Here is a 72089-nt window from a genome sequence, read left to right on the forward strand (position 1 = left end):
ATGCAGACTATCAGACCCCGGGGATTTATCGGCCTTCAATCCCATCAATTTCCTTAACACAATTTCCCGCCTAAAAGGATATCCGTCAGTTCCTCCTTCTCACTGGACCCATTGTCCCCTAGTACATTCGGAAGGTTATTTGTGTCTTCCTTCGTAAAGACAGAACCAAAGTATTTGTTCAATTGGTCTGCCATTTCTTTGTTCCCCATTATAAATTCACCTGAATCCGACTGCAAGGGACCTACGTTTGTCTTCACTAATCTTTTTCTCTTCACATATTTATAGAAGCTTTTGCAGTCAGTTTTTATGTTCCCTGCAAGCTTCCTCTCGTACTCTATTTTCCCCCTCTTAATTAAACCCTTATCCTCCTCTGTTGAATTCTAAATTTCTCCCAGTCCTCAGGTTTGTTACTTTTTCTAGCCAATTTATGTGTGTCTTCCTTGGTTTTAACACTATCCTTAATTTCCCTTGTTAGCCATGGTTGAGCCACCTTCCCCGTTTTATTTTTACTCCAGACAGGGATGTACAATTGCTGAAGTTCATCCATGTGATCTTTAAATGTTTGCCATTGCTTATCCACCGTCAATCCTTTAAGTATCATTCGCCAGTCTATTCTAGCCAATTCACGCCTTATACCGTCGAAGTTACCTTTCCTTACGTTCAGGACCCTAGTTTCCGAATTAACTATGTCACTCTCCATCTTAATAAAGAATTCTACCATTTTATGGTCACTCTTCCCCAAGGGGTCGCACACAACAAGATTGCTAATTAGTCCCTTCTGATTACACATCACCCAGCCTCGGATGGCCAGCTCTCTAGTTGGTTCCTCGACATATTGGTCCTGAAAACCATCCCTAATACGCTCCAGGAACTCCTCCTCCACCGCATTGCTACCAGTTTGGTTAGCCCAATCAATGTGTAGATTAAAGTCGCCCGTGATAACTGCTGTACCTTTATTGCACACATCCCTTATTTCTTGTTTGATGCTGTCCGCAACCTCACTACTACTGTTTGGTGGTCTGTACACAACTCCCACTAGCGTTTTCTGCCATTTGGTATTCCGCAGCTCCACCCATACCGATTCCACATCATCCAGGCTAATGTTCCTCCTTACTATTGCATTAATTTCCTCTTTAACCAGCAACGCCACCCCATCTCCTTTTCCTCTTTGCCTATCCTTCCTAAATGTTGAATATCCCTGGATGTTGAGTTCCATATCCGTTACATCATATCCGTTAACTGCTGTCTGTGCAGTTAATTTGTCCGCCTTATTCCGAATACTCCTTGCATTGAGGTGCAGAGCCTTCAGGCTTGTCTTTTTAACACACTTTGCCCCTTTAGAATTTTGCTGTAATGTGGCCCTTTTTGTTTTTTGCCTTGGTTTTCTCTGCCCTCCATTTTACTATTCTCCTTTCTATCTTTTGCTTCTGCCTCCATTTTATTTCCCTCTGTCTCCCTGCATAGGTTCCCATACCCCTGCCATATTAGTTTAACTCCTCCCCAACAGCACTAGCAAACACTCCCCCTAGGACATTGGTTCCGGTCCTGCCCAGGTGCAGATCATCCGGTTTGTACTGGTCCCACCTCCCCCAGAACCGGTTCCAATGTCCCAGGATTTTGAATCCCTCCCTTTTGCACCACTCCTCAAGCCACTTACTCATCTGAGCTATCCTGTGATTCCTACTCTGACTCACACATGGCACTGGTAGCAATCCTGAGATTACTACTTTTGAGGTCCTACTTTTTAATTTAACTCCTAGCTCCCTAAATTCGTCTTGTAGGATCTAATCCCGTTTTCTACTTATATCGTTGGTAACTATATGCACCACGACAACTGGCTGTTCACCCTCCCTTTTCAGAATGTCCTGCACCTGCTCTGAAACATCCTTGACCCTTGCACCGGAAAGGCAACATACTATCCTGGAGTCTCGGTTGCGGCCGCAGAAACGCCTATCTATTCCCCTTAAATCGAATCCCCTATCACTATAGCTCTCCCACTCTTTTTCCTGCCCTCCTGTACAGCAGAGCCAGCCACGGTGCCATGAACTTGGCTGCCGCTTCTCTCCCCTGATGAGTCATCCCCCTCAACACTACCCAAAGTGGTGTATCTGTTTTGCAGGGGGATGACCGCAGGGGACCCCTGCACTACCTTCCTTGCACTGCTCTTCCTGCTGGTCACCCATTTAGTATCTGGCTGTGTACCCTTCACCTCCGGTAAGACCACCTCGCTAAACGTGCTATTCACGTTGTTTTTTTCCCCCATTTAGATCTTTTATTCCTGGTCTATCCTTGTCCTTTTCCAGAACTACCTTAAATCTAACTGAATTATAGTTACTAGCACCTAAATGCTCTCCCACTGATACCCCTTCCACCTGCCCAGCTTCATTTCCTAAAACTAAATCTAGAACCGCCCCCTCTTTACTACATACTGGCTGAAAAACCTCTCTTGAATGCATTTTAGGAATTCTGCACCCACTATGCCCTTAACACTAATTTTGTCCCAGTTAATATAAGGATAGTTGAAATCCCCTACTATTACTGCCCTATAGTTTTTGCATTTCTCAGAAATCTGCCTATATATTTGCTCTTCTATCTCCCTCTCACTGTTTGGGAGTCTATAATACATGCCCAGCAGTGTGATCGGCCCTTTTTTGTTTTTCAGTTCAACCCAAATGGCCTCATTTGCTGATCCCTCTGACATGTCATCCCTCCTCACAGCTGTAATAGTTTCCTTAATCAATACCGTGATCTCCCTCCCTTTTTACCCCCCTCTCTATCCCATCTGAAGATCCTGTAACCAGGAACATTGAGCTGCCATACCTGCACCTTTTTTATCATGTCTCTGTAATAGTTATAATATCATACTTCCAAGTGTTTACCTGTGCTCTCAGCTCATTTGCTTTATTCACTATACTCTTTGAATTGAAGTATATATCATTTAGTACAGCCAGACCTCCTTGTTGACTACTTTCTAGCCCTTGTTTATTCTGACCTTCAAATTCACTTTCTACATTTTTGCTTTCCAATTCCATCTTTGCTCCTCACCCTACTGAATCAATTCTCAGGTTCCCATCCCCCTGCCGAGCTAGTTTAAACCCTCCCCAACAGCGCTAGCAAAACCTCCTGTGAGGATATTGGTCCCGGCTCTGTTGAGGTGCAACCTGTCCGGCTTGTACAGGTCCCAACTCCCCCAGAAGTGATCCCAATGCCTCAGGAATCTAAGCCCTTCCTCCTGCACGATCTCTCCAGCCATGCATTCGTCTTCTCTATCCTCCTCCTCCTCATCATCATTATTATAGGCAGTCCCTTGAAATCGAGGAAGACTTGCTTCCACTCTAAAAGTGAGTTCTCAGGTGACTGTAGAGTCCAATGCGGGAATTACAATCTCTGTCACAGGTGGGACAGACAGTCGTTGAAGGAAAGGGTGGGTGGGGAGTCTGGTTTGTCGCATGCTCCTTCCGCTGTCTGCGCTTGTTTTCTGCATACTCTCGGCGACGAGACTCGAGGTGCTGAGCGCCCTCCCGGATGCTGTTTCTCCACTTAGAGAGGTCTTTGGCCAGGGATTCCCAGGTGTCGGTGGGGATGTTGCACTTTATCCATGAGGCTTTGAGGGTGTCCGTGAAATGTGTCCTCTGCTCATCTGGGGCTCGTTTGCTGAGTAGGAGTTCCAAGTAGAGCACTTGCTTTGCCATCCTCCTATTTCTGTATTCACTAGCTTGTGGCACCAGGAGTAATCTGGAGATTATTTAAGGGGGGGGTGTCTTTATGAGGGTGTCAGATTCTCTTCTGACCAACTTGAGCGGTTCGAATCGCTCCCACTCCCTTGGGTTCTAGACTCTGGATTTAGTTGGAGGGTGTGACAAAAGTGCAAAGAACACTGGTTTGATGCAAAAGAACGTTGTTTTTATTACAGTCAAGGTAATACAAGCTTATTACTCTAGTGAGAGAATACAAGGCCAAACTTACAATCACTCTAATAAACGACAATACAAGGAAAGGTACAAGGTCAAACTTAAAATCACTCTAATAAAGAACCATACACTACACATTCAAAGGGGGTTACAGTAGAATTACACCTCCCACCTCCCAATATCTAATCCTAGCTAAGTTGGACTTCAGGGCAGGCAGGGACTATGCTTACCAATCCTTTTGACAGTTAACAGTAGATCACGGTTTCGGAGTTCGCTGGATGTGGTAGCATCTGCTTGCAGTACCCTGAACATCGGAGAAGACATCTTGCTGCGCAATCTTCAGTTGGGTTGAGTCCGCTGATACGGTAAGGTGCGTTTTGGATCTATGGGGTAAGTACCTGGTTTTCTTCGTTAGAAATAGGTTTCTACAGTCTTTTAGGTAATGTTTTACCTGTTGGTAGGTCAGGATTAGATTGTCGAGTGGGAACTTTTTGATTCTTCCCTTTTTTCCCGTTGGAGTTTTGTTCGGTTTGGTCGATCGCGGTGGTTTTCCGTTGATACCACGTTGATTGTGGTCGATTGCTGCCATGATGGTGATGTTCTTCCTTCCTTCAGGACTTCAGGACTTCGAGGCTGGAGAAATTAGTTTACAACTGTCGTGTTGGTTTCTCTCCTTGTCTTGATGACACAAGCGTGGGCTCGGTTGTATAGCCAAGTCTGTCAGTCAGGTGTGTCATACCCTCTGTTGAAAACAGGTGGGCCAGTTATATGATTTCAGTGTTTCTAATCTTGACATCAAATCAGTTCAAAATCCTTTGTGTAATTTTGATGGGCTTGGTTCTTCTTTGTAATATTTTGCCGGGTTTGTTAAAAGTTGATATGTTTTGGGTGAGTTGATGTTCCAAAGCTGTTTCCTGATGGAAATATTAATTTGGTAATTGCAATGTCCTTTTGTGCTTAGTCTTTTACATACAAACTGGATTGGGCCTCTTTGTGATGGATATGCTGAAATGGGTTTCCAGACCCATGTTGATGGGTAGCTATCTCAGGGTGATTTTGTGATGTAAATGTTTCTTGTGGGGGAAGCATTCTCAAATACTCATCCCTCCAGATAGGTTAACTTAATCCTCACACCCAGGTAGCTTCACTTAATCAGACCGTCTCCTGTTAGTTCCTTAGGCCTGCCCACAGCCTTGAGATTGTCTTTTAAAATCCAAACATTCTACTAAAGTTCATAGTTTCTTTCGTAAGAACTTGAAAGTTCCAAACTTTACGGTAGATAGTCCCAAATTAAATTTCCTTTCGAATGAGCCCAAACACAGGGGAGGTTTCTTGTGAATTTTGCACCTTCTTCAGTCCCCCCTGTTGACACTCCACACCCTTGAGTGTCAATCAAGATAAGCAAAATTCCTGCTCCCGAGGGTCAACTTTCCCTGCATTTACAATAGTTAAACATTAACCTGCATCCCCCGTTAAAATGCAATGCAATTTACAGCCGAATACAGTCATTACAGTTCGGTTATAGCATAGAGGGGGTATGATGTCCCTCTTTTACTCGATTTTCACAATAAAATAACGGTACATAATCAAACATAGTTTAAGTAAAATAAGTAAAAGCACATAGTCAAACATATTCTCAAGTGACATAAAGGTCCATGTCAAACACATTTTAAATTCAGTAAAATAAAGGTACATGATCAAACACATTTTAGGTAGCATTCTCACAATACTCGAGATTGTTGCGGCTTACAGCAGGTAAAATCAACACAAATTAAACATGGCAGTATGGTGTCACCTCCTCCTTGCGCAATTCCCAAGTTCGGCCAAGGAGCGTACAGCACCCTTTGGTACCTGACCTGACGGCCTCTGCATTTCACTCAGCAAGTGAGACACCATAAGTAAAGTATAATCGCGAGTTGACAAAAAACTAAAGTATGGGAAGCGATTCTGATCCAGACTGGGACTTCTGTATTTCTAAAAAGTTCACAGCAAGGAGGAATGGTGATCTCGAGAATCTTTTTCCCTATCTCAATTGTTTTTTGTTCTAGAGTATAGAAGTGTTTTATGAGATAATTGCAGCTTTTAGCAGAGCAGTAAGATGTTCAGGTAGAGGGGGAATTTCATAGCCAAAATGTACAACATAATCCTGCAAGTTTTCCTTCACAGTGAGGTGGACAGTGGAGGTTTCAGGAATGGGGACAATCCGTTCCTGGGCCACTTGAACAGATGCCTCAGGTTTGAAGCAAAAACTGCTGTCACTTACCGGACACCAGAAGTGTCCATGTTGGTAGTGGGGTACTCTGGTGATGACACAATATGTCCCACCCCCTATGTATGTTACCTGTGGAGGGACATGGTCTTGTGCCATTACCTCCATGGTACAGTTAATAGGCTGTGCACCAGCAGCTTTAAACCCACACTGCGACTTAGAATGGGCACTCAAGTACTGGAGACACAATATTACTTGTGCACCCCAGCTCCGGCACCCGGAGAGGTCAGTACCCGTTACAGCGTGTTCCCACTTTATGACATAGGATGGGATCGCTGCGAAACAAATGTGTGCACCTCCCTGAATAACTCCAATGTTCGCCACCCGGTATACCGGTGCGGGTCGGGCTGTCCCACCCATGACCGGCATCCTTAATACTATTCCCACAATGGTGTGGTTAAATTTCCCACAGTCTACTGGGACAGGGTAGACTTCAGAGGCTAGGCGGAGCTGGCACGAGCTTAGTGATTTGCTGTACGGGTGGAGGGCTGCGAGGTGCTTGTTCCTGATCCAAGAGGGGACTACCCTTGTTTTAAATCCTCCAGGTTGTTGCGGCCCTCGCCCAACAACCATGCCCCATACAGTACGCACACCTCGTTCTGTGCAGCCTGGTCAGAAGCGTTTCTATCCTCCCATATGAATGCATTCACTGTCTGTGCATGTTTTTCCAGCTCAGCCACTATTTCCTTTAAATGGACAGTCATAGCCTGGTCCTCGTGTAGTTCTGATCCTACTACGGTGTTTTCCTGTTTCAGGATTTTTCTCAATTGGGTCTTTAAACTGTTTATCTGTGTTTGCAGCTCTATGTCATCTAGGCTATTTATTACAGAGGATGCTGTATTTTAGGTATGAAAACGTCGTTTATGATTCCCCTTCGATGTCTCCCTGAGCCCATGGTGTTCCTAGCGTTTAGGGTGTACAGGTCTGCTTTATCTACATTTCCAAAGTCTAACTCATAAAATTCTTAAATATGTCTCTAAGTAGGGCCTGGTATAGCAGCTCTGTTTCCTTTGGACACCATGCAGGTAGGTGTACCTCAAAGGTTTAATATTACTGCAGCTACTGCATAATGTACCCCCTGATATAACACCTTTTCGGTTGGTACCAATACTAATCCATTTCCAGGTCCCCTGTTGCAGGTAGGACACCTTTCTATTACTGTGTGTATTGGCGGGGTTGTGGGCAGGGGTTTCTTAATGTGTGCTCTTAGTTCGGTGGCATTAATTGGGAGTGGGGAGTGTGGGACCGCGCACCATGTAGGCTAGAATCCCACCCCATCCCTTCCCCTTCATCTTGCCATTGCCTGGCGAAGGCGATCGATATGCCTGCGGGACAAATACTCTCTGATCCCCACATGCAAACGTAAATTCCTTGATCATCATTTGTCATCATTCTCATCATTTGTCCCAACACACTTTTACTCCTCCCCGTGTCCCTGTGATGGTGCGGTACATATCATTACCGAGTCTTTCCCAGTCCGATTCCTGGTCCCATGTGTCCTTGCTGAGTTTTCTGAGCCACCACCATCTTCCCAGGGGAATGTTCCCTTTGCAAGTTAAACATACACGTTTTCCCTCTATAACACTGACTCAGGCAGCGATGATCCGTATCCGGAGGCATGGAAGTGAGGTCTCCTCGTAGGTAAAACCTTCCTGGCTGGAGTAGCGGGTAGAATTAGATCCCAGCCACCCTGGCCACCTTCCCTCGTGGGCGTAAACGGCGAGTTCTTCCACGCCTGGGGTGCCACCCCCGGCGGTTACGATCGGTGCTCATCCTTTTGAACACCCGTAAATGCGGGATTCTTCCACGTCTCCTCGGTCGCTGCTGCTCATCCTTATCAGGGCGAATAGGAACAGGATCCTTCCCATGCTGCTCTCTTTCCTGTAGGGGCACATAAAACAGACTGTCCAGCCCTGAGAAAGCTCTCTGGCTTGACAAAGGTGACCGAGTTCCAATTTGGGCTCATAGTTTTTAATTGACTGGCTGTCTTATTCAGTTCCTTATGGACCGATTGTCTGCTAACTTTTATCTCACAGCCGTTTTGCTCTTATCTTACCGGTGCTTCCTTAATAGCCATACCAGTAGATTCTTCTAACTGCCGGGTATTACCCGGCCTGTGCCTCTTTTAATAGCTGCACAGGTAGATTCTTTTCCTTACTCCAATCACTAATATGTATATACTTATCATTACACAGACTATCTTATGCTACTCTAAATTATTCACCAAACATATTAAATTCATATCGGAGTATATATGTACATCTGTCACCTGTCTCCGGGTGGCCAGGTTAATTCCTGCCTCCTTTCTTTCTTCTTCTCCCGCTGGGTGTCCAGCGAGGTAGGTGATAGGTCGGCCTGCACCGTCGAACCCTAAGTACCCTGACCGGACGTGGGTTTGAGTCCCACACTATCGGGGGAACGTCCCCTCCGGTGCTGCAGCACACCGCTCCTTTGGGGGTGGCTGCCTGGTTTGTTTCTTCCCCTGGGGTTCTGCCTGGTCGAGGGTTACGGGCTGGGGACTCTCACTTGGTGACTGGTCCACCACTATCTCTTCTGGGGGTCCCTTGTTGCCCGAGGCTACCGGCTGGGTGTCCCTGCTCGCGGGCTGGTCTCTGACCTTAGGTACCCTTTTGCGGCTGGTCCCTTTCCCGGGGCTGAACATTTAAATTGGAGCGCTTGTGACCACGGTGTCTTTGGCCGTGGTGTGCGGGGAGTCCTTCTTAAGGCTCCGGCTGCTGGGGGTGCGTCCGAGTCCCAAATGATTGGGGGGACAACTCCTCCAGTAACACAGCCCACCGCCCCTCTAGGTACAGTCTGTGGGTCTGCCACGTCCCCTGTGGGATTTCCACAGTCGGGGGTTGTTGGCTGGGGGTCCCTGTCTTTAGTGCGGTTTACAGGTTTTGGCTGTCCCTTATGTTTAGCTGCTGCCCCTGGGTTGAAAACTTTGCACTGATTTATGTGGAACACTGTTCGGCAGGGCAATTTTATGGCATACACCATGGGGCTTGTCTTGTCAACAATGTGGTACGGTCCCATGTACAGTGCCTCAAAGACCCCTACTCTAGCGTAGTTCCTCACCATGACCTGGTCCCCAACCTCCCATTCGTGGTGTTTGCGGGGCTCTAGCAGCAGTCGGTTGCTCCGATGCTGTTTTCCCATGTTGTTAGCAGCCTGCCAGTGAATCTGTTTAAGGTGTTCAAACAGATTCCTGACAAAGCTGTCCGGTTCGCTTCCCTAAGCTGACCTTCCGTGAGTACCGGGGCTAACACATGGGTGGGGGTTCGCATGGCTCTGCCGGTCATAAGCTCGTACGGGGAATACCCCATGCTCTTTGACTGGCTGGCCCGGATCCCCATGAGGACCAATGGTAAGGCCCCTATCCACCCTTTGGGTGAGTCCCCTGTCTCTTTGTGCAGCCTTTCTTTGATGGTGCGGTTTAAACGCTCCACAGGCCCGGATGACTGCGGGTTGTGGGCGACATGCCATTTTCCTTTGATGCCGAGCACCTTAAGGGTCTCCTGCATCACCTGCCCGGTGAAGTGACTCCCTTGGTCAGACTCCACATATTGTGGTAGTCCCCACCAAGAGAACACTTGTCTGACCAGGATTCTAGCTGTTCCCAGAACAGTGGCTGTTAGGCATGGGAAGGCTTCCACCCATTTGGTGAATACATCCACCAATACTAGGCAGTACTTGTAGCCTCCCTAGGCAGTGGGTAGGGGCCCAATGTAATCGATTTGGATCGACTGCAGGGGTCCCTCTACCCTCCTGATATGTCCCATAGACACCTTTCTTTTCTGGGGGTCAGGGTTGTTGGCAGCGCACACCAGACAGCTAGCACAGAACTCGCGGACGCCTTCCCTGAGTCCTGGCCACCACCCTGCCTCTTCTACTCGTTGCCAAGTGGTCTCAGGTCCGGGGTGTCCTGCTCCTGGACCCTCATGGGCCAGCTGGAGTAATTTTTCCAGTGTTGTTGTGGTACTACCCATTGCTCCTCCCTGAACAGCATGCCTTCTTTAATGGCAATTGCTGTGGTGCTGTATGAGCCGTCCATCCATTCCCCTTTAGCTAGCGTGTTCAGGACAGTTTTGAGGACAGGGTCTTGGGTCTGAACAGTTTTCAGGTCCAGGGGCAAAACTATCCCTGCCTTCCCTGCCATCCCTATCCTGCCTCTGACTGCTGCAATGGGTCCTGGGTTGTACGGATTCCAGAGCTTGCCCGTGCGGGGCCCCTGCTTGGCCAACATGTCAGCCTGCTGGTTTCCCTCGCTACGGTGGTGGAATGTGCCTTCACCTTATGTATGTAGATATTCCCTTCCTCCCCTACAGCTTTCATGACCTTTTCCAGGAGGGGCTTAATTGCCAGGGGTCTCCCGTCTGCGGACGTATATCCGCGGCGGGACCAAATAGCCAGGTACTCGGTACACGAATTGCATGTGTGAACATACTGTCCGTGCAAATCGTGTATAGGGTAGGGAATTCTTCGGGGTGTGTGACTACATACACTACCGCAGACAATTCAGTGTGCTGGGCGCTCGTAGTACTGGGGAGTTTAATCGCCAGGGCAATGCCTGCCTCGGGGTCATAAACTCTGCAGCCTGTGAGTCGTTCACCCGCAGATACTGTGCTTGAACCGTCCACATAGATCTCTCGGCCTGTGGGGTGTAACCCAGCCTATGTTAATTTCCCATACACCTTCTACGGAACACCAGTGGGCTGTCCCTGGATAAATCATATTGGCTGCAAGTCTTGGCTCGCAGAGACCCTTTTCCTTTAGGTCCATTTGAGAGAGGAGCAGGATCCAGCGAGCAATGCGGGCACTGCTCACTGTCCCGTCCTTGATTCTCCTGTCCAGGAGCATTTGGGTGGGCGTATGGTGGGTAAGGAGTGTGATAGGGGACCCCCCTGTGAAGATCAGTGATCTTTTCACAGCCCAGTGAGTGGCTAGGAGGTGCCGCTCACAGTTGGCGTATCCCTTCTCTACATTCGTGAGTACCCTGGAGGAGTAGACCACTGGTCTCAGCCGGCCATGCCGCTCTTGGAGCAGTACTGCACTCAGGCTGTCTCCACTGGCTGCTACCTCCAGGAAAAACGCTTTACCCCCCATCAATAGCCCCTAGAGCTGGCGCGGTCTGCAGATCTTTCTTGAGATGGATAAATGCTGCCTCGCAACCTTTGTCCCATTCCCACTCCACTCCCTTGTGTAGGAGTCGGAGCAGAGGGGCTGCGGTGGCTGCATAATCCTCAATGAAATCTCTGCAGTACCCGGTCAGCCCTAGAAAAGATCTTACTCTTGTTACTGTGTTGGGGGCGGGTAACTTCTGCACTGCTTCCCTTCTAGCTTTGTCTATGGCTCTTTCCCCAGCGTGCACAGCCAGTGCCAGGAATTTTTACTTCCTTCAGGACAATCTGTGCCTTCTTGGGGTTTACTTTAAACCCTTCTTCTTTCAGCAGCTCCAGCAGCTCAGCCAGCAGTGGGCCATGCTCCTCCCCCTCATCGGTAAATAGGAGCAGGTCATCCACATACTGTACAAGCTGCTGGGGTCTGCTGATGTTCTTTAAACAGTTGGCCATACACTGATGGAAAATACTGGGGCTGTTGTGGAAACCCTCAGGGTAACAGTTCCAAGTGTATTGCTGTCCTTTAAAGGCAAAAGCAAACTTGTACTGGTCTTCCCTTCTTAAAGGTATGGACCAGAGCCCGTTGGAAATATCCAGCACCGTGAAGGTGGTCGCGGAGGCTGGGATACTTCCAATGAGATCGGCGACAGCAGCAACGGTGGGTGCACAGACGGGGATGTTACGGTTGAGTACTCGATAGCCCACCGTGGCTCTCCAGGAGTTGTCCAGTTTCTTAAACGGCCACAAGGAGAGTTCACATGGGTAGCTCTTGGTCGCAATACCCCCTGTTTAACCAGTGAACCCAAGACTGTTTTCATGCCTGCCTCCGCCTCCCTGAGGAAGTTGTACTGTTTCTGTGGTCGGGTCATGGGGTCCCCATCTATGCTAACCTCGACCCCGTTTATTCTCCCGCAGTCGTGTTTGTGAGTGGCAAAAGCTGCAAGGTTTTTCCTCACATACTCTTGATATTCTACAGGGGTGTTACTGACCAGTGATTCAAGGTCATAACCCTCCTTTGGTTTCATGGTGCACACCGTCTCTTTTCCCTGTTTTCCCGGGATAACCATCACCTCACTCTCATGTCCCGTACAGATTGATCCCCAAAGACAGTGGTTTCTTAAATCCACTAGGATTCCCATGGCCTAGGATGAAGTCAGCCCCCCAGGATCCCTCTCTCTTCCAGCTCCCACTTCATCAGGACACAAGTCCACTTAGTGTGGAGTGTACCTAAATGAATGGAGAGCGGAACGGAGAATGAGCCAATTTGTTCAGTGCCTGTGAAACCCACCAAGCTGTAGGGGACCACATTAGACAGAGGTGAGGCGGTGGGGTTAGCTGCATAGACAAGGGTGCTTGAGGCACCGGTGTCCAGCAGGTAAGTCCCTTTCACCTTTTCCACTTCAATCTTTTCGGTCGGTCTTCCCCACGCATCATACTCGAGGGAACACAGGTGGACAGGCTGCGCCTGTCCTAGTCACAGTTTTGGTTGGGACGGGGCAGATGGGATCTCGGTACTGGTGGCGGTGGCTACCTTCCCAGGGCCAACTAACATGGCTCTGAGCGCAGTTAAAAAGGTATCAAACGAGTGGGGAGAGGCTGGCTTCTCGGTCTCGGCCTTTTTGGCCGGGGCTGGAGAACTCTTTCCTGCGCTATCCTTCCAAGGATTTCTACAATCCTTTCTCCAGTGCCCACTCTTTCCGCACCCGAAGCAGGTACGTTTTGTATCGGAGGGATTGCCCCCCTCATGGTGCCATTCCCTCTTATCTTGGCTAGGTCGGATTTCTTGAACCCTTCCCTTTTGTGGGTGCTCTTCTGTCCCTCTGCCGTTTCTGTAAGCTGGGGTCAGTTGCCTAAGCACTCCCTGTTCTGTGGCTTGGGGATCTCTTGGGTCGAACCAGGCCTCAGCCTTGGTTCTTATTCTGGGTAAACTGTTAGCTACTAGGCTTCGGAGCCAGTATGCTAATTCGTCCGGGTTTATGTGATCCCTGTCTATGTCCGCACTACAGGCACTTTTGTACACCGGCCACAGTCGGTCTGCGAAAGCCTGTGGGGTTTCTCCTGTGAGCAGCACCGTTTTCTCTACTCTAGAGAAGGGACTCCCGTCATTGCAGCCCATAGCTTCTAAAATGTCCTTTTGTATGGCAGCAAGTGTTTTCTGTCCTCTTTTGCGCTCAGTAGAGAGGGACTGATACAGTTTGCTGTCTCGGGATAGGAGAAGCATCTTTGTCATTTCTGCATCATTGCACCCATTAATATCCCCTGCCTGTTCCACTTCCACAAAGTGAACCTTTGGAGCTGGCTTTCCCAGGTGGCTTATCATAGCCCTAAGCTGGTGGGGAGTGTGGGGGACCACAAAGTGACTTTCCAGGGGCCCTGGACCCCCGGCACTGGTGGGCGGGCCAAACGTCTGTTGCTGGACCAGGCACATTGGCCCTGGTTCTGGCTCTCCCTGTTCTGGCTCGCCTCCCTCTCCTCTCTGCGGCCAAGCTGAGCTGAAACTCGGCGCTACAGGTGGTGGTGGTTCACTATCCCTGTCCGCCCCGCAACTGATTTGCCCCTCCTGCTGCTGCACCGGTGTAGTCACCGGTGCCACAGGTAGTGGCCTGGTAGTTTCTTCCTTCTCTTCCAGGTTTACCTGGGGCATACCTGGGCTTATTAGGCATATCATGTATTTTGCCTTGCATAGAACAAGGTTTAATCTTTTAATTTGTTGCTGGCAGGGACCGTGGCCTCCCAATTCAAACCCATTAGTGCTAGCTACTTTATACGCTGTTTGCACATCTTTTAATCTTTCCTGGAGCTCTTTTACTTGTAGGGTGAGGCGAGTGCTTTCCTCCATCAGTGACTTTTCATTACTTTTGGCCTCGGTAACCTGACATTGAAAATAGTCCTGACTCTTTTTAAACCTTTCCATTATCTGTGTCCTTTCCTGTTTTAGTTTACGGAGTTCTCCCAATAATCTTTCTTCTGACATAACCCTTTCCTGGTAGTTCTCTGCGCATTCCCATAACTCTGCCTGTAATGTTTCATTCATTCTGTCTAGAAGTTGGACCTGTCACTGTAGGCAGACCAACCAAATTGCTTTCGCTACTGCTTCCTTGTGATCTTTGTTTGCTGTCCACTGGGCTGCAGCGTCAGCTGGATGCTCAGCACGCAATAGACTGAGCACCCATTCCTTAGTTACTTTGACCTTCTTATACACATAGGAGGAAATCTTCTCTTTCATTCTTTGCCCCAAACAAGCACTCTCCACATCGCATCCCTTGTACCAGAGTCCTGCCGCGGTCGCCATTTTGTAAGGGGGTGGTCTCTATGAGGGGGTCAGGTTCCCTTCTGACCAACTTGAGCGGTTGGAATCGCTCCCACTCCCTTGGATTCTGGACTCTGGATTTATTTTCGGGGGGGGAGGTGACAAAAGTGCAAAGGACACTGGTTTGATACAAAAGAACTTTGTTCTTATTACAGTCAAGGTAATACAAGCTTATTACTCTAGTGAGAGACTACAAGGCCAAGCTTACAATCACTCTAATAAAGGACAATACAAGGAAAGGTACAAGGTCAAACTTATAATCACTCTAATAAAGAACAATTCAAAGGGGGTTACAGTAAAATTATACCTCCCACTTCCCAATACCTAATTCTAGCTAAGTTGGACTCCAGGGCAGGCAGAGACTATGCTTACCAATCCTTTTGACAGTTAACATTAGATCGCGGTTTCAGGGTTCGCTAGATTTGGTAGAGTCTGCTTGCCGTACCCCAAACGTCGGAGAAGACTTCTTGCTGCGCAATCTTCAGTTGGGTTGAGTCCGCTGATACGGTAAGGTGTGTTTTGGATCTATGGGGTAAGTACCTGGTTTTATTCATTAGAAATAGGTTTCTACAGTCTTTTAGGTAATGTTTTACCCGTTGGTAGGTCAGGATTAGATTGTAGAGTGGAAACTTTTAGATTCTTCGCTTTTTTCCCGTTGGAGTTTTGTTCGATCGCGTGGTTTTCCATTGATATCGCGTTGACTGTGGTCGGTTGCTGCCGCGATGGTGATGTTCTTCCTTCCTTCAGGACTTCAGGACTTCGAGGCTGGAGAAGTTAGTTTACAACTGTCGCGTTGATTTCTCTCCTTGTCTTGATGACACAAGCGTGGTCTCGGTTGTATAATCAAGTATGTCAGTCAGGTGTGTCATACCCGCTGTTGAAAACAGGGGCCAGTTATACGATTTCAGTGTTTCTAATCTTGGTGCCAAATCAGTTCAAAATCCTTTGTATAATTTTGATGGGCTTGGTTCTTCTTTGTAATATTTTGGTGGGCTCGTTAAAAGTTGATATGTTTTGGGTGAGTTGATGTTCAAAAACTATTTCCTGATGGAAATATTAGTTTGATAATTGCAATGTCCTTTTGTGCTTAGTCTTTCGCATACAGGCTGAATTGGGCCTCTTTGTGATGGATATGCTGAAATGGGTTTCCAGACCCATGTTGATGGGTAGCTATCTCGGGGTGATTTTGTGATGTAAATGTTTCTTGTGCGTGAAGGATTCTCGAATACTCATCCCTCCAGACAAGTTAACTTAGTCCTCACACCCAGGTAGCCTCACTTAATCAGACTGTCTCCTGCTAGTTCCTTAAGCCCGTCCACAGCCTTGAGTTTGTCTTTTGAATTCCAAAAATTCTATTAAAGTTCGTAGTTTCTTTCATAAGCACTTTAGAGTTCCAAACTTTTCAGTAGATAGTCCCAAATTAAATTTCCTTTCGAATGAGCCCAAACACTGGGGGGGTTTCTTGTGAATTTTGCACCTTCTTCAATTACTACCTTTGAGGTCCTGCTTTTTAATCTCACTCCTAGCTCCTTAAACCCTGCCTGCAGGACCTCATCCCTCTTTCTACCTACGTCATTGGTTCCAATATGGACCACAACCTCGGGCTGTTCACCCTCTCCCCCCAGAATTCCCTGCAGCCACTCGATGACATCCTTGACCCTGGCACCAGGGAGGCAACATACCATCCTGAACTCATGTCTGCGGCCGCAGAAATGCCTGTCTGCTCCCCTGACTATTGAATCCCCTACCATTGTAGCTCTTCCATTCTTCTTCCTCCCCCATGGACTTGGCTCTAGCTGCACTCCCCAGAGGCACCATCGCTCCCACTGGTACTCAGAAGAGAATACCGGTTGGGGAGCAAAACGGACTCACGGGACTCCTGCACTACCTGCGCAGTCCTGCTCTTCTGTCCAGAGGTCACTCACTCCCTCTCTGCCTGCACACTCTTAAGTTGCGGGGTGACCACCTCTAGAAACGTGCTCTCCACATAGTTCTCAGTTTCGTGGATGCACCGCGGTGACTCCAGCCGCTGATCAAGCTCCGAAATGCAGAGCTCGCGTTGGTGCAGCTGGGGGCACCTCCTGCACACATGGTCGTCCAGGCTGCACGAAACATCCAGGACTTCCCACATGCCACAGGATGTGCAGTCCACGGGAATGAGCTGCCCTGCCATCCCTCTAGTTAGACTCGGAACTATCAAGCAAAAATAAACTCTAAACCTTAGCAAAACACACCCAGCACTCAACTGATTTAATTAATTAGGTTTTTTAGATTAGAAATATCCCATATTAATTTAATTGCGGCTCCTTTATTTAAAGGACTAAGAACTAACCTTTAAAGGCCAAGCGCTAACTTAACAGAAAAAAAACACTCACCCAGTACTCACCAATCAGCTACTTCCCTTGTACCGACGTCACTTTTAAACTCTGACGTCCCTTTCGAATGTTGCCTGTTGAGTCTTGCTTTTATCCGCTCCTCCTGGCCTCAGCTTCTGCTGCTGCTCCCACACAGGTCCGCTGCCTCTGCATAGGAAAAGTGTTTTCAGAATTTTTTGTTTTTATTTAAAAAGGAAAAACACGACCAAAGGAATAGATTTTTGGGAAGCTTATGAAGGAGCTAAGTGAAGTGGCAAAGGGGAGTGGTTGTGGAAGAGATTTCCAAAGGACTGTCACATAGTGACTGAAAGATTGAACAGCAAGTGTAGATTGGTGGGTGGGAGAGTGGAATAAGCAGTAAGCCAGAGTTGGAGTAGTGGAAGATGTGTACTGCCGATCATTCAATTGGGGAGGAGCAAAGTTGTGGGGGGAATTTGAAATGAGGACAAGGAACTTGAAATTAATACGCTGGGAGATGGAAAGTAGGTGAAACTTGGCAAGTGCAAAAGCAATGAGGGTATACAATCTACTGTGTAAGTCAATACAAACCGCAGAGTTTGGGATTAATTGTACTTTGTGAAATGTGGAGACGGACGCACTGGTGAGTTCCTCCTTATCATTCCGTGATTCCCTTACCTGTGTAATTGTAAATTTGAATAATATGGATTGTTCATGCATAGTCATTATAATAGCACAGCATTGTACCAGATATTGTGGTCAAGATTTCACGATCGTAAAGCGAAGGTACCCCTTAAAATGAGTGGGTTAATATCACCATTACGATCAGAAAACCTAAGTTACAGAAGAAGACAGTTGAAAGCATTGTTCATATTTTGTATTTTTGATGAATCTTGACACATCATTGACCAATTGTTGATTCCTCCTCTCTGCATATCAATATAATCAAGTGTTTTAAAATATATCACGATGGCTATACTGTCCCTTTCATCCAGGTTGATCCATGCTACATGCACTGGGGAGAGTTTTTTTGAAATAATTTTTTAAGGGTAGCACCAAAGCTGCTAGCCACACTATACTCATGACCACAGCCATTCCCCACACTATACTCGTAACCATAAGAACATAAGAACATAAGAAATAGGAGCAGGAGTAGACCATTTGCCCCCTCGAGCCTGCTCCGCTATTCAATAAGATCATGGCTGATTTGATCATGGTCTCAGCTCCACTTCCCTGTCTGCTCCCCATAACCCTTTACTCCCTTATCACTCAAAAATTTGTCGATCTCCGCCTCAAATATATTCAATGACCCAGCCTCCACAGCTCTCTGAGGCAGAGAATTCCACAGATTTACAACCCTCCGAGAGAAGAAATTTCTCCTCATCTCAGTTTTAAATGGGCGACCCCTTATTCTGAGACTATGGGGATAGATTTTACACTTTTCTGCAGTTCGACCAAAAATGGGCATTATTTCCGACGTGGGCGGTAAAAATGGGTTTTCAGATCGCCGGCTTGTCGCCCATTTTCAAAGCCCCTACTCTCCATTTTAAAAATTGGGCATTACCGCGAGCGATCTGAAATGGGCCTTAGCATTAAATCTCTCTGACCTTCTGCCGTAAAGTGTCACCGACCTAAGCAAAGGCATGGCAACGCTCGACTCCCGCGATTCAGGAGGTCAAGGGTCATCATGATATGGGCAGAAGAGGAGACAAAGAGAGAGGGAGCTGAGAGGGACTGAAGGCATGACTGGGTGTGGTGTGGCTGCTTGGGAGGAAGGAGGGAGAGTTTCGAGCTTTATAGCAAATTGTGCAACAAAAAAAATTAGCTGTTACCAGCCAGATATTTTCCTGAATTTGGTGCCTATAATGGAGGGAGAGGAGGAGGCGATGCAGCACGCTGTGGAGACTGACGCTGGAGAGAGCAGTGAGGTGGGAGAGGAGCACATTGGATGACACAAAAGAGCGAGGAGATTCTCGGACAAGGCTAATGGTTCCCTCTTGCAGGAGGTCGAGTCACGCTGAGGTGAATTGACACAGGGAGGGCGTGGGAAGCCCACCTCAAAAGGCCAAGATAGGAGAGGTGTCTCGTCAGCGACAAACAAGGTGCGTGAGGGCAAACAATGCCACAAGCGATGGAACAACCTTGTCGGATCCGCAACAGTAAGTATTACATCTATTTATATTTACTTATATATTTATATAATTTTATTTGTCAGAGTCATGAGTGACTATTATCAGATGTGAGGTCTTTCACTTTTACCGGGAATGTTGTACTCAAAGCCTGCGTTCACGGTACACGTCTTTAGGTAAAGAATGATAATTATCATAATAATCATGATTACATTGGTCGGTTATGTGTTGTATCAGTCTCTGTGACAGTAGCTAGCAATGATATCATGCAATGATCTCATGCCATGTCGTCCTGTTACCTTTTACAGAAGAAGCTATCGACGATTAGGTCTGAGCAGAGGCAAACGGATGAGAGCGCGGACTTTGAGGAATCTGCATTGCCAGGCTCCAGAAGGCATTCCACCCCAAGGCCATCTCGTGCTCCTCCAGCCATTCCCGCCTCCACTCTGGTGGTACCGGGCCCAAGCACCTCGTCACAGGACACCCCATTTGTCCCCAGGATGGCGCCAACGCCATGGAGGTTTCGTGGACGCGCCAGGTCTGGCCCATGAGCGCAGATGAGAGCGGAGAGATGGTAAAGTTGTCCAGGAGAACTGTAGACATAGGTGACCAGATCTTAAATGCACTGGGTAGCATATCCCGACAGCTGGCCAGCATCTCCTGCACCATGACTGAGTACGTTCCGCGGATGGCGGAGGCCTTGGAGACGATAGCTAGGAACAGTGCTGGCACAGGCCTCTCAGTGGTCCCGGAGCGTGGCACTACACCCCTAGATTCCGCACCCCCAGTGCCAATGACAGATGAGAGGCAGGAGTAAAATCCTGCTTCTGGATCCGAGAATGATCCCACCTCGGTAACCCGCTCCCGCACCCATGCAACCACCCCCGCAATGAGGCACCGCCTAAGGAGCTCCCCGGCCAGGCGGCGTCGAGCGAGGAGGGGAAGGTGTAGAGGTGGGGAGTAGAAGGGGAGGGGGGAAGGAATGGAGGTGCATATCCGCAGGTGATGGCTATGTTATATCTCCATCTGGGTGTATACAATTTGTTGTAAGGTATGGGGGGAGGGGCCACCCTCCTGATTTGCCTTTGTGTTCTGTGTTGCTAGACATGTTGGCCATTTGATTGATGTCAATGGTCGAAAAAGTGGGGTGAGGGTGGATGTTTTTGTCCATGATACTTATGATTTCAGACCAATGGTCATATTAAATGTTTTTTTTCAACATAACCTTGTTGCGCATTGTCTCAGATAGCTGGACTGTTACACACTGGTGATTCCTTAACATGAAAGGGTATAATTAAACTTAACTTGAATCAACTTAAACTTTAACTGGCACCAAGGTGTAGGGGAGGATGAAAACCCCCTCATTTTACCCAGAAGGAAAAGGGCTGTGGGATCAGTCTGTGCTGTGAATTGAAACCGATACAGTTTGACCGTGGCAGAGCAGTGATTGGACGAGGGAGGACACCGGAGGGCCAATGGTGAGACAGAGTCAGCCCGAAGCATGGGGCTTTCAAGCCAATGGGAGAGCACTTGCTCAAACTGTGGGACTGACTCACAGCCATTATCGGACTATTGTCTTCCCCATGTTTACACTATGGAAGGAAATTATGCAGACTTTCAGAAAACTAGGGAACCCAAAACAAACCAAGGACCTACACAATGGCTACAGGAGGCCAATGCAATCAACACCCACTCAAACCTTGAGTAGGTTAACATCAGTGGAAAAAACCCGCAATAATCTAAAACTGCTGCATTTTTCAAAATCACAAAGCCCACCAATGGGAAGAATCGATTTCAGCACGAGAGGTGGACTGGATAATCTGGCTATAAAAAGGGGTTTCTGACGTAGTTCCCTGCCCTCGTGATCCAACAACCAGCAAGACTCTCGACACTGAAGGAAAACCAGTGTCCGAAGACACCGAAGATAGAAGAAACAAACCACTAGACTGCAGAAGGCACAGTAGTGAGTATAATCTCTGGTCCCCAGAACTCCCAACTCAGTTAGGCCAGGAAAGGTGGGAGGTTGGGCATTGTACTGCTAAACTTGTGCAAAGATTTTCGTTGTGTCCGTTTAGTGGGATTTAGGGGGATTGTTTTGTTGGTGTATTGCTGTTTGTTGAGATACACCTTGTCAAATAAATTAGGAGCCTAAGTTCCTCTTGGAATCACCTTGTCTCAGTTCTATTGTATTACATCTCCTGATCGTGCGTCTTATGTCAGAACATTGTAAGGGAAGCTAGGAGCGCCTCGAAAACACTCAACTGTGTGTCACAGGCTAGGGAAGAAGGGGTTAGGAGTGTTTGACACTCACAGGTGCCTCACAGGCTAGGCATAAGTTGTGGGGACGCACGAGTCTCAAAACCCCCTTCATAAGCTGTGGACACAGTCGCTCCAGGGGTGCACTTGCAGCACTCAGGGTACCTCACAGGCCAGGCATAAGCTGTGAGGGCAGAAGCCCAGAGAGAGACACCCAAGGCACAACAACACTCCCTGAGAAAACCCCTTACAAAGGTTATGCCCACCATTGATGTCTGAGCTGCACACACACAGCAGTGCGTCAGCTTTGTCAATAACAGCAACGTTCTTTCAGGCAAATTGCTCATTTATGATCTGCTGATATAAGAGTCTTGCAACTATGTAGCCACCATGGGCCCTTTCCTGCGGTCTGGAGGCATGGTTGCATAGTCAGCCTGATTGTCTGGCCCGAGGTCAGCATCCAGCCCCTCGTCCTCCTCTTCCTCTCTCTCCTGAGGTGGACCATCTGTGCCTTCTGGCAATTCTTGTCCCCTCCTGATAGCCAGGTTGTGCAGCATGGAGCATACGACCACGAATTGAGCTACTTGCTCAGGGTTGTATTGTAGCTCCCCTCCTGAGTGCTCAAGGCATCTAAAGCGCTGCTTAAGCACAGTTATTGTTTTGTGGACCACATTGCGTGTGGCTCTGTGGCTCTCGTTGTATCGCTTCTCGGCCTCAGTGTGGGTATCACGCAGGGGGGTCATCAGCCAGGTGGCTAGGCCATATCGGTTGTCACTAAGCATCCAGCATTGTCCTTGCGGCTGACTCTTAAACATGTCAGAGACAGCGCTCTCACGCAGGATGTGAGCCTCATCGAAGCTGCCCGGACATTTGGCATTCACTGCCATTATTATCTGGTTGTGGTCGACAGCTAGTTGGACCTTCAGGGAGTGAAATCCTTTTCTGTTGCGAAAAACCTCTGGGTCCTGAGAAGGTGCCCGCATGGCGATGTGAGTGCACTGTTTTGCTCCCTGCACCCTGGGGAACTTACCAATGCAGTAGAATGCTACAGCCCTGTCAGTCTGAGCCTCCGTGGTCATGGGGAAGCTGATAAATTCCATCCTATGCACGTACAGGGGAAATGTCGACCGCGGAGGCCCAAAAGGAACCAGACGTGTAAAACGACAGTGCCGCGATGACCTTGACCTCGACGGACAGTGATGTCCTGAAGCTGCTGGCAGGCTGCAGATCTCGCCTGATGAGCTGGCATATTTCAGTGATCACCACTTTGTGGAAGCGCAGTCTCCAAAGGCAGTAATATTCCAACAGTGGATAGTCAAGGGGCTATAGGGGGGGAGGAACTCAATACAATCACAATCACTTGGTACTTGTGTTGTATGTAGCACACAAATCACTGACTCCACACGGTCTGGTGTAAGTCTAACTGCTGTGACCTTCAATCTTTATTGTTCAGCTCCAGAGTGCCTCTCAGGTGTGGTGGTCAGCCTTTTATATTGCCTGTTGCAGGCACTTCCAGGTTTCCCACCACAGCGCCCTCTGTGGTGTAGCATTGTGCTTACATTACATTTAAGGTACCAGGACGATACACACATCAATACATAACATCACACTTGTCCAACGGAAGGCAGGTAGGCACAGACAGTGCGTTAGTATGGTACATGTTATCGAGTACATTAACTAGTTATTGACCTGTAACGGATCCCTGATTTCCTTGTTAGCCCTTATCATTAATTATACTGCATATCCATTATTTTACACAAATACAGTGGCCATTCAGCATAAAAAAATTAATTCTTGTTATAAATTCGCCATCTCACATTAACATAGCTCATTTTAGACTCGCTCTGCCTTACAGAAGTCCTTTGTGGGGACCACCTCATGGTAAGGCCCTTTTAAGACTCTCGGGGTGCATTTCCTTTTTAAGGCGCCATCTTTGATGCAGGAGGATTCCAGGAGGCTTCTCCTTGGGCGCCGCCACTTTTGATGCTCTGCTGCTCTGAACACGATGCCGCCGCCATCTTGCTCTCCGCCGCTCCGGATGCCCTCCGCCGTCGCAGCCTCCGCTCCCCTCCGCTGCCACCTGACTTGCCGCCTCTCCTGCGGCCGTCATGGCCTCTCCAGCGGCTGCACTTGCCGCGTCCCCTGCGGCCTCCGTAGCGGCCTCCCCTGTGGCTGCCGTGGCCCCCGACCTCCAGTTGCTGCCGCCACCCGACTCTCCCTCTGTGTGGGCCCCTCCGATCCGCCGGCCATCCTGGATCCCTCGCACCCTGCCGGCTCACCCCCCCGCCCCCCACTAGGCCCCTCTCTGCAGGGCTGCTTGCCTGTGGGGGCTGAGGCTGCAGGATCTCTGTGTGAGGTCCGGGGCTGGGACTTGCCTGTGGGTAGATGGAGGCTGCAGCTCCAGCTCGGTCGGCGCTGCTCTGTGGGGACCCGGGGCACGGCAGCACCCCGGGGAGCAGCAGCTTGTGGAGTGGTGAAGTCTTCCCAGCTCCCACGGACCGTCCCCATGCACCTCCGGCCGTGGAGTGTCGGCCCATCGCCTGCAACGACCCACAAAGGTAAACCGTGCGTCTCGACCCCGTGGGATACCTGCACCTCCGCTCTGCCAAGAACAGGTATTAGTTCCCTGGCGTAGGTATGCAGCTTCACCGTGACCGGGACCAGCTTGGGTCGTGCAGCTGGGTTAATCCACAGTTTATCAAAAGTTCTCTGACTCATCAACGACGGACCCGAGCCTGTGTCCACTTCCATACTCACAGGGACTCCGTTGATTTTTACTTCCCTTATCACTGCGGGCGAATCGTCGGTACACGTGTACAGTCCCAACACCTCATCATCTTCTACCTGCCCCTCGCTGGATGATGGATCATCCCCCATCTCCTCAGCCACATGGTGAGTCCGATTTCTTTTACATATATGCTGAAGGTGGCCTTTAACGTGGCAGGTATTGCACGTGTACTCCGCAAACCTGCACTGGTGAGCCTCATGGCTTCCTCCACAACGCCAGCATGGTGCTGCTTGATTGGCCCCCCTCAGCGGACTCTGAGTTCCAGGACCCCGAGGTCCGTGCTCTCTGCCCTGGGCAGAGCCACATTCTGCAGTTTTGTCCGTGGTGGGCGCTATCCTGTGGACAGTGCCTGCCGGGTTCGAGACTGTGTAGATCATTTGTTTGGTGCTGCAAGTCAAGGTCATATGTGCCCGGCTGATGGCGATGGCCTTTGTCAGAGTGACTGTGAGTTCCATGGCTAACAGCTTGTGAAGGAGGCCCTCGTGGCCAATCCCCATAACGAAAACGTCCCGTAACGCCTCGTCAAGGTGTGCACCAAAATCACACGGCGCCGTGAGTCTCCTGAGGTCCGCAGCATATTTGGTGATATCCTGGCCCTCAGGTCTGCAGTGATGGTAAAATTTGTATCTGGTCGTGAGGATGTTCTCCTTCGGTTTCAACTGGTCACGAATGAGTTCAGTCAGCTCCTCGTATGACTTGTCCCTGGTGTTCCCGGGTGCCAGCAAATCCCTGACGAGACAGTAAACCTCATCTCCACAACTGGAGAGCAATAACGCCTTACGCTTATCTCTCATTGCATCCGTGTCCTCCGTCAGGTCGTTTGCTGTGAAGTAGTACTCGAGCCTTTCCGTGAAGGCGTCCCAATCATTGCCCACGGTAAAATCCTTTAGCGAGCCCAGAGTAGCCATGGTTGCGTGGTGTTCGTCCGCTTCCTAGACGCCAATGTGGTGTATGTAGCACACAAATCACTGACTCCACGCGGTCTGGTGTAAATCTAACTGCTGTGACCTTTGTCCTTTATTGTTCAGTTCCAGAGCGCCTCTCAGGTGTGGTGGTCAGCCTTATATAGCGCCTGTTGCAGGTACTACCAGGTTTCCCACCACAGCGCCCTCTGTGGTGTAGCATTGTGCTTACATTAGATTTAAGGTACCAGGACGATACACACATCAATACATAACAGTACTCAGTAAGATAATGGGACTAAAGGCAGATAAATCCTCTGGACCTGATGGCATGCATCCTAGGGTCCTAAGAGAAGTAACGGCAGGGATTGTGGATGCATTGGTTGTAATTTATCAAAATTTCCTGGATTCTGGGGAGGTCCCAGCAGATTGGAAAACTGCAAATGTAATGCCCCTATTTAAAAAAGGAGGCAGCCAAAAAGCAGGAAACTACAGACCAATTAGCCTAACATCTGTGGTTGGAAAAATGTTGGAATCCATTATTGAAGAAGCAGTAGCCGAACATTTGGAAAAGCAAAATTCAGTCGGGCAGAGTCAGCATGGATTTATGAAGGGGAAGTTAGGTTTGACAAATTTGCTGGAATTCTTTGAGGATGTAAGGAACAGGGTGGATAAAGGGGAACCAGTGGATGTGGTGTATTTGGACTTCCAGAAGGCATTTGACACGATGCCACATAAAAGGTTACTGCACAAGATAAAAGTTCATGGGTTTGGAGGTAATATATTAGCATGGATAGAGGATTGGCTAACTAACAGATAAGAGAGAGTTGGGATAAATGGTTCATTCTCTGGTTGGCAACCAGTAACTAGTGGGGTGCCGCAGGGATCAGTGCTGGGACCCCAACTATTTACGACTTGGAAGAAGGGACTGAGTGTAACGTAGCCAAGTTTGTTGATGATACAAAGATGGGAGGAAAAGCAATGTGTGAGGAGGACACAAAAAATCTGCAAAAGGACATAGACAGGCTAAGTGAGTGGGCAAAAATTTGGCAGTTGGAGAATAATGTTGGAAAGTGTCAGGTCATGCACTTTGGCAGAAAAAAAATCAAAGAGCAAGTTATTATTTAAATGGAGAAAGATTGCAAAGTGCAGCATACAGTGGGACCTGGGGGTATTTGTGCATGAAACACAAAAGGATAGTGTGTAGGTACAGCAAGTGATCAGGAAGGCCAATGGAATCTTGGCCTTTATTGCAAAGGGGATGGAGTATAAAAGCAGGGAAGTCTTGCTATAGCTATACAGGGTATTGGTGAGGCCACTCCTGGAATACTGTGTGCAGTTTTGATTTCCATATTTACGAAAGGATATACTTGCTTTGGAGGCAGTTCAGAGAAGGTTCACGAGATTGATTACGGAGATGAGGGGGTTGACTTATGAGGAAAGGTTGAGTAGGTTGGGCCTCTACTCATTGGAATTCAGAAGAATGAGAGGTGAACTTATCGAAACGTGTAAGATTATGAGGGGATTTGACAAGGTGGATGCGAAGAGGATGTTTCCACTGATGGGGGAGATTAGAACTCGAGGGCATGATCTTAGAATAAGGGGCCGCCCATTTAAAACTGAGATGAGGAGAAATTTCTTCTCTCAGAGGGTTGTAAATCTGTGGAATTTGCTGCCTCAGAGAGCTGTGGAAGCTGGGACAGAAATAGACAGTTTCTTAAGGGGATAAGGGGTTATGGGGAGCGGACAGGGAAGTGGAGCTATGATCAGATCAGCCATGATCTTATTGAATGGCGGAGCAGGTTCGAGGAGCTATATGACCTACTCCTGTTCCTATTTCTTATGTTCTTATGTTCTTATGTTCTCGGATACGTCGAGGTTAAGACCACCTCTCCCTGCAAGTGCAGGGTATGTATGGTCTGAACCTGCTCCTCAGTCTGGCACGTCTTAGATTGGGCACATAATGCTGTGGATTAGACATTGTGCCATTTGCACTCTGCAGCATCTGCATTGTAATCGATGCAGGCTGAGAAATGGCTGGCCCCATTCCAATAAAGTATAATGCCGATTGTTCATAAGCAATAAATTTCAGCACTAAAAGACACCTACGGTAAAACCCAATCGTCCACAGTCTGAAAAGATGTCTGTTGAGACGGTCACTGCATTGAGAAGAACTCCAGAGTCAATCCAAACTCCCCTGAAGTTGAAGCAGCTTTTTCAATGAAGCGACCTGCGATTTGAAAAATGGCGCCCACACCACTGTGATTAGTTCAGAACAGTTCCACTTTTTCAGAGCGGTGTTTTGGGCAAGCGATATTGTAGGCGAGATGTGTGCGAGGTGGTGAAAGTGATGCTGGGCGATATACCGGGCGTTAGTTTCGGCAATTTTGATCTTTACGACAAAAAAACGTGGGCTGTCGGTATTATTGAATCTCGGCGTTAATTACATGCTGAAAGTAACGCTGGGCGATATTATGGCCGTTGGTTTCGCCCATTCTGGTGATTCCGTCCCAAAAATGTGGGCGGGCGGTATTATTTTTTTCCCGGCGTTACGTACATGCCAAAAGTAACGCTCGCCGATGAGTGTCCGAGAAATAGGCATCAGTTTCCGTTTTGTGGCTAAATGGGCGATATATGGGCGTTACACCTCATTTCAGCATTAAAATGGACGTTAAGTAGGCATTATGCATGCCAAAATAATGAAAAATCTAACCCTAGTTTTAGTTTCCCCTATGAGTGGAAATATCCTCTCTGCACCCACCTTACCGAGCCCCCTCATTATCTTATATGTTTCAATAAGATCACCTCTCATTCTTCTGAACTCCAATGTGTATAGGCCCAACCTACTCAACCTATCTTCGTAAGTCAACCCCCTCATCTCTGGAATTAATCTAGTGAATCTTTCCTGAACAAACTCCAATGCAAGTATATCCTTCCTTACATACGGAGTCCAAAACTGTACGCAATACTCCAGGTGTGACCTTACCAATACCCTGTATGGTTGTAGCGGGACTTCTCTGCTTTTATACTCTATCCTCCTCGCAATAAAGACTAACATTCCATTTGCCTTCCACACCCATTCCCCACATTGTACTCATGACCACATCCATTCCCCATGCTAGTCTTGAAATATAATTGAGTACTTTTGAAATGTAGTCACTGTTGTAATGTAGGAAACGCGGCACCCAATTTTCACACAGGAAGCTCCCACAAGCAGCAATGTGGTAATGACCGGATAATCGTTTTCTTTGTGATGTTGATTGAGGGAGAAATATTGGCCAGGACATCGGGGAGAACAAGTGCCATGGCCACCCGAGAGGGCAGACTTGGTTTTGCATCTCATTCTAAAGACAACATCTCCGACAGTGCAGCGCTCCTTGGGTACTGCATTGGAGCGTCAGACTAGATTTTTGTGCTCAAGTCTCTGGAGTAGCAACTAAGCTCTGGTTGACACGGCTAACAGAAGACAAAGTATTTCAGATAAGAAGGGCAGAAAGGCCTCTGAAACACAACAGTAATCATTAACTCTAATTTTTTTCAGTTACAGTATCTGTACTCAGGATCCTCAGGGTACACGAGTCTCATCCAGCTGGTCAATGCTGATGTAAGGTATTTAAAGTGCCCTTATTTACTTAGATTCGATTGGCATAAATGGTGAAGACAAAGTTTCTCGTTTTAGTAAACCAGTACAGTTTATTAAACACAATACACACATGCATTGCACAAACTTGGACAGTGAAGACTTAGTTAAAATACAGGCTTTACTTCCCATACAACCAAGGACACAGAATGCGTTGACGTGGGATGCTTTGCTGGACACCCTCTCTTCCTTGAAGTCACCTCCTCCGTGTGACGAGGGATTTGGAAGTTAACGGTCTCGTCGCAGAGAGCATGCAGAAAGCAAACGCAGGCAGCGGAAGGAAACCAGACTCCCCACCCACCCTTTCCTTCAACGACTGTCTGTCCCACCTGTGACAGAGACGATAATTCCTGTATTGGACTGTACAGTCATCTAAGAACTCACTTTTAGAGTTGAAGCAAGTCTGCCTCGATTTCGAGGGACTGCTTATGATGATGATAATGATGATGAATTGAATTATCGGGTTCCAATCTGTTCCCATCTCCTGGACTGTCTTCCAGTCAAAGAGCATTTAACCAGTAAGAATAATTACAATAGCCGTTTTCATAATTTCATTAATATATCTAACATTAAGGACAAAGTTTCACTGTAAAGCTTGTTACAGAAACTGGTATTTATAGTCTACAGGAAAGAAGCCATTAACTATTACAATGGTCAACTCCGAGAAACCTTTGACTGGTCTGACTTCAATAGTCTTTCTCATAAGTTCATTAACATATCTGACATATACGGAATACGTATGAAGCCAGTGAGGCCTCGCAAAAGCTGTCTTTTGGCATGCAATGTGCATGTGCCGAAAACCGGCTTTTCTGATTGGTCAGAAGGACATCTGCACAGGCGAGATTGGGCTATTTGCCCATCTCTTGCCCAGCGATGTCCTTCAAACTTTTATGCCTGGTAAAAGCAGGCGCATAGCCTACTTATGTATCACCAACGATGTCTCCGCAAGATCCTGCAAATCCCCTGGGAGGACAGGCGCACCAACATTAGTGTCTTCATCCAGGCTAACATCCCCAGCATTGATGCACTGACCACACTCGATCAGCTTCGCTGGGCAGGCCACATAGTTCGCATGCCAGACACGAGACTGCCAAAACAAGTGATCTACTCGGAGCACCTTCATGGCAAACGAGCCAAAGGTGGGCAGCAGAAATGTTACAAGGACACCCTCAAAGCCTCATCACCACTGACACCTGGGAGTCCCTGGCCAAAGACCACCCGAGGTGGAGAAAGTGCATCCGGGAGGGCGTTGAGCACTTTGAGTCTCAACGCCGAGAGCGCGGAGGTCAAGCGCAGGCAGCGGAAGGAGCGCGCGGCAAACCACTCCCACCCACCCCTTCCCTCAACGACGATCTGTCCCACCTGTGACAGAGTCTGTGGCTCTCACATTGGACTGTTCAGCCACCAAAGAACTCACTTCAGGAGTGGAAGCAAGTCTTCCTCGATTTCAAGGGACTACCTATGATGATGAGCCTACTTTTAACAGCTTAAGAGTATTAAAACATATAAAAATAAAATTTAAATGCACATTTTTATCGTAAAAACCCTGTCCACTAAAGTAAGTTTATTTTAAACTCTTATTAAAACACGTTAAAAAAAAATCCCCAAAATATATATTTTTTCAAAGACATTTAATTAACTTCAATTTCAATTAATTTTAAATATGTGTGGTTTTTTAAAATTTATTATGTTGTGTTTGTGTGTTTTAGTTGGGTTATTCTCATTGATAGTAATGGGAACTCGTAAAATCTGAGTTCCCATTATTATCAATGAGAATACTGCACAGTGATTGGTGGTCCAGGCCCATGTGACTCTAGCTTCTCCATCCCTATCTGGAAGATGTGGACATGCTGCGAAGCGCATGGAAAGAAGGCCTCCGACCGGAATCCAAGGCACCTCCGGGACCACCAGGTACATTCGTAGAGAAATTTCAGGTCAGAGGTGTTCGTCCGAAGGAAGCCTCCGACAGGAATTTCAGGGCCACTGTTTCACTGTAAAGCTTGTTACAGAAACTGGTATTTGTGGTCGACAGGAAAGAAGCCATTAACTATTACAATGGTCGACCCCAAGAAACTTTTCACTAGTCCAACTTCAAAGGCAGAGCTATCAGAGAAGCTGGTATTCTGTGTTTTACAGGAACAAAGCAATTAACTGAGGTGGCTTCTGTGACTATTGGTTACTGTGGAAATATTAACCCTTTCACTGTCTAAAAGTCAAAATAATCCATACTGAGCCAATTCACATAAATGTTCTCATCCTTAATTTTTTTTTTTAAACTTTTCAGTGGAAGAAAGCAATGGAGAAACTACTGAGGAAGTACATGGTATTGTGGATATCCTAATTCTCCAGTACGAGGTTGAAAGAATTGATTGTTTGTTGAATTGCTGCAGTGATTTAGAAAGTATGTTGGGAGACCAGCAACTCGCCAGACTTGGCTGGTTGGTAGTGTAAATGAGCACACTCTCCATTCATCTTTGGGATCTTGGTTCAAATCCAGCCCAGACAATTCAACCGGAAGCTTTCTCCCCATCCTGGTAACAGGGGGCCTATATAATTGGATTTGGCCAGCCTCATACAGAATTCTAATGGGAACAGGTCAACAGAACAAAATAACATTTCAGCGTAAATTGGCAGTATCCTCACAGAAGTAACAACAATCAGTGTCATGCATAACAATGGCAGTACTTGTGTATAAGGAGTTTCTAGTTAAGTCTCTTGGTGAGACAGCAGAAAAGAAATTGTGTCCAATACCTGCTCTAACTGACATGATTGCTCAATGTATAGATTGGATTTCAAAAGTAGAATCCCCAGTAGTGATATAAAATGAGGAAAATGTAAATAAGGTAGTGAGAAAAGAGACTAATAGCGAAAGAGATCAATAATAACAACAGCAGCAACTTGTATTTATATAGCACCTTTAATGTAGTAAAACATCCCAAGGCGCTTCACAGGTGTATTATGAGACCAAAAATTGACACTGAGCCACATAAGAGAAATAAGACCAAGAGCTTGGTCAAAGAGGTAAGCTTTAAGGAGGAAAGAGAGGTAGAGAGGCTTAGACAGCAAATTCATCATCATCATAGACAGTCCCTCTAAAAGTGAGTTCTCAGGTGGCTGGATGGTCCAATGTGGGAATTACAGTCTCTGTCACAGGTGGGACAGACAGTGGTTGAAGGAAAGGGTGGGTGGGGAGTCTGGTTTGCCGCACGCTCCTTCCACTGTCTGTGCTTGATTTCTGCATGCTCTCGGCAACGAGACTCGAGGTGCTGAGCGCCTTCCTGGATGCTCGTCGTCAACTTTGGGCGGTCTTGGGCCAAGGATTCCCAGGTGCCGGTGGAGTTGTTGTACTTTATCAAGGAGGCTTTGAGGGTGTCCTTGAAACGTTTCCTCTTCCCACTTGGGGCTCGCTTGCCATGTAGGAGTTCTGAGTAGAGTGCTTGTTTAGGGAGTCTCATGTCGGGCATGCGAACAATGTGGCCCGCCCAAAGGAGCTGCTACAGTGTGGTCAGTGCTTCGATGCTGGGAATGTTGGCCTGAGCGAGAACACTGATGTTGGTGCGTCTATCCTCCCAGTGTATTTGCAGGTTCTTGCAAAGGCTGTATTGGTGATACTTTTCCAGCGTTTTGAGATATCTGCTGTATATGGTCCATGTCTCTGAGCCATATAGGAGGGCGGATATCACTACAACCCTGTAGACCATAAGCTTGGTGCCAGATTTGAGGTCCTGGTCTTCGAACAGTCTCTTCCTCAGGTGACTGAAGGCTGCGCTGACACACTGGAGGCAGTGTTGGACCTCGTCATCGATGCCTGCCCTTGCTGATAGTAGGCTCCCGAAGTATGGAAAATGGTCCAAGTTGTCCAACGCCACAGCGTGGATTTTGATAACCATTATAATGATTGGAGTGCTGATCTCAGCACTAATCGTGCTGCTGGTTGGCTTAGTGCTCAACAGGGGAATCAATATCGGGTGCAGTTTACTGGCCAATAACATTTTGCCTAGGCTCTCTGCAGTACTTAAAGGGGAGGTGCTTTGTTGCAGAAGCTTCTCATTGTCACTCTGAAGCCATGGCCCAACAGGGAAGAGAGAGGGTAGGGAGGTTCCTTAATACGGCACTGGAGGCCTTGGTCCTGGGGGTGCAGAGAAGATGTCAGGTCCTCTAACCACAGGGGAGGCAGGAGATCTTCCAGCCGCACGTAAGAAGGCAGTAGGAGGAAATAGCACAAGCCGTCAGTGAAACGTGTGTTGTTCCCAGGACCTGGATCCAGTGCCTCACGAGTGGACAAGGTGAGTAACTGCATTTTCAAATGCCATATCCCACCATCTGCACCACTGGCCTCACACACTGCTCAATGTGCCAGACCCCCATCACTCACCTACCTACAATCTCTAGCAAACATCACTCATACCTCATATTCATAGCTTCACCTCACCCTCACACACTTACCACTTTTTCTAGCCTCACACCCACATATCGCACCATGCATGTACTGCCGTGGAAAGCACTGCCAGCTATTTAACCATGGTAGTCATATAACCGAAACACATTGCACCACACTCAGTGACACACTTCCCTTTATTTTGCAGGCAAAGGTGGCATACAACCGCCGTGAGCAGCAGCAGCTGGGTGGTGGGAAGCCTGACTTCAGAACCTGACTGAGCTGGAGGAGAGAGTGCTGAAAATCATTGGAGGGGCCGTTACTGAGGCTGTGGCAAGCAGTGAGGTTGAAAGCATTGCTGATGAAGGAGAAGAAGAGGCACCATCACTCGATCTGACATTCCCAAGAATCAGCTCAGAAAACGGAACTGCGCGGACTTTAGAGGAGAGGTTAAATGCGGGATCTGCACATGGTAAGTCACCAGGCACGAGTGGGCTGCAGCCAGGGCAGAGGTCGCACATGGGTTTTGCTACACAGGACTCAGATGATGATTTCGATGGGAAAAACTTCAGAAGAAAGGGTAATGGACATGCACACCGAACTGGGAGGTGCAATGGAAGCCTGCCAGAGAGCTTCTTGTCAGTGTCAAGTGTCAAGGATCAAGGAGATGTTCGGCTCCAACTTTGCACGGGGCTTTGCACGGAGCTTGGAGCCCATGATTTCCAGGATGGAAGTGATGCGCAACTCCATTAAGACACTTGTGGAGCCAATCACGATGCTGGGTGTGATGGGCGATGCCGCAGCTTCCATTGCAACACAAGCTGTAGCAGCCTAACGTCTCAGTGCTGCCATGCAAGCTCAAACTGGTATAATCGTGGCTGTGTTTACAAGTGTCAAAAGGAGCTTGCAGGGTCTCACTGCAGGCCAGAAATCTGTGCTTCACCAGATGGCTAGGGATGCTGAGGTACAGGCCCGGGGGAGTGGAGCAAGAACCAGCTGTCCTCTCTCAGGATGACAGTATTCCTACTCCCACCACTGCCACTCCACCAGTGCCCTTTCTATGGCCTGTCAGCCAGCCAGCCCAGACTGCTGCCGCCCATGCCAAGGTGGTGTAGTTTACAGCTAGGCCTTCTAGGCCCAGAGCTGCTCAAGGACATCCTGAAAGGCCATCCGCAGTATCCCCCATGAAATGTCAGCAGCCTTCCACCAGCCAGGCTGCAGCCACTGGGGTAGCACTGCGTAGGAGCACTAAAGTAGACAAAGGAACACAAAAGGCAAACACTAAGGGAATGCACAAGGGTGATTCGTTGACTTTGTTGTGTAGTGTTGCATTGATTAATTTATAAATGGTGTTTGTCATGTTTGTTTTGTGGTGGCTCTTATTTCAGCGCTGTGCTCAAGAGAATGCTGTGATGTTTCGGGAAAGAGGGATCATATTGTGGGGAAGTGGTGAATAACGGGAATTTGGGGTTTCATTCAGAGGAACTCATTTCTGATGACGCGCTCACAGACAGCCCGTCCGCACGGAGATCTGCGGCCTTCCTCCTCCCTTCCTCCTTCTCCTCCTCCTCCTCCTCATCCTGAGGTGGTCGTGGAACCTCTGGTGGCAAAGCCTGCAGCCTCATGATGGCTAAGTTGTGGAGGATGCAGCAAAACACCATTAAATGAGACACCCACTCCAGTGAGTACTGGAAGGCTCCTCCCGAGCGGTCAAGCCAGTGGAGCCATTTCTTCAGAACTCCAAAGGTTCGCTGATGACGTTTCTCATGGCAGCATGGCTCTCATGATATGAGTGCTGGCCATGAGTGGTGGGGTTTGTGGAGAGGAGCCATTAGCCAGGTGTAGAGCAGATAGTCCTTGCCACCCTCGGGTTTGACGCGGTGGCTGGAAGATTGCTGGCACACCGGACTGGCATGGGGTGAATGCATCATAACAGCTGCCAGGATACCGTGCATTCACTATCATGATGCGTCGGGGTGGTCGCACACCAACTACACATTAAGTGAGTGGTTGCCTTTGCGGTACATCTCAGGATTGATATGCGGCACCCGCAAAGCTACATGTGTACAGTCGATGGCACCCTGCAAAGCCACATGCGGCTCCTCCTGCTCCTCTCTGTTGAGAGAGAAGACAATGAAGTCCCTTCTCCTGGAGTAAAGAGTCTCTTTGACCTTGCAGATGCAGTGATGGACAGTGAATTGAGAGATTTTAGCAAAGTTGCCTGCTCCAGGCAGAAAGGATCCGGTGGTGAAAAATTTGAGGGCCAGGGTGACCTTACAGGCCCCTGGCAGTGCCTTCATTGTCCTGCTCTGAGGCTGCAGATCTGGTTGCAGAAGGTAGCAGAGTTCTGTGACCGCATCCTTGGTGAAGCGGAGCCTCCTAATACACTGCAGGTGGGAGAAGTACTCTCGGAAGAACTTAGGTGGGGAAATGCTCCTCCTGAGAGCCGTCCTGCCCCTCCCCCTCCCCCTCCCTCTGCAAGCAGTTTATCTTCTTAGAAACATAGAAACATAGAAAATAGGTGCAGGAGTAGGCCATTCAGCCCTTCGAGCCTGCACCGCCATTCAATATGATCATGGCTGATCATTCAACCTCAGTACCCCACCCAAGTTTTCTCTCCATACCCCCTGATCCCTTTAACCGTAAGGGCCACAACTAACTCCCTTTTGAATATATCCAACGAACTGGACTCAACAACTTTCTGTGGCAGACAATTCCACAGGTTCACAACTCTCTGGGTGAAAAAGTTTCTCCTCATCTCGGTCCTATATGGCTTACCCCTTATCCTTAGACACTGTCCCCTGGTTCTGGATTTCCCCAACATCGGGAACATTCTTCCTGCATCCAATCTGTCCAGTCCCGTCAGAATTTTATATGTTTCTATGAGATCCCCTCTCATTCTTCTAAATTGCAGTGAGTATAAGCCTAGTTGATCCAGTCTCTCCTCATATGTCAGTCCTGCCATCCCGGGAATCAGTCTGGTGAACCTTCGCCACACTCCCTCAAGAGCAAGAACGTCCTTCCTCAGATTAGGAGACCAAAACGCACACAATATTCCAGGTGTCGTCTCACCAAGGCCCTGTACAACTGCAGTAAGACCTCCCTGCTCCTATACTCAAATCCCCTCGCTATAAAGGCCAGCATGCCATTTGCTTTCTTTACTGTCTGCTGTACCTGCATGCCTACCTTCAATGACTGATGTACCATGATACACAGGTCTCATTGCAACTCCCCTTTTACTAATCTGCCACCATTCAGATAATAATCTGCCTTCCTGTTTTTGCCACCAAAGTGGATAACCTCATATTTATCCACGTTCTTCTGCATCTGCTATGAATTTGCCCATTCACCTAACCTGTCCAAGTCACCCTGCAGCCGCTTAGCATCCTCATCACAGCTCGCACTGCCAACCCAGTTTAGTGTCATTTGCAAACTTGGAGATATTACATGCAATTCCTTTGTCTAAATCATTAATGTATATTGTAAATAGCTGGGGTCCGAGCACTGAACCTTGCGGCACTCCACTAGTCAAAGCTTGCCATTCTGAAAAGGACCCGTTTATTCCCACTCTTTGCTTCCTATCTGCCAACCAGTTCTCTATCCACGTCAATACATTACCACCCAATACCATGTGCTTTAATTTTGCACACCAATCTCTTGTGTGGGACTTTGTCAAAAGCCTTTTGAAAGTCCAAATACACCACATCCACTGGTTCTCCCTTGTCTACTGTATTAGTTACATCCTCAAAAAACTCGAGAAGATTTGTCAAGCAAGATTTCCCTTTCATAAATCTATGCTGACTTCGATCGATCCTGTCACTGCTTTCCAAATGCGCTGCTATTACATCTTTAATAATTGACTCCAGCATTTTCCCCACCGTCGATGTCAGGCTAACCGGTCTATAATTCCCTGTTTTCTCTCTCCTTCCTTTTTTAAAAAGTGGGGTTACATTAGCTACCCTCCAGTCCATAGGAACTGATCCAGAATCCATGCAATTCTGGAAAATGACCACCAATGCATCTATTTTTCTAGGGCCACTTCCTTACGTACTCTGGGATGCAGACTATCAGGCCCTGGGGATTTATCGGCCTTCAGCCTCTTCAATTTCCCTAACACCATTTGCTGACTAATCAGGATTTCCCTCAGTTCCCCCTTCTCGCTAGACCCTCGGTCCCCTAGTATTTTCGGGAGGTTATTCATGTCTTCCTTAGTGAAGACAGAACCAAAGTATTTGTTCAATTGGTCTGCCATTTTCTTGTTCCCCATTATGAATTCACCTGATTCTGACTGCAAGGGATCTAAATTAGTCTTCACTAATCTTTTTCTCTTCACATATCAATATAAGTTTTTGCAGTCAGTTTGTATGTTCCCTGCAAGCTTACTCTCATGCTCTATTTTTCTCCTCTTAATTAAACCCTTAGTCCCCCTCTGTTGAATTCTAAATTTCTCTCAGTCCTCAGGTTTGATGCTTTTTCTGGCCAATTTATATGCCTCTTCCTTGGATTTAACACAATCCCTAATTTCCCTTGTTAGCCACGGTTCAGCCACCTTCCCTTTTTTCTTTTTATGCCACACAGGGATGTACAATTGTTGTAGTTCATCCATGTGATCTTTAAATATCTGCCATTGCACTGTCAACCCTTTAATTATCATTCGCCAGTCTATCCTAGCCAATTCACACCTCATACCATCGAAGTTACCTTTCCTTCAGTTCAGGACCCTAGTTTCTGAATTAACTGTGTCACTCTCCATCTTAAAGAAGAATTCTACCATATTATGGTCACTCTTCCCCAAGGGGCCTTGCACAACAAGATTGCGAATTAATCCTCTCTCATTGCACAAAACCCAGTCTAGGATGGCCAGCCCTCTAGTTGGTTCCTCGACATATTGGTCGAGAAAACCATCCCTTATACATTCCAGGAAATCCTCCTCCACCATATTGCTACCAGTTTGGTTAGCCCAATCAATATGTAGATTAAAGTCACCCATAATACCTGCTGTACTCTTATTGCATGCGTCCCTAATTTCCTGTTTGATGCCGTCCACAACCTCCCTACTACTCTTTGGTGGTCTGTCCTTTGGTGCTTCGCAGATCTTCCCACATAGATTCCATATCATCCCTGCTAATGTCGTTCCTTACTCCTCTTTAACCAGTAATGCTACCCCACCTCTTTTTCCTTCCTGACAATCCTCCCTGAAAATTAAATACCCCTGGATGTTGAGTTCCCAGCCTTGGTTACCTTGGAGCCATGTCTCCGTAATCCCAATTACATCTTATTCATTAACAGCTATCGGCACAGTTAATTAATCTACCTTATTACGAATGCTCCTTGCAGTGAGACTCAGAGCCTTCAGGCTTGTTTTTTTTAACACTCTTTGTCCTTTTAGGATTATGTTGTAATGTGGCCCTTTTTGATTTTTGCCCTTGATTTCTCTGCTCTCCACTCTTGCTTTTCTCCTTCCTACCTTTAGCTTCTGCCCCCTTTTTACTTCCCTCTGTCTCCCTGCATTGATTCCCATCCCCCTACCATTTTAGTTTAAACCCTTCCCAACAGCACTAACAAACACTCCATCTAGAACATCGGTTCCGGTTCTGCCCAGGTGCAGACCGTCCGGTTTGTACTGGTCCCACCTCCCCCAGAACCGGTTCCAATGTTCCAGGAATTTGAATCCCTCCCCCTTGCACCATTCCTCAAGCCACGTATTCATCTGAGCTATCCTGCGATTCCTGCTCTGAGTAGCACGTGGCACTGGAAGCAATCCTGAGATTACTGCCTTTGAGGTCCTACTTTTTAATTTAACTCCTAGCTCCCTGAATCCACCTCATCCTGTTTTTTAACTATATCATTGGTACCTATATGCACCACGACAGCTGGCTGTTCACCCGCCCCCTCCAGAATGTGCTGCAGCCGCTCCGAGACATCCTTGACCCTTGCTCCAGGGAGGCAACATCCCATCCTGGAGTCTCGTTTGCGGCCACAGAAACACCTATCTGTTCCCCTTACAATAGAACCCCCATCACTATAGCTCTCCCACTCTTTTTCCTGCCCTCCTGTGCAGCAGAGCCACCCCTGGTGCCATGGACTTGGCTGCTGCTGCCTTCCCCTGATGAGCCACCTCCCTCAACAGTACCCAAAACAGTGTATCTGTTTTGGAGGGAGGTGACCGCAGGGGCCCCTTGCACTACCTGCCTTCCCTTGCTTTTCCTGATGGTCACCCATTCCCTATCTGACTGTGCAACCTTTACATGCGGTGTGACCAACTCACTAAATGTGCTAATCACGACATACTCAGCAGTGCGGATGCTTCAGAGTGAATCCATCCGCAGCTCCATTGCCTCAATGCTGTCTGTCAGGAGCTGCAACTGGATACACTTCCCACACACGTAGTAGTCAGGGACACTGGTAGTGTCCCTAGTTTCTGTCATGTATCTCACATTACTGTATATAACTGTATCTTACCATGCTATACATGACTGTAACTGGATATGACCTGTAACAATAAGCATACCTTACCACCAGGGGTGCACTTTCAGGAGACACTCCATACTTGCCCCACTGAGGTTTATAAAGAGAGGTCTCAGGCAAATGCAGCACTGGAGAGCTGGAATTAAAGGTGCAGGTCCTGAGTGACCTTGACTTCAGCATGCGTCTCATGTAAGTCAGCACATTAGAGTCAGGACTTAACAGTGGCGACGAGTTACAGGATCACAGAATCCACAGAATGGCTACCAACAGCTCACATGAGAAATACAATGCTGGAGACAATTGGGATGACTTCATAGAAAGGCTCCAACAAAGCTTTGTGACCAAAGACTGGCTGGGCGATGATAAGGCAGACAAGAGAAGAGCCCATCTCTTGACCAGCTGTGGCTCGAAAACATACGCTTTAATGAAAGACCTGCTGCACCCGAGAAACCAGCAAGCAAGTCATTTGAGGAGTTGAGCACACTGGTGAGAGACCACCTGAAGCCAGCGAACAGCCTACACATGGCCAGACACAGGTTCTACAACTGCAGATGCTGTGTGGGTCAAAGCATACCCGACTGCGTGGCGGAACTTTGGAGGCTGGCTAGTTCATGTGAGTTCCCTGATGAACTAAGGAGAGAAGTACTGAGAGACTTTTTTATTGAATGAATAGGCATATTCCGAAAGCTTATAGAGACTAAGAACTTGACTCTAGAGGCAGCAGCATTGGTTGCACAGACGTTCTTGGCAGGCGAAGAAGAAACGAGACTGATCTATACTTCGGATACGACAATCAACGAGGCATCGGAACAAGGGTTCACATTGTGAAACAAACCGCTACCCCCACACACAGACAAAGGCAGGAGAGCAGGCCTTCAACAGCAGACAGTGGTGCCAGAAGCCATCAAAATCAAGGGCCATATGAACAGCCAATCAGCCCACAATGCGAGCAATCAACAACAGATTGAGAGAAGTTAAAGGGAGATCAGCCAGACGCAGCTCATCCTTCGGAAACAATGGAAACGGTCTGTGTTGGAGATGTGGGGGAAGGCACTCAACCAGGGTGTGTTGATTTCAGCATGCCGTTTGCAGAAAGTGCAACTACACATGGCATCTGGCTCGCATGTGCAGAAAAACAGCAGCTCGGCTGGTATACGAGTCGGAAGGGTCGGAAAGCGGACCAGAAGACGGTTGGAACAGTGCACGGGACACCGAGGCACAGCGGGTTAACACGATCAATGTCCACTGTTCTTACACCAAGACGCCTCCAATTATGATGAGGGTTCTACTCAACGGGATACCCGTCAACATGGAACTGGACACGGGGGCCAGTCAATCTCTCATGAGCGTTCAACAATTTGAACAGCTGTGGCCGCACAAAAGCAACAGACCAAAACTCACAAAGATCGACACCAAACTAAGGACCTATACGAAAGAAATCGTCCCAGTCTTTGGCAGCGCCATGCTCTCAGTCACACAAAAAGGGATGGTGAACCGACTTTCCCTGTGGATTGTCCCCGGGGATCTCCCAGCCCTGTTGGGGAGAAGCTGTCTAGCAGAACTTAATTGGAAATGGGATGATGTTCACGCCATGTCGTCAGAGGAACGGACCTCCTGCTCAACAGTTCGAAGCTGTTTTGAACATCTCTTTCAGCCAGGTGTGGGCACCTTCAAAGGGGCTAAAGTTAGAATCTACATCACACAGAATGCCAGACCGGTCCATCACAAGGCTAGAGCTGTGCCTTATGTGATGAGGGAAAAGATTGAAAATGAACTGGACCGGCTTCTGTGGGAAGGCATAATTTCTCCCGTGGAATTCAGCGACTGGGCAAGCCCCATCGTCCCTGTCATGAAGCCTGATGGATCCGTGCGAATCTGTGGGGATTACAAGTCCACCATAAACAGAGTCTCCCTACAGGACCGATACCTGCTGCCCAGAGCGGAGGACCTATTTGCCATATTGGTTGGAGGAAAACTTTTCTCGAAACTTGACCTCACATCTGCGTAAATGACGCAAGAACTGACCAAAGAGTCTAAGCTACTCACCACCATCAACACACATCGAGGCCTTTTTGTGTACAATCGATGCCCAGTCGGCATCAGGTCAGCAGCTGCTATATTCCAGCGCAACATGTCCATCCCGGGCACGGTTGTGTTTCAAGATGACATACTCTCACCTCCGCAATCTTGAGGAAGTACTAAGTTGATTGCATCGGGTAGGCCTAAGAGTTAAGAAATCCAAGTGTCTGTTTCTCGCGCCTGAGGTTGAATTTTTGGGCAGAAGGATTGCCGCTGATGGAATCCGCCCAACCGAATCCAAAACCGAAGCGATTCGCCTGGCACCCAGGCCCCAGAATGTCTCGGAACTGCGCGCCTTTCTCGGGCAAATCAATTACTTTGGGAACTTTATGAAGAACTTTGAGCACGCTGCTGGAGCCTCTCCACGTGCTACTCAGAAAGGGGTGCGGTTGATTTTGGGGGGACGCCCAGGAACGTGCCTTCAATAAGGCACGCAACCTTCCATGTTCCATGAGTGTTTTAGCCTTTTTTGTCCCAGGTAAAAAGTTAGTCCTTACGTGTGATGCATCAGCGTACGGGGTCGGATGCGTTTTACAGCATATCAATGATGCGGGTAAATTGCAGGCCGTTGCTTATGCCTCCAGGTCACTTTCGCGGGCAGAGCGCGGGTACGGTATGGTTGAGAAGGAGGCGCTCGCGTGTGTGTACGGTGTCAAAAAGATGCACCAATACCTTTCGGGGCCAAGTTTGCGTTAGAAACCAACCACAAACGCCTCACGTCCCTACTATCCGAGTGCAAGGCAATCAACGCCAACGCGTCGGCGCGCATTCAGCAATGGGCACTCATGCTGGCGGCTTACGACTACACGATAAGGCACAGACCAGACACAAACAACTGTGCCGACACGCTTAACAGGCTACCCCTGGCGACCACAGAAGGGTCCAACGAACAGGACTATGAGATGGTCATGGCAATCAATGCCTTTGAATCCACAGGTTTGCCCATGACGGCTCGCCAAATCAGAGCCTGGACGACCAGCGACCCCACATTATCTCCAGTTAAAAGATGACGTTTTAACCGGTGACTGGGCAGAGGCTCGCGATGCCTGCCCCGAGGAGGTCAAACCCTCCCATAGGCGCATGCATGAACTCTCACTACAGGCAGACTGCCTGATGTGGGGCAGCCGAGTAGTTATGCCCTTACGAGGCAGGGAGACATTTGTCCGGGAGCTCCATCGCGAGCACCCGGGGAACATCCTTATGAAGGCCATAGCCAGATCTCATGTCTGGTGGCCTGGCATTGACGCGGACTTGGAGCTCTGCGTCCTTCGGTGCAACATTTGTGCCCAACTCAGTAATGCCCCCAGGAAGGCCCCCCTAAGCCCCTGGCCCTGGTCCACCAAATCGTGGTCGCGGGTGCATGTAGACTATGCGGGCCCATTCATGGGCAAAATGTTCCTCGTAGTCATTGATGCATTTTCGAAATGGATCGAGTGCAACATTTTAAACTCGAGCACCACCTCCACCACTGTGGAGAGCCTTAGAACCATGTTTGCATCGCACGGCATTCCTGACATATTGGTCAGTGATAATGGTCCGTGCTTCACCAGCGCAGAATTTCACGATTTTATAGTTGACCACGATATAAATCACGTTAAGACGCCACTTTTCAAGCCGGCCTCCAATGGCCAGGTGGAGCAAGCAGTGCAAATCATTAAACAAGGCATGCTCAGAATCCAAGGTCCCACGCTGCGGAGCCGCCTGTCGCGACTGTTGCTGGCATACAAATCTCGTCTGCATTCGTTGACTGGGGTTCCCCCCACGCAACTATTGATGAAACGAACCTTAAAGACCAGGCTCTCATTCATCCTCTCAGACATGCATGAAATTATTGAGGCTAAGCGTCAAAAGCTAACTGAGTACCATGACCAAAATTCGAGGGGGAGGTGGAATGAGATAGGGGACAAAGTGTTTGTGCTAAACTATGGCCGGGGTCCCAAATGGCTTGCAGGGACAGTAACAGACAAAGAGGGAAACAGGCTACTGGTTGTACAAATGGACAATGGCCAAACCTGCCGGAGGAATGTAGACCAAGTAAAAAGTAGATTCACTGGTAACACTGAAGAACCAGAGGCAGACCACAATGTGGAACTCACACCACACCTGGTGGACAGACAGGTGGAACAACCTGAGGAAAGGGCAGTCTCAACAGACAGCCCAGGCAAGATACCAGCAATCACACCGAACGAAAAACAGGCACCAAGGCAAACAACTGAACCACAACTAAGACGCTCCACGTGAGAGCACAGACCACCTGAGAGACTGAATCTATAAAGGCAATAAGGCCTTGGGGGAGGGTGATGTCATGTATCTCACATTACTGTATATAACTGTATCTTACCATGTTATACATAACTGTAACTGGATATGATCTATAACAATAAGTGTACCTTACCACCAGGGGTGCACGTGCAGGAGACACTCCATACCTGTCCCACTGAGGTATATAAAGGGAGGTCTCAGGCAAGTGCAGCACTGGAGAGCTAGAATTAAAGGTGCAGGTCCTGAGTGACCCTGACTTCAGCATGTGTCTCGTGTAAGTCAGTACATTAGAGTCAGGACTTACCAGTTTCCCACATAGCACAGGAGGAGCATGACATGGGTCTGGGCTCTCCTGCCACGACTTAATCCTTAGATTAACTTAATTTGTAACAATGCCAAAGGTTTCTTACTACTAAGAAAAATAAAAGATCAAATACTCACCAACCAGCCAATCACTTACCCACTTGGCTGTAACGTCCCACTACGATTTCTTCTTACTTCTTTGTTTACCTTCTGCCCTTGCCCCTGCAGCAGCTAGCCTCCTCTGACTCTCGGGCCTTTATAGGCCGCTCGACTGCCCGAACTCCCGCTCCTGTGGCTGCCTCCTCTGACTCTCGGGCCTGTATAGGCCGCTCGACTGCCTGAACTCTCGTTCTTGTGGCCGCCTCCTCCGACTCTCGGGCCTTTATAGGCCACTCGACTGCCCTAACTCTTGCTCCTGTGGTCGCCTCCTCTGACTCTCGGGCCTTTGTAGGCCACTCGACTGCCCGAACTCCTGTTCCTGTGCTGCCTCCGCTCCATCACCCTGTCATGCTCGAGCGCGGGCGGGCAAGTAGAGCCCCTATGACTGGGGGCAAGTAGTGTGAGCAGAACCCTTTAAGTCAGAAGCAATACGTTCTTCAGCACCGCTTCCTGTCACCTTACCAATTTTGAATAACTGTAGAAAGCTGCAAACAGTTGCACAAACTAAAAGTCACCTGCAAGTTTTTGCTGATCCCTATAATTAGCACTGGTAGGGGATCCTTCCTATCTGCTGCTAAATGCATGTTTAACTGTTCATGAGTTGGAGAAGTCGTTGATGGTGCAGTGACATCAAAAATGACAGGTTGTGCATCAAATCAGCGTTGCACACTGATTGCCATCATGATCTGCCTCATTACCATTTCTCTAGTGAGCACAGGAATGGCAGCGCTGCCAACCTACCTAAAATGGTGGCCACCGCGGGACCAACCAGATGTGAGACGGCCGCCATTTTTTCTCCAAAACCGGCCTGATTATCCAGCACTAAGGTGCCGAATTTCACGCCCTCTGGTTCATTAAATATCTGTTGTCTCAAAATTAATAAAACACATAACTACAGCTGAGCATTATTTTCTGGTTGATTTTAAGGTGAGTACATCTTCAGTGGCGAGATCATCTTTCTGCGGCTTATGTTTCCTCTTCATCGACTGTTCCACACACAAGAAACCTACTAATGGGCGTCTCTGCCAAGGCACTAACTCATTTTCCATGAACTCCAAAGCTTTTGTTTGCCAGGAATGACTGGAGGGTGCTTGCCAACCACAGGAGGCTTTGACTGCTTTGTGCATTTAGTCGCCAGACTCATTAAGCCATCTCATTCTGCTGTCAAAGTGAGCATTGCAGTAATGGTGTTGCATTTGGCCAACTATTGGCAGAGGACTGGGTGTCACTATGGCAATGATTTGATCTGCATCTTTCCCAGGCTATTTGTCATATTTCCACAATGGTGTACGTTGTTTCTCACAAGGGCACATGTTGTGTTTCCAGCTCCAGCTAGTTAGTGCAGCCAGATATGAAGAAACAGGAAATGGTGTTTAGTGCCATGATAGATAAGGTGATGCAAAATATAAGAAATACCAAGAAAACGATTAATGTTGAGCAAAGATTGAATGTAGTATCAGGCTGAATTGCACCAACTGCTAATTAAAATTACAATAGTGACTGCACTCCAAAAGTACTTAATTGGCTGCAATGCGCTCTGAGATGTCCGGCGGCCGTGAAAGGCGCTATATAAATGCAAGTCTTTCTTTTCTTTCAGTAGGACATTTAAGTAGCTCCAGAATTAAGTTGAAGGAAGTGAGACTGATACATCGTGATGCAATTGTGACCCTTTCTGGTCTCTGCTGTCAAGGAGGCTTCAGATACATTGGGGGTGAAATTGCCCATTTTTATAGCCCCATTAGTGCTTCCGGGGGGAGGTAATGGGGTGCAATGAGGTTATCGCCCAGGGGAAGGGGTCAATAGCATTCTGGGGAATTTGCCCCGGAGGTTTGGAGGACGTTATGCTGGTAGCACCGCAATTTGCGCACCGAGCTGGCGCGTCCCCATCATCACCATGCACGCCAACCTGTTTGTGCCCCGCAGGCATCAAGGATGGCACCGTCAGCTTCGTGCGTCTCAACCGTGACGCTATCCTGCAGCCTGGCACTCCGTTATTGTTGTTGGGCTGTTGGCTCGGTCTACAGCGCCCCTGGTGGCCCAGTGCTGGCTGCCAAAGAACGGCAGAGCACGCAGCGGCCCTCCCCTTTAATTGAAGAGGTGGTGCATTCTGCCGCGTCAGCGCTATGCAGAGCATCCGTATAGTGCTGACGTTGCCGGCGGAGTGCTGGGCTCTGGAGTGCAGCGCTGAAATCAGTGTCTCACTACTGCCCTGGTAGCGCCCTTCAATGGATGCGGAGCACCTCCGATAGTGCTCTGCCACTGTTGAGGAGCAGAAGGGCTGAATTCCGCGCCGGGGGGACAGAACTTCCTGGCCGGGCGGTAAATGTCCCATCCCCAGAAGGTTACCGCCTCCAAATGGGACATGAGGCAATTTTTCCCACAGTGTGTCTGTAGTCTACACACAAGTCTCCTGGAACTAGTAGAGGAAAGGTCAAGTCATATAATGCTTGAGGAAAACCTGAGAGGTGATACTTTGAATGAGAACTGATATATTAATGTCCACATCAAATGGCATTAAAAATTGGTCATTTAGCACCTCAAGCCTGTTCCATCATTCAGTGAGATCATGGCTGATCAGTATCCTAACTCCATCCATCTACTTTGGTTTCATATCTCTTAATACCCTCGGTTATCAAATTTCTATCAATCTCAGATTTAATAATGATTAATTAAGCTAGCATCTACTATTTTTGTTGGTTGGAGTTCCACACTTCTACCACTGTTTGAGTGAAGAAGTGTCTCCTAACTTCTCTCCTGAATGGTCTGGCTCTGATTTTAAAGTTATGTCCCCTTATCCTAAACTCCCCCACCAACGGAAAAAGTTACTAACTACCCTATCAATTCCTTTCAAAATCCTAAAATCTTCAATCAATTCACCGCTTAACCTTCTCTATTCCAACAAATATAAACCTACTTTATGGAACCATTCCTCATAAGCTAACCCTTCGAGCCCATGGAACATCATGGTTCAGAACCACAACACAAAAATACACATGGGCGTATCTTAGATGGGAGATGCTCAGTCACAAGCCGCATCCTGTTTTTAGTCACAAGCCATTTCCTGTTCTCAGTCACAAGCCACATCCTGTTCTCAGTCACAAGCCATGGTGAACAGGGCAGATGAAGGGGAACCAGTGGATGTGGTGTTTTTGGACTTCCAGAAGGCATTTGACAAGGTGCCACATAAAAGGTTACTGCACAAGATAAAAGTTCAAGGGGTTGGGCGTAATATATTAGCATGGATAGAGGATTGGCTAACTAACAGAAAACAGAGAGTTGGGATAAATGGTTCATTCTCGGGTTGGCAATCAGTAACTAGTGGGGTGCCGCAGGGATCAGTGCTGGAACCCCAACTATTTACAATCTATATTATCATCCTCATCATAGGCCATCCGTCGAAATCGAGGAAGACTTGCTTCCACTCTAAAAGTGAGTTCTTAGGTGATTGAACAGTCCAATACGGGAATTACAGTCTCTGTCACAGGTGGGACAGATAATTGTTGAAGGAAAGGATGGGTGGGAAGACTGGTTTGCTGCATGCTTCTTCCGCTGCCTGCTCTTGCTTTCTCCATGCTCTCGGCGACGAGACTCGAGGTGATCAGCGCCCTCCCGGATACTCTTCCTCCACTTAGGACGGTCTTTGGCCAGGTGTCAGTGGGAATGTTGCACATTATCAAGGAGACTTTGAGGGTATCCTTGTAACGTTTCTTCTGCCCACCTGGGGCTCGCGTGCCATATAGGAGTTCTGAGTAGAGCGCTTGCTTGTGTCAGTCATGTGAACAATGTGGCCTCCCCAACGGAGCTGGTCGAGTGTGGTCAGTGCTTCGATGCTGGGGATGTTGGCCTGATCGAGGACGTTAACGTTGGTGCATCTGTCCTCAAGGGGATTTGCAGGATCTTGCCGAGACATCGTTGGTGGTATTTCTTCAGCGATTTGAAGTGTCTACTATAAATGGTCCACGTCTCTGAACCATACAGGAGGGTGGGTATCACTACAGCCCTGTCGACCATGAGCTTGGTGGCAGATTTGAGGGCCTGATCTTCGAACACTTTCTTCCTCAGGCAGCCGAAGACTGTGCTGGTGCACTGGAGGCGGTGTTGAACCTCGTTGTCGATGTCTGCCCCTCCTGTTAATAGGCTCCCGAGGTATGGAAAGTGGTCCACGTTTCCAGGGCCGCGCCGTAGATCTTGATGACTGGGGGACAGTGTTGTGTGGTGGGGTCAGGTTGGCGGAGGAACTTTGTCTTACAGATGTTTAGTTTAAGGCCCATGCTTTCGTCTGCCTCAGTGAAGATTTTGACTATGACTTGGAGTTCAGTCTCTGAATGTGCACAGACGCAAGCATCTTCCGCGTACTGTAGCTAGGCAACAGACGTTGGGACGGTCCTGGACCTGGCCTGGAGGCGGCGAAGGTTGAACAGCTTCCCACTGGTTCTGTAGCCTACTTCCACTCTGGCAGGGAGCTTGTTGAGTGTGAGGTGGAACATTGCAGCGAGGAAGATCGAGAAGAGAGTTGGTGCAATGACGCAGCCCTGCTTGACCCCAGTCCGGACGTGGATTGGGTCTCTAATGGATCCGTTGGTCAAGATCACGGCTTGCATGTCGTTGTGGAGCAGGCGGAGGATGGTGACAAACTTTTGGGGGCAGCCGAAACAGAGGAGGACTCTCCATAGTCCCTCGCGATTGACAGGGTCAAAGACCTTTGTGAGGTCAAAGAAGGCGAAGTACAGGGATTGGTGCTGTTCCTTGCATTTCTCTTGCAGTTGTCGTGCTATAAATATCATGTCCGTTGTACCCCGTAGTGGACGAAATCCGCACTGTGACTCCAGGAGGAGCTCCTCGGCTACAGGGAGAAGACAGTTGAGGAGGATTTTCGCGATGACTTTCCCAGTGGCTGATAACATGGAAATTCCTCTGTAGTTGCCGCAGTCGGACTTTGCCCCCTTTTTTAAAGATAGTCATGATTACTCCATCTCTGAGATCTCCCGGCATGCTCTCCTCCTTCCAGATGAGAGAGATGAAGTCATGCATTCGTGACAACAGTGCCTCTCCGCCATACTTTAGTGCCTCAGCGGGGATTCCATCCGCTCCCATTGCCTTGTTGTTCTTGAGCTGGCAGATAGCCTTTTCTATCTCATGCAAGGCTGGGGTTTTGCTGAGATGGTGGCAGGTAGCATGCTGCGGGATGGAGTCGAGGACACTAGAGTCAAAGGCAGAGTCTTGATTAAGGAGATCTTCGAAGTGTTCCTTCCAGCAGGTCCTGACTGCCTCGGTGTCCTTGATGAGTGTCTCCCCATTCTTGGCCAGCAGTGGGGTGGGGCCTTGGGTGCTTGGGCTGTAGGTGGCCTTGAATACGGTGAAGAATCCTCGAAGAATCCAGCTGCTGAATCTCCTGTGCTTTCTCCACCCACCATCTATTCTTTAGGTCGCGGGTTTTTTGTTGAACCTCGGCCTTAAGCCGTCCATAAAGCTGCTTTGCTGCTCCCGAGTTGGGTTGTTGTTTTAGGTTCAGAAATGCCCTGCGCTTGCGATATATTAGCTCTTGGATCTCCTGGTCATTCTCAGCAAACCAGTCCTAGTGTTTACGGGTTGAGTGACCGAGCGTCTCTTTGCAGGCACTGGTTATGGTGGCCTGGAGGGCAGACCAAGCGCTGTGGGCATTCTGCGTCTCGGGGTCATCAAGGGTCGCCAGGTTAGCTGTGAGGTGCTGGCTGTACAGGGCTCTCTTAGCTCGATCTTTGACTGCCCCGGCATTGATTTTTTTGCGGCATTGCTTCTGCTGCCGTCGCCATTTTGGGGCTATATTGGTGTTGATGATGGAATGGATTAGGCGGTGATCCATCCAGCAGTCATCAGCTCCTGTCATGGCATGGGTGATGCACACATCCTGGCGATCCCTGGCTCGGACGATGACATGGTTGAGCAGGTGCCAGTGTTTGGAGCAAGACTGTTGCCACAATGCCCTTGTACTTGTCCCTCCGGCGGAACAAGGTGTTAGTGATGACATGGTCATGTTGCTGGCATTTTGTCAGGAGCAGGGTGTTATGTATGGAGAAAGAGTCAGACTGAACACTGTGAGCTCAAAGTAATGTGTGACCTTAGTCTTTTATTTCAGGTCTCCAGAGTGCCTCTCCATCCTGTGAGGCCTCCTTAAATACCTGTGCTCCCAAGGGATTATGGGATCCCTTGGGACTCCAGGGGATGAGCCCTCTAGTTTACATATATAACACAGGGTACCCCTCTCTGCCGATCACGCCTCCCCAGAGGTCTGTGTCCTTGTCGACCCTGGCATTGAAGTCGCCGAGGAGGATCAGTTTGTCGTCCGTAGGGACGCGGGACAGGGATTGTTTGAGGCTGGAGTAAAATCCCTCTTTGGTCTCATCTGTTGCATCGAGTATTGGGGTGCACGCACTGATAACTGTGGCGCACTGGTTCAGGGATAGGGTGAGTCGGAGAGTCATGAGACATTCATTACTCCCGCAGAGGGAGGCTCTGAGGCGGTCAACCAACTGGTTCTTGATAGCGAAACCGACTCGGTGGAGGCGGTATTCTTCCTCTGGTTTCTCTTTCCAGAAGAAGGTGTAACCTCCACCTTGTTCCTTGAGCTGGCCTTCCCTGCCCACTGGGTCTCGCTTAGGGTGGCAATGTCGACATCAAAGCATCTAAGTTCCCGGGCAACTATGGCAGTGCGGCATTCCGGTCTGTCACTGTTGGAGTTGTCCATGAGGGTCCTGATGTTCTAGGTCCCGAACTACATATTGAAGGGTGGAAGATGTATGTGCGTGAGTTGTTTTAACGTGGGGTGGCCGTTGCACACCAGCTACCACATGGACCTAGCTGAGCAAGGTCTTCTTTCAGTGGCAAGAGGGTCCAAGACTACTGGAGACCAGGCACTGATGTATGGGCCTAATTGCCAATGGCGATATGCGGGCTGTAAGCTCGGCGCTGAGCAGCGCCCTTCGGTGAGATGGTAAGAGATCCAAGGCCTGGCTGAGGGCAGGCATTGGTAAGGTCAGAGGTCCATTTTGTGGAAGAAGGAGAGGTCAGAGAGATCAGAGTAACCACAACCATTGTACACACCACGTGCTCGACAGAGACTCCGCCGTTGAATGGGGCCAGCAGCTGGGGAGAGGCCAGGACATCGCAAAAGGATAAAGGGAGGTCCGAGCTTCATCGGTGGATGGAGGCCTGAGCATCATCGATGGATGGAGGCCCGAACCCGCCGATGGATGGAGGCCCGAACCCGCCGATGGATGGAGGCCCGAACCCGCCGATGGATGGAGGCCCGAACCCGCCGATGGATGGAGGCCCGAACCCGCCGATGGATGGAGGCCTGAGCATCATCGATGGATGGAGGCCCGAACCCGCCGATGGATGGAGGCTTGGACATCACCGGAGAGAAGGCTCACGCGTGAGATAGGCCCAAGCCTGTGTTTGAAGCTGGTCGAAGCCTCACCACCGCTGAAATCGCTGTTTACCCAAGATGGCGGATGGGATAGCAGCTCCCTATGGAGCTCTCCCTGAACAAGCCTTCATCCGACCATCTGATGCCATCTTCCACCTCTCTCTCCCTCAAACCTCCCCCCCACCCAACTGTTTAAACCCACTTTGGTCCTAAATCCGACCCTCAAACATTTATATTAACGACATGGATGAAAGGACTGAGTGTAACGTAGCCAAGTTTGCTGACGATACAAAGATGTGAGGAAAAACAAATTGTGAGGAGGACAAAAAAAAATGCAAAAGGACATAGACAGGCTAAGGGACTGGGCAAAAATTTGGCAGTTGGAGTATAATGTTGGAAAGTGTAAGGTTACGCACTTTGGCAGAAAAAAATCAAAGAGCAAGTTATTATTTAAATGGAGAAAAATTGCAAAGTGCTGCAGTACAGCGGGACCTGAGGGTCCTGGTACATGAAACACAAAAGGTGAGTATGCAGGTACAGCAAGTGATCAGGAAGGTCAATGGAATCTTGGCCTTTATTGCAAAGGGAATGGAGTATAAAATCAGGGAAATCTTGCCACAGTTATACAGGGTATTGGTGAGGCCACACCTAGAATACTGCGTGCAATTTTGGTTTCCATATTTATGAAAGACTTGCTTTGGAGGCAGTTCAGAGAAGGTTCACTAGATTGATTTCGGACGTGAGGGGGTTGGTCTATGAGGAAAGGTTGAGTAGGTTGGGCCTCTACTCATTGGAATTCAGAAGAATGAGAGATGATCTTATCGAAATGTATTAGGTTATGAGGGGGCTCAACAAGGTGAATGCAGAGAGGATGTTTCCATTGATGGGGGAGACTAGAACTAGAGGGCATAATCTTAGAAGAAGTACTGCCCATTTAAAACTGAGATGAGGAGGAATTTCTTCTCTCAGAGGGTTGTAAATCTGTGGAATTTGCTACCTCGGAATGCGTGGAAGCTGGGACATTGAATAAATTTAAGACAGAGATAGACAGTTTCTTAACCGATAAGGGAATAAGGGGTTATGGGGAGCAGGCAGGGAAGTGGCCCTGAGTCCATGATTAGATCAGTCATGATCGTATTAAATGGCGGAGCAGGTTCGAGGAGCCATATGGCCTTCTCGTGCTCCTATTTCTTATGTTCTTATGTCCTGTTCTCAGTCACAACCAGCATCCTGTTCTCAGTCGCAAGCAGTGTCTTGTTCTCAGTCACAGCCACGTCCTATTCTCAGTCACAAACTGTGTATATGTAGTCTCACCTTGGGGTTGATTTGAACTTGGGGGTGGGAACCAGGAGTGCGGGTCCCGATGCGGGTGGCAATCTGATGACTCAAAGCACAGGGCCGGGATTATTTTATCTCTCGTGCCTCAGTTGAATACCCCGAACCTGACTCACGATAGGCTGGAGAGAATGATATCAACACTGGCAGGAAGACACTGGGGTCAAGCCATCGCTGACCCATGGAAACAATCCTCCGCAAGGTAAGTGAAGCCTTTAGGGCTGGGGTGCCAATCTCAATTTATCGTGGACCTGATCAGACAACCTTGCACTTGGCTTGGGCCACATTAAGCAAAAGTTATTTGGTCGCACAGGGGTAGAAATTGGTATGTGTTTCATTCAATTTTTGGGCATAAAATGGACACAATATATACCAACTTCTGGGCACGGGGTCCTGCACCTAATCTGTGTTGGCGGCAATGGGTGCTGCCATATTACTCCTCACTATTTTTAGGCGCCTCTGGCAGCTGCCTGAAATCAACATTGGATCAATTTAAATATGCAAAGATTGTTCCTGCACCTGTTTCAACAACCTTCTGCAAAATGCATGAAACATTGCATGAACTACTAGATTTTCCAGTTCTTCAACAGCCTAAACAGCAGTCCTTAAAGGGACTGCACAACTCCACTGAAGAAATGGTAGAAAAGGTTTCAGTTAAATTTCACTTTCTGTGCAGCATGGAGGAGCAGCAGTGGGCCCCAGCCGCCCCACACTCAGCTCTCCTGCATCTCACTCATCCACATATTGGAGCTTGCGATGTAAAATTGTAAGAATCAAATTCCCAATCCCATTACCTAATCTCCCTCTCTCATTGAGACCCAATCCCCATTTCCCAGTCTCTGACCCAACTCAGCCATCCCCCACCCCCTCCCCCACACCAACTTCCAATCTCCAAATGCCTACTCCCAAGCCACCCATTTCCAGCCCAACCCCCTATCTTCCCAGTCCGTCTCTCTCTCCCTCCTATCCACAAGCCGGTTTCTAAGCGAGTGCTTGTTGGTGGGGGGGGGGCATATCAGAGCTGGGGGTGCGATTCGGGGGGGGTGCATATGTGGGGGTGGGGGGGGTGGTCTCAGAGGGGGAGTTTGAGTTGAGGGGCAGTTGGGGGGGTGTGGGTCGGGGAGGTGTGTGGGGCAGTTCGGGTGCACGGGTGGGGGTGGCGCAGGTGGGGCGCATGGTTGGGGGGCGGGGCGGGGACGCGGGTGGTGGGCGCACGGGTGTGAGGGGAGCGGATGTGGGTGGTTGCGGGAGCATCGGGGTGGTGGGGGTCATTGCTGCAGCACAAAATATAAAAAGCACAGTTCTCCCGGACTGTTGGAAGCAGTGCCTGGGAGATTCACGTCCCATTATGGGACAAATGGCAATCTTAAGCACAGCACCCAGTGGGTTTGACATCCCTGTTTTTGGGGTCATGAGTAGCACTCCTGTTACCCCTGGCCCACATCGATCCCACATACAAGCTTTTTTTTCAAATTTGCCGTGGCCTCTTCTGGCCACTCCATGGACTCCCCCCATGATTGAGGTGTTGGACTTGCCATTGTGCATGCTGTTGTGGCCCCCATGATGTAATCAGGCTCCGACTTTAAGATTTACATCAGGCGCCCACCTGGGGCCAACGTCAAAGTCGGTGACGATAAAATGTGGCCGTGTAGGAAGGATGTGGCCTCGGATCGGTAAAGGAATTCGAATGATTTTAATCACTCAGCTTCCTCCATTCTTCAGAACTCTGTCTGTTCTCTCCACTGAGTTTTGACTCATTGCACGTTGGATCCTTACAGTGAGCAGACAGAGATTTGAGCCTAGGTTCCAGGGGTGAAATATTAATATCCTACTGAATCAACCAGTCGACATTTGGTGAAGCAACCTCCCAGTCTCACTGACTTGCTCTCGGTTGTTTTTGCTGGGATGTTGCTTCACCTAATACCTGCCAAGAACAGATTGGGAAACAACTAAGTGAGGATTTGTAGCATCAGGAAGCACATCTGCTTCTGAACCAACACATTGAAGCTATCAATTATATAAAAATTACATAGAATTTACTGCACAGAAACAGGCCATTTGGCCCAATAGACCCTGCCGGTGTTTATGCTCCACTCGAGCCTCCTCCCGGCCCTTTTTTTATCTAACTCTATCAGCATAACCTTCTATTCCTTTCGCTCTCACATGTTTATTGAGCTGTCATACATCTATGCTATTTCACCTCAACTACTCCCTGTAGTCGACAGTTCCTCATTCTAACCACTCTCTGGGTAAAGAAGTTTCTCCTCAATTCACTGTTGGATTTATTAGTGACTATCTTATACATATGCCCCCTAGTTTTGGACTTCCCCCATAAGTGAAAACATCTTCTCTACATCTACCATCTCAAATCAAACCCCTTCATAACGCTAAAGACCTCTATCAGGTGACCCCTGAGTCTTTGTCTTCAAATGACATTTAAAAAATAAATAACCAAGTGGCTAATGAACATAATATATTTTTTTAATTGAAATCTCAAAGTAAAGACACTATGGAAAGTGGAATAATTTGTGGCATCCCATTGTTTGGCACCTTTCCTGTACAGATATTGCATTAACACACCTTTGACATCTTATTTTATTGTATGTTTGAACATACATCTTATTTCAAGTATCATTTCACCTAACCTGAAATGAAACTCTGCATTGTTCCCCACCCATGGCCTATTTCCCAAGCTATTTTTCTTGCTCTATTTCAACAATTTATTTACGTCAATGTATTCTTAGGAGTAGGCGGGTAAGAGATTATAAATAACTATCTGTACAAGAGTGAGAAAACGACACTCCCAAAATCTATTCATGAGCCAGACGTGGGTCTGACCTTAGACTTGCAGAGAGGTTTCAGCCATTGCAAACTTATTTGTTTGTATTTTGTTGTGTGGCAAAAAACAATTTAGACTCTTGTAGATAAAGTTAGAAGAATTGAAATTTCATCTGAATGGAAGATTTGCATTTATACAACATCCAATCATGTGGCTCAGAAATGTCCATTAGTGCTTTACATGAATTACTTTGAAGTGCAGTTGCTGTTGTGATGTCAGGTAATGCAGCATTCACTTCACACATAGCAAGATCCTGAGCTGATCCTGACCAGTCTTCACTTGCATGATATCAGTGTGGCAAATCGCGACAGCCCACAATCTATTCAAAATGAATCTATCCTGATACTAAAGCTGCATTCTGCAAAGTGTGGCAATCATCACCATCCATTTCACTGCAGCATAAAGGAAATTAAAAACCTGGAGAAGACAGTCCTATTAAAGATATGTGAAGACACCCTGAATCAATAGTATGGTTAGCCCTGAACCAGGTAATCCACCTCCTCCCCCTAACTGATAGAGACAGCAGAAATAGACCCTTGTTTCGGTAGGGAATGGGAGCATGAAAAACTGATGGTCGGCAATTTGGAAGAGAAGGATCTGAGAAGAACACAAACATATTTTTCTGGCACTGTCACACTTCCACAACAGAAATTAGGATGATTGTGACACAAAGGCACACTTGATGTAATGATTTCTCATCTATATGCTGCCCCTTGGCAACATCATCCGAAAACATGGTGTCAGTTTCCACATGTACGACACACAGCTTTGCCTCAACAAAATTCTCTCAACCCTTCCATGGTCTCTAAATTGACACATTGCTTGTCCCACATCCAGTACTGGATGAGCAGAAATTTTCTCCAATTAAATATTGAGAAGATCAAAGCCATGGTTTTTGATCCCCACCACAAACTGTGATCCCTAACCACTGACTCTATCCCTCTCCCTGGCATCTGTCTGAGGCTGAACTAGACTGTTCTCAACCATATTTGACCCTGAAATTAGCTTCCGGCTACATATCCGCAGCATAACTAAAACTTCCTATTTCCACCTCCGTAACATTGCCCGTCACTGCCCCTGCCTCAGCTCATCTGCTGCTGAAATCCTCATCCATGCCTTTGTTACCTCTAGACTCAACTACTCCAACACACTCCTGTCTGGCCTCCTACATTCTACCCTACGTAAACTTGAGGTCATCCAAAACTCGGCAGCCCGTGTCCTAACTCGCATCAGTGTGCTCGCTGACCTGCACTGGCTCCCGGTTAAGCAACGCCTCGATCTCAAAATTCTCATCCTTGTTTACAAATCCCTCCATGGCCTCGCCCCTCCCTATCTCTGTAATCTCCTTCAGCCTCACAACAGCATCCCCCCCCCCTCCGCTCCCCAGCCCCGAGATATCACCGCTCCTCAAATTCTGCCCTCTTGAGCCTCCCTGATTATAACTGTTCAACCATTGATGGACGTGCCTTCAGCTGCCTGGGCCCTAGGCTCTGGAACTCCATCCCTAAACCTCTCCACCTCTCGAGCTCGCTGTCCTCCTTTAAGATGCTCCTTGAAACCACCTCTTCGACCAAACTTTTGGTCATCTGCCATAATTTCTTCTTATGTGGCTCGGTGTCAAATTTATTTGTTTTGTCTTCTAACACTGCTGTGAAGTGCCTTCGGATGTTTTACTACATTAAAGGCGCCATATAATTACAAGTTGTTGTTGATATCGGGGCCAAGTTCAACGTGGGAAGATCAGTGTCATCGGGGCGGTTAGGTGCTAAAAGTGGGGTCGGTGGCCTTACTGCCTCATTAACCCCGATGATCAGCCCGTCGCCATTTTGAAAAGAGCCCACCGAAACGGCTGCCTGAAACAAGTGGTGGGCTCCTTGTAATATGCAAATTGGGGTCCTGTATAGTATATTGAATCCCAATTGCCATTTTAAGAAAGAGCTGGGCGATCTCTGCTCCGATCAGTTCCATGGGTGATAGAGCCGAAGAAGCCCAGCCTGCCCCCACAAAAGATAATGGGCTAGACTTTCCACTTTTGCGCAGATCGCCCAAAAATTGGCGTTATTTCCAGCGTGGGCGGTAAATATGGGTTTTTGAGATCACCGGATTATCACCCATTTTCAAAACTCTAACTTGGCATTTTTTATAATGGGCATTACCACGAGCGATCTGAAATGGGCGTTAGCATTAATTTTTTTTGACCTTCTGCCATAAAGTGTCGCCATCCATAGCAATGGCATGGCAATGGTCATTTCCCGCATTTCTGGAGATCAGGGGTCATCATTGCATGTGCAGAAGAGGAGACTGATAGAGAGGGAGCAGAGAGGAACTGAAAGCATGTGTGGGTGTGGTGTGTACTTGTTTGGCTGTTTTGGGAGGTAGGAGGGAGATTTTCAATCAGCAGAAAGAATTCTGAGCAAAAATTAAGTTGTTCCCAGCGATACATTTGCGGAAATTTGGTTCTTACAATGGAAGGGATGGAGGAGGCAACACAGCCGCTATGGAGACTGACACTGGCGAAAGCAGTGAGCTTTGAGAGGAACAATTGAGAGGACGAAAACGAGCTCGGAGATTCTCCGACAAGGCAAATGCGTCCCTCATGCAGGAGGTGGAGTCACACTGGGGTCAATTGACCCAGGGTGGGCGTGCGAAGCCCTCCCCAAAGACCTACCAGAAGATATGGGCCAAGATAGCCAAGATGGCTTTGTCAGCGATGAACGAGGTGCGTGAGGGCACCCAATGCCGCAAACGCTGGAACGACCTTGTCGAATCCGCCAGAGTATTACATTTATTTACATGTACTTATATATTTATATAATTTGATTTGTAAGTGTAATGAGTGGTTAAAATCAGATGTGACGTCTTGCACTTAAACTGGGAATGTTGTACTCAATGCCTGCATTCACAGAGTACATCTTTAGGTAAAAAATGATAAGTTTCTTAATAATCATGATTATATCTGTCGGTTATGTGTTGTAACAGTCTCTGTGACAGTACCTAGCAATGATATCATGCAATGATCTCATGCCATGTCATGCTGTTGTTACCTTTTACAGAAGAAGCTTTTGAAGAATAGGGCCGAGCAGAGGCGAATGGATGGCGGGCCACCAGTCACCAGCGACCTCACTTACATCGAGGAGCGAGTGCTGGCACTAGTGGAGAGCTAACCCCAGTTGACCACGCAAGCAGCAGCAGAACCTGATGTGAGTAAAGTATAAAACATTGCGTGATCTAAAGTCAATAGATGCCACACCCACTCATATCCGAACAATAATATATGATAGATGATTAATAAAAGTGTTCTCTAAATAATGCTGGCCTCATGAGATTCATTGCAATGCAGAATTTGGTGATGGTCATGAAATGTAATGTCTGTGATGATTTTGATAGTGGTGGTGCTTTTGTCGTGCATATGCTGTGTGTAGCGCTGGAATCATCTTTGTGACCCTAACACCCCCTTCTCCTCTAATGACCTCATTTGTGTTTTGCAGCTCAGCCAGCAGTGCGGCCCCAGGCAACACCACCGAGGCCAGAAGCTGGGGCGCAGGGTGGACTCACCGGACAATCAGACACCTGGTGCTGAGAAACACCGATTCTCGTCTGTGCATCTGCTGGGTCTGTTCTCCACAGATGACAGTGCGGACTTCGAGGAGCCTGCATTGCCAGGCTCCATAACGCATTCCACCCCCAAGGCCATCTAGTGCTCCTGCGGCCATTTCCACCTCCACAGTGGAGGTACCAGGCCCAAGCACCTCACCACATTGCACCCGAGGTGTCTCCAGGATGGCGCCAACCAAACCGCGGTTGGTTCAACGTGGCAGGTCTGTTCCACGAGCGGCAGATCTGAGCAGGGACATGGTAGACTTGTCCAGGAGGAGTGTTGACATCGGCCAGCAGATCCTACAGACAATGGAGGGCATATCCCACCAGCTGGCCAGCACGTCCGCCACCGTGACAGAGCACGTGCCGCGGATGGCAGTGGCCCTGAGGGTGATAGCCAGGAAGCACTCCCAGTGACCCCGAAGTGCGGCACTGCAACCCAAGGTGCTGCACCCCCATTGCCAATGACACATAAGAGCCAGGAGGAAGATCTTGCTTCTGACTCGGAGCACTTTCCCACCTCGGGACCCTCCTCTCCCGTATCCGTCCAACCAACAGTTCTGCTGTCATTCCCCCCCAATGAAGCAGTGCCTGAGGAACTCCTCAGCCAGGCGGCTTGGAGTCAGGAGGGGAAGGGGTAGAGGTGTGGAGAAGAAGTTGGGGGGGGGAAGAAAAGTGAGGTGCATGGCCGCATGTGTTGTCTTGGTCATATTTTTATGTTGATGGTGCTATTTTGTTGGGAGGTTTGGAGGAAGGGGAAGGGGGTTACCTTGTTGTTTTTCATTTGTGTTCTGTGCTGTTGGAAATGTTGACAATTTAATTGATCTAAATGTTATAAATTTGTTGTGGGGTTGGGGTGGGGTGATTTTTACAGTTATAATTATGATTTCATACAAATGTTCTCATTAAATGTTTTTTATTTAACATAACCTTGTTGCGCATTGTCTCAGATAGCTGCACCATTTCTCACTGGTGATTCCTTAATATGAAAGGGGATAATTAAACTTAACATGAATCAACTTAAACTTTAACTGTCACCAAGGTGATGCACAGCAGTGTTGCAGCTTTGTAAATACCAACAACGTTCTTTGAAGCAAAGCGCTCATTTATGAGCTGCTGATGTAAGAGTCTTGCAGCTATGTAGCCACCACGGGCCCTTTCCTGTGGTCTAGAGGGGGGCGGGGGCATGGTTTCATCCTCATCCTGATTGCCTGGCTTGAGGTCAGTGTCCACCTCCTCGTCCTCCTCTTCCTCTCTCTCCTGAGGTGGACCGGCAGTCCCCTCTGGCAATTCTTGTCCCCTCCCGATAGCCAAGTTGTGCAGCATGGAGCACACCACCACAAATTGTTCAGGGTGGTATTGTAGCTCGCCTCCTGTATGGCCCAGGCATCTAAAGCACTGCTTAAGCACTCCAATGGTTTTCTCAACGATATTGTGTGTGTCTCTGTGGCTCTTGTTGTATCACTTCTCGGCGTCTGTCTGAGCGTTACGCAGGGGGTCATCAGCCAGGTGGCGAGGCCATAACCTTTGTCACCAAGCATTCAGCATTGACCTTGTAGCTGACTGGTAAACATGTCAGATACAACACTCTCACGCAGGATGTGAGCATCATGGATGCTGCCTAGAAATTTGTCAGTCACTGCCATAATTATTTGCTGGTGGTCAGCACACTCAGGGAGTGGAATCCCTTTTTGTTCCGAAAAACCTCTGCATCCTGAAAAGGTGCCCACATGGCGATGTGTGTACGGTCTATTGCTCCCTGCACCTTGGGGAAGTTAGCAATTCGGTAACATCCTAGAGCCCTCTCAGTCTGAGCCTCCCTGGTCATAGGGAAGCTGATAAAGATATGTGCATAAAGGGCTTCAGTGACCTGTCGAATGCAGCAATGTGTGGCATGCTGAGATACAGCGCAAATGTCGCCAGCTGAGGTCGAAAAGAAACCCGACGTGTAGAACGAAAATGCCGCGGTGACCTTGACCTCGACGGAAAATGCGGTCCTGATGGTGCTGGCAGGCTGCACATCTCCCCTGATGAGCTGGCATATCTCACTGATAACCTCTTTGTGGAAGCGCAGTCTCCTAAAGCAGATGTTATTGGACAAGTGGAGATGAGATGGCTTCTCCCTGTAAATGCGTGGGGTGTAAGATCTGGCCCTCCTCATCAGTCTGGCACATCTTAGATTGGGCACATAATGCTGTTGAATATACCTTCCGCCATCTCTAGTCTGCAGCATGTGCGTGGACATCAAGACAGGCTGAGAAATGACAGGCCCCATTCCAATAACTATCAATAATACACCTATTGTTCACAAACAATAAATTTCCCCATTAAGGCACCTAAACTAAATTCCAAGCGTCCACAGTATGATAAGATGTTTGTTCAGATGTTTACATCACCTTAAAAGAACTCCAGAGTACATCAAAACTTCTCAGAAGTTGAAGCAGCCTTTTAAATGAAGCGACGTGCGATGTAGAAAATGGCGCCCATACCGCTGTGATTAGTTCAGGTGAGAGCAACTTTTTCACAGCAGTTTTTTCGGCGAGCAATATTTTCAGTGATGTGTGCGAGGTGCCGAAAGTAACACTCGGCGATATTTTGGGCATTAGTTTCGGCAAATCTGATCTTTACGACAAAAAACAGTGGGCGAGCGGTATTATGAAAACTTGGCAATAATTAAATGCCGAAGGTAACGCTGGACGATATTATGGGCGTTGGTTTCGCCCATTCTGATCTTTCCGCCCAAAAAAAGTGGGTGGGCGGTATTATTTTTTATCGGCGTTAAGTACATGCAGAAAGTAACGCTCGGCAATAAGCGATCGAGAAATGGGCGTTAGTTTCCATTTTGTGGCTAAATGGGCGATATATGGGTGATATACCTTATTTCAGTGTTAAAATGGACGTTAAGTGGGCACTATGCATGCAAAAATAATGGAAAGTCTAGCCCAATGATGTTGGCTGCAGTCACAGAAATCCCCTTTCCTGTGATCACAACTCCCTCCTCCCTGTACTTACATTGTTGCTGGCCAGGCGATGGGGGGGACCTATAATTGATCAGCCTTAGTCCAGTAAGTTGTATTATATCGGCAGTTTACCGCCCCATACTTTGCCAGCTCAATGTAAATGAGACCAAGGCCTCAAAAGTAATTCCCCATTCCCAATCAGCAATAGAATCCAACCAACCAACCCATCCGCCTACTTTCAAGGCTTGTCCATTCTTTGTTGCTGGGTGGCAAGTCGCTTTTTCCCAAGTTTGATGATGAATGGGAAGACGTGAATTGATGGGGACCAATGGGCGGATATACAAGGAGTGATTTGTTGTTTGCAGGACTGCTTTGTGTCAGTGGCATTGGCGAGGGGGCGGTGGGGGGGGCGGAAATAGTGGCCATTGCAGGCGGTTGTGACATGGTTCACTGGTGCAACCTAATTGAAACTTGCATTAATAAGGGCAACCCCAACATCCAGGGCAGCAATGTGAGCAGCTGGTGGTGCATTGCCGTCGTCACCTTTCTACTCTGCATCTTCCTCGGAATCATCTAAAGTGTTCTGCACCTTGTTCCTCCTGCAGGTCCAAACCTTGCTGCTGCGCAATGTTGTGCAGAGCGCAACACACCACGCCTATTCTGGACACCCTAGCTGGTATGTACTGAAGGGCGTTCTAGATTGGTCTCAGTATGCTGATGGCTTGTTCGATCACACATCTGGTGGTCATATAGGATTCAGTGTAGCACTGTTGGAGTTCATTGGTTGGGTTTCTGATGGATGTCCTCAGTCAAGTTTGAAGTGAGTAACCCTTGTCTCCTAGCAGTCATCCCTTAAGTCTGCTTCCAGGTCCGAAGACGTCAGGGAGCTTGGACTGCCGCATGTCAAAAACATCATGACAGCTCCTCATGAATCTTGCGCACACCTGCAAGATCTTTTTGTACTTGCACACCAGCAGCACATTGATGGAGTGGAAGCCCTTTGCAGTTGACGAATACTTCCTACTAATCTGAGGTGCCAGGATTGCCACATGTGTGCATTCAATGACGCCCTGTGGGAAGCCAGCCAGAGACACAAATCCAAGCGCTCGCTCATTCTGGCTGGCACCATCACAGGGGAAGATCACTTATTTGATCACCTATGCTAATAAGCTACTCGTCTCTCCTAACGTGCTCAAGTTAAACGTGGAAGTCAGTGGTTTGGAGCCGGCTTCCCGACGTGCACACATTTTTGCCGCTTTTAACTCTCACTCGTATCCAAACCCACGTGTTCCTCCAGGTTAAAATTCCCTGCCGACCGTAAGCACCAATGTTTCCAATTGATTTGAGTATGTAATTTATAGACATTCCCATAACGATCAACAATTGACTGTGTTAGTTAGCAACCAGTTGGGGACAGATTGCTCCAGTCAGAACATTGTAAATGGAGATCTGTTAGCAGAGGCTGATTATGCTGCTGGAAGTAATCTTTTTAACCCTGAATCAAATGACTCCTTTTCTTTCAATCTTGTAAAGAATCCTAAGCCAAGTTGAAAGTAAGTTCTTTAAATGACACATGGTGCATCATTATGCTACACGTTTAGCAACAAAGGGAAAATGTTTTCCTGACAACTTTACCGAGCTATCAATGCAAACTTTAAAGCCTTTCTGTAACCTATACATGGGCACAAGGCTTTGAGATCTGGCCTCTTTTTAGTGTTCCTTGTGACAAGTAAAGCCTCTGGTAAGTTGACTACTTGCCACAACCATTTAAAAGCTACCTGGGTGATTTCTTGAATCTGAGCTGCATGAAACCTTGGATGTTCGAACCCTCCTCCATTATATATGACATAAAACCTCGATTGTATTCTGATGAAAATCTGGTCACAGCCCTGTAATTATTTGCTTCATGGGTTCTTTGCTTAAGAATTCATAACAACACATTGCTATTAAGAACGAGTTGGTTTATTAGCAAAGGTTTAACAATCACACTACAAATTACCAGTTCAACTATTTTAGTTGTGCACATTAAACAAATGCCCACTGCAACTCTTTTTTTGCAAAACAAAATAAACAATTAAATCAAGTGGCCCCTGATTAAAGGGGGGGCGGGGGGACGACAATCCAAACACTTTTCAAATGCCCTTTTTTTTTGTTTTTGTGGGGTTTTTTAGGGCAGTAAAAGCATACAAATAATACAAGTGCTCCCTGGCTAAAAGGGGGCCGGGGGGCCTGGAGGGAACAATAAAACCCGGCAATTAAACAAATTAAACTTTAAAACATATAAAATCAAATTAAAAATTGGTCGCCGGGGATGATGATGCACTCCAGTCCCTTCGGCGCCCACCTCTCGCGGAAGGCCGAAGGGACTGGAGTGCACCGGTGGACACCGCGTGCTCCATCTCCAGGGACACCCTGGCTCGGATGTAACCGCGGAAGAGAGGCTGGCAGTCGGGCTGAATGGCCCCCTCGACTGCCCGCTGCCTGGACCGGCTGATGATACCCTTGGCCATACCCAGGAACAGTCCTACAAGGAGGCCTTCGGACCTACCCGCTACCCTCTGCACAGGATGCCCAAAGATCAGGAGTGTGGGACTGAAGTGCAACCAGAATTTGAGGAGCAGCCCCTTCAAAAATTGAATAGGGGCTACAACCTCGCACATTCCATAAAAACATGGAACACGGACTCCTCCAGACCACAGAAATTGCAGGCGACCTGGGAGCCCTTAAAAATGTATTGCATGGGACTGCTCCGTGCACCACCCTCCAGGCCAAGTCCCCAATAATGGGAGGACTCTCACATAGAGTGCACTCCATCGGGGACACCCGCCTCCTCCGATGGTGCGCCATAGCATGTCCGGATGGCAGACGAGGATGGCAAGGTGGAGAGTGTGCAGGAGCAGCCCGTACAGGAAACCCCTCCGCGCAGAACTGAAAGGCACGGAGGAGATTTCCCCAAGGTGGCTCAAGATATGAGGCGCCAGCTCCCGAAGGGGGTTTCGGGTCCTGCCGCCGATGAGGAATTCCGTCCGGATGGGGGTCAGTTTGGACAGGATCTCCCCATGTACTTGAGCCTCCTCGACACACGTAACGGGGTCAGGGCCCAGCGCTGTTTTTAGCGACTCGATGGCATTGGCCGCACGCCGAATGTTGGCCCAGTTTAGGCGCCGTGCCAGCCATCCAGCCCGCTCCTCCACCATCGAGCAGGTTCCTCACCCTGTTCAGCTCGCCAGCCACAGCCCTCTCTTCCACCTGCCGCCTAAAACCTTGGTCGTGGAGGTACGGATTCCTGAGCAGCGGCTCCTGAAGGACAGCCGCCACTCCAGACAGGGAACAACTGCGCTTGATGGCGACTCTGTTCCAGACCCTGATGAGTTCCTGGTAAAAGACAGGCAGCCCCCCAGGCTCAGAAACAGGAGCTGCGTGTTGTAATTGAGGTAATACTCCTGGCAGAAGAGATATGTCGCCGGCGCACACCATCTAGGAGGGGGCTCAACATAGGGTCTGCAGTGTCTGAAGGTGGAAAGTCGCATGCTGGGTGCTGACGCACACTCCCAAAGCCTGACCGCCCTCCCTAAGCGGGAGACTCAGAGCCACAGCAGAGATCCAGTGCTTCCTGTTGTTCCAGAAGAAGTCCACCAGCTTCTTCTGTATTTTGCCGACAAACGCAGAGGGAGGGGTCAAAGTGACCAGCCGGTACCACATCATAGCAGCCACCAGCTGGTTTATGACTAGGGCTCGACCCCTGTAGGACAGCACTCGGAGCAGTCCTGTCCAGCGCCCTAGGCGAGCGGTGACTTTGGCCTCCAGCTCCTGCCAGACCAGCCTCATGGGAATGGTGAACCAGGTCCCGGACCAGATGGATGTTGTCGTGGATTGTCCGGCCCGGGACCATGTAGGACTGGTCAGGGTGGACCATGTGGTCCAGCACGGCGCCAAGGCGAGCAGACATCACTCTGGCAACAATTTTGTAATCCGTGCTGAGGAGGGAGACCGGGCGCCAGTCCTTATGTAGGTGCTAGAGCCGGGAAGGAGATTTCGCCAGACGTCCACCAAGTCGAAGGACCCAACCAGGTCCCTCAACTTCTCCATCACCGTCATGTTTTGTGGGCACCGGAGCGGTTCCTCACCTCGAAGGTGCAGTTAAAATCAACCCCGAGGACAATGCAGTTGCCGACATTGAGAGAGCCTAGAAGAGTGAACACTTCTTTGAAGAAGCGCACTTGCTGCGGGCCGGGCTGGGGGGCGTATACGTTCACTAAATGGAGCGGCACGTCCCCCAGGCAAACCATGACATGGAGCAAGCGGCCAAGATCTCCGGCTGAAAATGTGGGGCCAGCAAGATAGCCAGCCACCCCACAAGAAGTGGCGGTGAGGTGGCGAATGCGGACCTTTCCTTGCCATTCCAGGAGCCACATGGCTTCATCCCCCGGAATGGTGTGGGTTTCTTACAGGAAGCACACCGCATATTTCCCCTCCCGCAGGAGCGAAAAATTGTTAAATCTACGGCGTGCCTCTCTGCTGCCGTTGATGTTGAGGCTGGTTATGGTTATCTTCATGACAAGAGCATAGTGCAACCTCTAACTTTAACTACGGTGGGGGTTGGGGGGCAGAGTCGCTTGATGACCTCCACTCCCTCAGCAGCCCAGCGAGGAAGATTCTGATCCTGCGCAGCTCAAGGATTTCTGGTTTAGATAGGGTCCTGTCCACGCCCATTGTTTTGACGGTGGCACGGACAGACCTGATGAGCAGCGCCGGCTCGGACCATTTGTCCCGGGCGAGATGGGCTCTATTGCGGCGACCCTGGCATTGCGCCAAAAAGTCCCGGAGTTCCTTGGCAGGAATGAGGGGGGACCCAGCGTCGGGCACGAGGAGATCCACCACCTCACTGGTGATGGACTCCAGATCTTCTCCCGCACCCTCCACCGAGTCGCCGTCCCCTCCGGGAGGTCGCCACCAGCAGCCGGTCCATCAACCGCACGGGGTACGGCAAACTGCCCGGCCGCACCATCCGGCCCTACCTCTGTCACGATCCCACCCCCAGGATCGTTGGCAGAGGAGTCCTCCCTGGGCTCCCCCTGGGATGCCGGGTCGGGAAGCAGCAGTGGACGGGTTCCCCCTCTGCCCCAGGCACCGGGGAGCATGGAGAGACCAGGCCGAAAACTGCTCCAGGTCTTCCAAGTCCCCCGGCTCCAACGTCAGGGATGATAATTGTGGTTCCACACCCTCCCCGCTACCACTCCCTGGCCCAGCGGGTGGATGTTCATGAAGTGCATTAAAATCTTGTTCTTTTTCTGCCAGGTCGAGCAGATCCCGGGGATGTCAATAATTGGCTGGGTGGGCTTGGACTCGGCCTCATTGGCCCCGCCCGCCTCAGTCCCCGGGACGCTCGACCCTGCGGCGACATTTTCTTTTTGCGGCTCCGCACCACCCACAAGTGGCAGTTCTTGTTCCCCATCCCCAGGAGGCTCAGGCTGGGCCGAGGGACAGACTCCCCCTGCCTTCGGCGCGCATTGGGAGCACTGGTGGGAGATGCGGGATTCCCACTGGGCACCAATTCCTCCTCGGAGGAACCCTGGTCATCCTCTGCTTCCTTGGAATGGTGCCTCCTTTTTTTACTGGAGGGACGCGGAGGCAGGGAACTCTCGATGTCTGCTGGGGCTCCCGCCTCCGCTCCCTCCTTCCGATTATCTTGCCCGTGCCCGAGCCCGACCACAGGTTGGCAAACTCCCCGCAGAGGCGGGTGCGGTCAGGGGTTCGGGCCCGGGCTCGGAATGCACCGCACTCACCGGCGATAGTGGAGGGGCGGGTGCGTTCATTGGGCTGTGTGGCCCACTGCAGGGACTATCCGGAGGGTGTTTATTTGTTTTCTTCCGCGCCTTCCTTCCGCGCGGATGCTCTACCTCCCCCCCCCCGCCGGAGGCCGCGAAGACAAAGGCCTCCGACGATGCCCGCGCACCTACGGCTCCCGGCACACAGACGGTATTGGGGGAGGAGTGGCGGCGGCACCAGCCTTGGCCGCTTTGGCTGTTTTACCTGCCTTGGAGGCGGGGCAGTTCTTTCGGACTTGCCCCACCTCCTTACAGGCATGGCACCGCACGCTGTCCGACATCCAGAAGACGCGGTAGGCAGTCCCCTCGTGGACCACACTGAATGTACCCTCTGTTACCTCCTCCCGGGCCAGCTGAATGAAAAGCTAGCGCCGGAAGGAGAACACATGACGGAGGCTGGCCTCCCTGAAGCCGAGTGGTATCGGCGTTATCCCCGACCTCACCGCCCAGTTGATGTAGGTGGGGGAGGAGGAGCTCACTGGGAACAAAGGGCGGGACGTTCGAGATGAAGACCCTCCGCGTGGTGGCCTCGAGAGGATCCACCGGCAGCAAGGTCCCGCCCACTGTGAGCCTCTCACTGAGGGCCAGGGACACCAACCCCAGGAAGAACACAGCCTTCCCGTACATTTTGGAGGCGGCGACAATAGCCGAAGGGCCCGATTACCCCAGCCATTGCCCTCACGCACTCCTCGTTGGTCGTGTTGGGGTGAGTGTAGCTCTTGACCCCGTTCTTTTTAGTAATGAATCTGAAAGGTGGCGGGGCAGCAGGAGCCGCTGTGGCCTTTGCTGCCACGCGCGCATAAGTTTGTGTTGGCCCCGCTACTGGCGAAGATGGACTCGCCATAATCAGAGTCCCTTTAAGGGCTACACTCACCCCAAAGTCACAGGCCTGAATAGATCTTGATTGGCATCATTAATGAGCAGAGGGTGCTTTAATGAGGCCCACCTCTCCGTAACTTTTGACAATTGGGGAGGGGCCCTTTTCCCTCTGCTCAGTAGTTGCTTTTTGGAATATATTTTTAAAAAGAGGCTCTGAGAGAGAGACAGACAGAGCGTTTCTGTCTGTAAAGGACCTACATTTATCTTCACTAATCTTTTTACGTACTTGCAGAAACTTTTGCAGTCGGTTTTTATGTTCCTTGCAAGGTTACTCTCATACTCTATTTTTCCCCTCTTAATCAATCTCGGTTCTTTGTTGCTGAATTCTAAACTGCTCCCAATCCTCAGGCTTGCTACTTTTTCTGGCAACTTTGTACAACACCTCTTTGAATCTGATACTGTCCTTAATTTCTTTTGTTAGCCATGGTTGGGCCACTATTTCTTTTGTGCTTTTACACCAGAAAGGAATGTATAACTGTTGCAATTCATGCATTCGTTCCTTAAATGTTAGCCATCGTCTATCCACCGTCATGCTTTTTAATGAATCTTCCCAATCTATCATAGCCAATTTATTCCTCATACCTTCGTAGCTTCCTTTGTTTAGATTTAGAACACAAATTTCTAATTGGACTACTTCACTTTCCATCTTAATAAAGAATTCAATTATGTTATGATCACTCTTCCCTAAAGGACCCCGCACAACAAGACTGTTAATTAACCCCTTCTCATTTCACAATACCCAATCTAGGATAGCCCGAGTAGGCTCCTCAACATACTGGTCTAAAAACCCATCTCACACACACTCCAGGAATTCATCTGCCACAATATGATTACTAATTTGGTTTGGCCAGTCTATATGTAGATTAAAGTCACCTACGATTATTGTAGTACCGTTGTTACATGCATCTCTAATTTCATGATTGATGCCGTCCCCTACACTACCACTACCGTTTGGAGACAACTCCCACCAATGTTTTCTGCCGCTTGGTGCTCCTGAGCTCCATCCAGACTGATTCTACATCTTGATTTTCTGAGCCAATATCCTTTCTCACTATTGCTCTGATTTCATCCTTTACTAACAATGCTACACCACCCCCTCTTCCTTTTTGCCTGTCCTTCCTAAATATCGAATATCCTTGGATATTCAGTTCCCAACCCTGGTCACCCTGCAACCATGTCTCCGTAATTGCAGCTATATCGTATCCGTTTACATCTATTTGCGCTGTTAATTCGTCTACCATATTACAGATGCTTTGTGCATTCAGACACAATGCGTTTAGATTTGTCTTTTTAACAGTATTAGACATCTTAACATTATTTTGTACTATAGCTCTATTTGTCTTTCTGCTATTTTTTTCTTACCTGGATCCGATTTGTTAGTGCACTCTTTTATTTGTATGCTCTGTCCCTTCCTGACATAATCTGGTTATCCTTACCACAATCACTTTCCTGCATTGCTTCCTTTTCTTTTCTCTTTAGCATTCTAGATTTCTCTCCACTGCGACCGTCCTTCCCGCCACCCCCCCATCCCCCACCCCGCCCTTATTTAGTTTAAAGCCCTGTCTACCTCCCTAGTTATTCGGTTCGCTAAAACTCTGGTCCCAGCATAGTTCAGGTGTAGTCCGTCCCACTGAACAGCTCTCTCTTTCCCGAGTACTGGTGCCTGTGCCCCATGAATCGAAACCCACTTCTCCCACACTAACCTCTGAGCCATGTATTCATCTCCCTGATTCTATTGACCAAATGCCAATTTGCTCGTGGCTCAGGTAATAATGCAGAGATTATTATGTTTGTGGTTCTGCTTTTTAATTTAGTCCCTAGCTGTTCAACCTCTCTCAGCAGAACCTCTTTCTTAGTCCTACCTATGTCATTGGTACCTACGTGTACCACGACAACTGGATCCTCCCCCTCCCACTCCAAGTTGTTCTCCAGCCCAGAGTCGATGTCCTTTACCCTGGCCTTCAGGACACACGCTCTCGGCTGCAGAGAAACCTATCTATCCCCCTAACTATACTGCTTCCTACGACAACCATCTGCCTCTTTACTCCCCCTACTTGAATGGTTTTCTGAACCATGGTGCCTTGGTCAGTCTGCTCATCCACCCCGCAGTCTGCACACTTGTCCACATGGGTTGCAAGAACCTCAAATCTACTGGACAAATGCAGGGACTGAGGCTCTACCTCCTGGATCCCCTTACCTGCTTCACTCGTAGTCACACCCTCCTGTCCCTGACCACGTGGCAATTCTAAAGTATTTAATCTAGAGGGTGTGGCCGCCTCCTGGAGCAAAAGGTCCAGGTAACTTTCTCCCTCCCTGATGTCTTGCAATGTCTACAGCTCGGACTCCAGCTCCGCAACTCGGAGCCGAATTTCGTTGAGCCGCAGACACTTAACGCAGATGTAGTCGCCCTGGATCAAAGCGTCCAGAAGCTCCCACATATTTCAGCAGCAACACATCTCCTGTTTTCCCATTATTTTATTTAATTAATTAGTTTAGTGTTAATCAAGTATTTACCCGATATAGTTTATTAAATTAGTTAAACAAATAAAGGTTAGTTTTTAGAATTTAGATATATGCTATATGTTAATTTAAAAGAAAAGCGGAGCCCACAATCACTACCAATCACTTACCTGCCTTACCTGTGATGTCACACAACAGAGTTCTCCCCACCCGGAGCCATGCGATCCCCTGGGAGAGGCAAAAAAACAGATAAAAACCCGAGCCAATTGGGGAAAAAAATCTGGGAAAATTCCTCTCCGACCCAACCAGGCGATCAAAACTAGTCCAGGAGATCACACAGACCGTATGCTGTGGTCTGTCATGACTTTTATCCCCACTCTCGGGCCTCGGTCTGCTCCCGCTCAGGTGCGCCGCCGCTCTGTGAAAAAAGTTAGGAAAAACAAGGCAAAGCAACAACTCCCGCCCCCACTTCACCAAAC

This window comes from Pristiophorus japonicus, chromosome 3, assembly GCF_044704955.1.
Source record: "Pristiophorus japonicus isolate sPriJap1 chromosome 3, sPriJap1.hap1, whole genome shotgun sequence".
In the NCBI taxonomy this organism is placed as follows: Eukaryota; Metazoa; Chordata; class Chondrichthyes; family Pristiophoridae; genus Pristiophorus; species Pristiophorus japonicus.